This window comes from Akebia trifoliata, chromosome 12 (genome assembly GCF_017979445.1).
Source record: "Akebia trifoliata isolate Shusen 1 chromosome 12, ASM1797944v1, whole genome shotgun sequence".
Taxonomy (NCBI): domain Eukaryota; kingdom Viridiplantae; phylum Streptophyta; class Magnoliopsida; order Ranunculales; family Lardizabalaceae; genus Akebia; species Akebia trifoliata.
The window spans coordinates 8752964-8825052 of NC_141386.1; the positions used below are offsets into that span (position 1 = coordinate 8752964).

Sequence of the window (72089 nt, forward strand, 5' to 3'; positions counted from 1 at the left end):
ACTTTCATAACAAGGGCACTTCCTTTTTCTAAAGAGTACAGTTTCCCCCCTTACACTAGGGGCATTTATTTTCAAATTATATTCGATTATCCCCAGTGCAATGTTCCTTGTCAAACTAGGGCATTTTTATTCTGATGCCTGGTCAATTTCAACCCCAAAGGATAAGGTTAACTTTGAATTAAAGGTTACCCTCTTGATAGCAATTTTGAAAACTCCTCAGATTCAAAGAGAGTTAAAATGTTTATCGGACCTTCATAAAATCCAATTTTTTATAAAAAAAAAAAATTCAAATGCGAGGTTAATCTCCTGTTCGTTCCCAAAAAGAATTAGTTCATTACTCTTCACTCCGAGTAGGTAGAGTAGAACTTCCAAAAAAAAAAAATATATAGTTCATTACTCTTTCACCTTGGGCAGGTAGAGTAGGACTCCCAAAAAAATTAGTTCATTACTCTTTCACTCCGAGTAGGTAGAACAGAACTTCCCAAAATAATTAATTCATTACTCTTTCACCCTGGGCAGGTAGAGTAGGATTCCCAAAACAATTAGTTTATTACTCTTTCACTCCGAGTAGGTAGAGTAGAACTTCCCAAAATAATTAGTTCATTACTCTTTCACCCTGGACAGGTAGAGTAGGACTCTCAAAAAGCTTGGTTCATTACTCTTTCACTCCGAGTAGGTAGAGTAGAACTTTCAAAACAAAAAAAAATTAGTTCATTACTCTTTCACCCTGGGCAGGTAGAGTAGGACTCCTAAAAAATTAGTTCATTACTCTTTCACTCCGAGTAGGTAGAGTAGAACTTTCAAAACAAAAAAAAATTAGTTCATTACTCTTTCACCCTGGGCAGGTAGAGTAGGACTCCTAAAAAATTAGTTCATTACTCTTTCACCCTGGGCAGGTAGAGTAGGACTCCTAAAAAATTAGTTCATTACTCTTTCACTCCGAGTAGGTAGAGTAGAACTTTCCAAAAAAAAAAAATTAGTTCATTACTCTTTCACCCTGGGCAGGTAGAGTAGGACTCCTAAAAAATTAGTTCATTACTCTTTCACTCCGAGTAGGTAGAGTAGAACTTCCCAAAAAAATTAGTTCATTACTCTTTCACCCTGGGCAGGTAGAGTAGGACTTCTAAAAAGCTTAGTTCATTACTCTTTCACTCCGGGTAGGTAGAGTAGAACTTCCCAAAAAAATTCTAGTTCATTACTCTTTCACTCCGAGTAGGTATAGTAGAGTAGAAGTTTCCAAAAAAAAAAAAAAAATAGTTCATTACTCTTTCACCCTGGGCAGGTAGAGTAGGACTCCTAAAAAATTAGTTCATTACTCTTTCACTCCGAGTAGGTAGAGTAGAACTTCCCAAAAAAATTAGTTCATTACTCTTTCACCCTGGGCAGGTAGAGTAGGACTTCTAAAAAGCTTAGTTCATTACTTTTTCACTCCGGGTAGGTAGAGTAGAACTTCCCAAAAAAATTCTAGTTCATTACTCTTTCACTCCGAGTAGGTATAGTAGAGTAGAAGTTTCCAAAAAAAAAAAAAAATTAGTTCATTACTCTTTCACCCTGGGCAGGTAGAGTAGGACTCCTAAAAAATGAGTTCATTACTCCTTCACCCTGGCCAGGTAGAGTAGGACTTCTAAAAAGCTTAGTTCATTACTCTTTCACTCCGAGTAGGTAGAGCAGAACTTCCAAAAAAAAAAAAAAAACAAAAATAGTTCATTACTCTTTCACTCCAGGTAGGTAGAGTAGAACTTCCCAAAAAAAATTTAGTGCATTACTTTTTCACTCTGAGTAGGTAGAATAAGATTCTCAAAAAAATATAAATTTATTACTCTTTCACCTAGAGTATGTAGAGTAGGACATTTAACTTTCTCCCAACTTTTGCTCAGATTTGTCTCAAATATCATTCAAATTTTCTCGAGTTTTGTTTTACTCAGGTTTTACTCAGTTTCACACAGTGCACACACTTCCACATTTGTTTTATTAATCAAGGAGAATTTTCTAAAATTCAAGGATCTGACACTATCAGTGAGAGCTCTCGCTCAAGGACCTGACAACTTTTTAGTTCGGGGAGAGCTTTACCTTCAAGGATCTGAACGCCTCGACGAATTGCTAAATCAGGCTGCAAAATGAACTGTCACTAGCTTTGGCATTCAGATATCGCACTATCTACCAAAATAGATTTGCTATCTAGCTTGCTTCAACCCTCTGCCAAAGAAGGGTATCTGTAGACACCCCATTTTTGCACTCGCCCTATTAATCAACTCGTCAATCCAATTGCAATGATTCCCAATGATGGATGTGTATTCCATTGCTTTATTTTGTTACCAGATGTGTTTCAGAAATCCGAATAAGGTATCTCGAATTGACAAAACCTTAGAAACCACGCTACGCTAGGAAAATACGACCCCAGAAACATAGAAATCATCATCTTGCAGACCAAAAAGAAACTTCACGATAAAAATCACTAAAAAATTATCAAATTACCAAAATACCCCTAACCTCAAAACAACCCTAGAGCCTACATTACGCTTAGGAAAACTCTCTCGAATACATAAAATAACAAATCGAAACCAAATAAATCATTTCACCAATTTTAAAAGAATTCGACAAAATTACGAAAATGCCCCTCATAAAATTCACAACCATTTCACACAAAAAACTTCATAAATGACACAAAATAATATTTCCATTGAATTCCTTACGAAAAATCGATTCTAAAACATCCTAGAACATTAAAAACTGACTTAAAACGTGAAAAGTCCTCTCTGGGGGCAAAACGGTAATTTCACAATTTTCATAATTAAAAAATTCGAAATTAATAAATAAAACATTAAATAATTAAAGTGAAACATTAATGAAATTAATTTAAAAATTTGAACCTAAAAAATCGATCAATCGGACTTTCGGGTAAGATTGTTGAGGGTTCGTGGGATATTTCTTTAAGGACCCCTCCATTTGGGGGTCCAAAGAATTAAAGAAATAATGGAAGGGGGTTCTCCAAAATTTAAAGTCAATCAAGCAAGATTGTAGTCAAAGTTTTAAAGTCAATCAAGTGAGACTAAAGTCAAAATTAAAGTCAATTAAGCAAGACTGAAGTCAAGATATTAAAAGTCAATCAATTAAGACTAAAGTCAAAACATTAAAAGTCAATCAAATAAGACCAAAAGTCATAATAGAGTTCTAATTAAATAATAACTCAATCTAATAGAGTTTTAACTTAAAAACAATTTTACTTAAAACAATTCTAATTAAAACACAATTCTACCTAAAATAATTTTAACTAAAACACAACTCTAATTAAAAGATCTCTAATTAAACACTAACTCTATCCAAATCAACCTTAAAAAAATTCTATAAATAGAGATGCTCACACCCTATTTTCGTATCAAATCATAAACCCTAAAAGAAGTAGGTCTAGAAGCTCCCCTAGCCCCCCATAAATCCTAGTTTTGGAGCCCCAACTCCTTACCTAACATCCCCCCTTCAATTTTAGTTTAGAAAACACCTAAAATCCCTCCAAAAACACCTCCAAATCCGTAACAAACTTGAAGAGTTCAGATCCAAAAATAAGGAAATACCTTGATTTAGGAGATCCGAAGTCAAATCCGGAGACAGAACGAAGCAAGGGAGTACAGTACAAGGAGCTCTTTTTGTCAGATCTGAGGGAACAAAATCCTTGCTATCGGAAAGGTATGTAATTTTTTTATTTTTATCTAGGTTTTTAGCAATGTGATATATTTGGGAAGTTAGTAGAGACCGGCTTTGGCCGGGCGGGGTTGGTGCCTAACACCTTCTAACCCCGTAACATGATCCCCGAATTCAGATTTGTTGTGGTAGATTAGTTCTTTTTATCCATGTTAGAGTCAGTTTGGTTCCTAGACCACAATAACTAGGTGGCGACTCCCAAACCTCAAGGGTCAAAAGCGGATCCGCGCACCCCGCGGATCGAGGGCGCTTTCAGGCGCCAGGGGAAAAAATGAAAAAAAAATAATTCCTGACCCGCAAGAGTATAAGCTATGAATGGTAGAAATCTCAAAATCCTCAATGTTCCAACGAATACAACGAAGATAACTCAGTCAAAATTCTCAGTCCCGGGGATGACTCTAAATAGGCTAATGATTAGCTGACACTTATATCTTCGACATTTGACAAAGGCACCATGATCGTTGACATTTAGAGTCATCAAACACTGTTTGTCACAGATTATTTGATAAAGGCGATCTTTTAAAACCTAAAAAAAAATAATAAAAAAAAAATGAAAAAAATGCATCATCAAAATTACTATTTTTGGCCTATGACGAAGAATCTAGGACTTTTATTAAAATCAAGAGTTTTTGAAAGCAGTTATATCTGAGGCCACTACATAAAAACATATTTCATTCATTTCAAAATAGTGCAACATCATCTTCTCAAAAGCAGAGTACGAAAAGAAACAGCGGGCAAAGAACCACTCATATATCCCCTTGAGGAGCATAGTAGGCACAAAATCTATCCTCTAAGGCTAATTTGAGAAGACTGGTCAATGATGATTCTCTTCGCGAGGCAAGATGACTCACCGAATACTCAAATATCAGGTCGTCATGCATTTTCAAAGCAAGTCTCTCTCGAGAACTGCCACGCTACGCTAAGCCCTCTCAAGATGATCTTGTAACTTCCATGAAGGGGAAACTAAGTTTGAAATTCAAAATCAAAGAGGGAAAAAGAAAAAAGTATCTCAAAATTGCATTGCATGGTTTAAAACATCAATCATCTTTCAAAAATCATAAAAAATTATATCCAAGATTTCAAACGAGCTCCGTGCCACGAAATCAAGGGTTTCAAAAAGGTTAAACTTGTCAGACCCTGTGCTTGGGTAGCCACATTCTACAAAAAAGAATTCCTCAACCCATTTGACGTTTTTAATCATCATGTAATAAATTATTCGGATTCGTGCAAATAAATGGTCTAATTTATTCTTTGCAAGCAACTCATGCAAAGAGGGGCAGCTGTAGACACCCCAATTTGCATGAACCCGTAGGAAAATTCAAAATTTCTCGAATTGATTCCAACTAAGAATTTAAGCATGGACCCGCATTGCCACTTGGCATCATTTTCATGCATACATGCATACATGCATCATGTCACATAGTTTACATGCTCAACCTTGTCCCTAATCTGAGTCCATCGCCCATTCACCGCTCCATTACCCATACCATAACCAAGCCCAATTCCTAACCTTATCTAAGTCTAAGACAAGGTCCATCTTCTAACCCAAATCCAGGTCCATTTTTTTAGCCCGCTTTCAAAGCCCAAAGTCCATAACCCAAGTTTACTATAAGCCCAACACCAAGCCCATTCTCTCACATCCCCTCAAAAGGTGATACATGTTGATCTCCCATAAGTCCTCAATACCCAATGCATCATCTAATTGGAAAGTCAACTCCCATTTGTGAAAATTCAAGAATGCCCTTCCCAAAAAGGTTAGTTAAATCAAAAAGATACTTTGGTCTTTAGTAATAATCCATGAAGGTGAGAAAATTTTCAATCATACCCTCAAAAGGTGAGAATCTTCAAGTACATACATGGAGTTCTTCCATTAGTCCATTTCAAAAATATACATCCACCCTTGCTTTATGAGTTATTTACAAATGAACCAAGATTTACTTTTCACTTACCACTTCACCTTTACACATGTCATTCTCCTACTCACCCTCCCAAAAAGTACTTTTGTGGCGCCCCGCCAAATGCTAACACAAGTCCCCATGTCAGATCTCGAGGTACTAGGTGGCACCTCGAAATTTCGGCATGGTCTCCTCTGTTTATGTTAGCATTCCAAGGCGTTCAATCTGCACCTGATAAACGACATACAATCCTGCATATATATATACAAAATATAACAATAGCAGAAGCCTACATATATCTAATAACGAACGAAAGATCAGAGTGCGGAAAAATAACAAGAATACAGGATTATACAAAATTTTTCACTCTAACAGAATTCCTAATACTCAAGACAGAATCCATAAAACTACCTGGGGGAATTGACACCACTAGGGGGTATAGCCCTAGTACTTACCAGGTGACGAACTTTGGTTGTCTATCTGACCAACCAGATGATCCTCATTCGTACTCTATACTTACCTCGCCAAGCTCTGAATCTGAAACTAAAAAATAGAGAAGGAAAGGGTGAGTAACAATGGTTACCCAGTAGGGAAACAAACAATTTCTGCCAATAACCCCTCCTAACATGAACGAATAAGCATACTGAATCATTTAAAAATAATCAAAGTTTTACATAATAAACTACGATTAACTGGTACATATAGCTAGGGATGAGCAACTAAACATTTTAAAACTGACATTACATCAATCAACAGTACTTACTATACCATTTTCTTTATGTACAAATCTAATTGATCAAATGGAAACATTAAACATGTATTTCATTTTATATATCAAAGTAAAGCAGCAGATACATACTACACAATGGTGGAGTATTGGAATTAGAGTGTTGGGATTCACGACTGGATCGCTCCCAGTCGGGACATGATGTTACAATTTCTCTCTGGCTTTTAGTTCCTGATTTTGTGGCCGGTCGCTGCCCTTACCACGTTTGGTTGACCATTTATCCGGCTTAGGCTAGCCGTTTGACGTGACCGTAAGCAATGGGTCTCTTTTCGATGTGTCAAAACGTTCGACTACTATAGATTGTTAGTGATCACTGATCAATCATCTTCGTCTATGCCTATCAGGCGTACATGTGATTCCCAAATATACAAACCATTCGTATATGACCACCTTTACATTACAAGTTCACTGGTAAAGATAGAGAGGAATAAACCCGGATTCCAGTTGTGACTCCACTCTCATACGCGTCTCATACCACGTATGAGCTTGGTGGTCCCTACCGTACATCCCAGGATAGTACACCACTCCGGATGATATGACGCACTATCCCTTCAGGCATTCACAAACTCTTTAACAGCTCACAAAATAGTTACATATATATATATATATATATATAATATATATATATATATATATATATATATATTATTTTCATTTGAAAACAAAAGAGAAATTAACAATACAAGGTTGAGAATAGATATCCAGTCTCCTACCATGCAAGTGTGGCCACCCGGCCTAAAATAAATAACATAACGGAAATGTAAACAGCGCCTCGCGCTAACAGAAAGGAAATAAACATGCAACCAATAATATTATCCCTGGATATCTGTTCACCAACCTGCACACAACGCAACAACGTAAAATGCAGACATCACCTCTCGGGTGTGACTCTGACATTTTACCGTTTCATACCCTTTTTCCTTTTTTTTTTTTTTTCATTTTTTACAGTTTTCAATTTCTTAAATAAAATATCCATTTTCTGATATTCATCAACTCAAAATGAGTTCATTGAATATTAAATCACATTTTCCAACTATAGAATTTATTTCTATCAATAATATTGAAAAAGAATACAATTTTTATATCAAAACGGGGTCCGAACAGTGCACAAGACCCAATTTATGGAAATAACCCGTTATAATACTCTACCCACGTATAATTTGTTAAAAATACAATTAAACATATCAAACATGCAATTTCTGACGTGAATTTTGAAATAAACAAAGAATTCTATATTTCGGAAATACATCCAAAATTTTCCAATAAAATCCTAAATGCAATTTTCACAATCTATGATTATCAATAGGAATTGAGAGTTCCTTACAATGTCTAGGCAAAATGATCGAAGCATGTGCGCGAAAATCGAGGCGATCGGCACGAAAATCGAGACAGACCGAACTTCGAAGCGGCTGATTTTTGAAATTGACCTGGTGGTTTTGAAGATCTCGACGTGCTCATCTCTTCTCCCTTCTACGGCGAAAGACGGTTTGACCCCGAAACCGATGAAAACCGAGGTCGAAGTTACGAAATCTCCGTATAAAAATACGGCTGATTTTTGACTATACGGGGTGAAAAAGGCGAGAAAACGAAAGGAATTTGGTTGGGTTATGTAAAGAATGAGGCTGCGGACGTTTCTCTCTTCTGCGTCGGAAGACGGTTTGACCCCGAAACGGACGAAATCCGAGGTCAAAGTTTCGAAATTTTCGTATCCAAATACGGCTGATTTTTGACGATATCGGGTGAAATAGAAAGTGAAATGAAGAAAGGTTGGATGGATTTTGTAGAGAACGTGGCTGCGGACATTTCTCCCTTCTGCGTCGATCGTCGACAGTGGACCGATTGCACGAGATCTGCGGTGGAAGTTTGAAAGGAAAACAAATTTTTTTTTTCGTATATGTCTCGGCTGTGTGACGAGTTGGGGAAGATGAGAGAAAAAAATTAAAAAATATTATTTAAATAAAATGTGGGACGAATTCGGTATTTTGCCTATTGTTTCAACCGACGATAACTTGATCATCCGGACTCCAAAACTGACAAATGAATACTCTATTTCGCCTAATTTTTCGTTTTGGATCTAATGGTATAGTCAATTTCTACAAATTATGTCGCCATCAAAAAATTACATTTTTGGCCTGAGGTGACCCCTAAACTTGATGTCGTTTTCGTTTTTGACGATAATTCGACTTCCTAATCTCCAAAAATGACAAATAAATAGTCCATGTTGAATAATTTTTCGTTATGAACCCAATGGTATGATCAAATTTTACAAATTATTACTCTAATAAAAAGTCACTGTTTTAGTCTGGTCCGACCCGGTAATCGAGGATTTTGCAACTTTTATATTCGGACTCGCATTTGAGCGTGCTTACAGGCTAAACTATGTTTTTCTATCATTTTGAATCTAATGGTGAGGTCAGATTCTATTAAAAATGATCAAAACAAGGTCCCCACAGTTTTACCCTAAGTCCCACTTTCAAGATTTTCTAAAATTCCACTATTTATTTTTCCTCGAGATACGAATTAAAAATTTGGGGTGTTACAACTTTGTTCTCCCATTGGCCCATTTCAAAAAATATCTTTCCACCCTTGCTTTATAAGTTATTTACAAATGAACCAAGGTCTACTTTTTACCTACCACTCCACCTTTACACATATCACTCCCTTATTCAACCTCTAAAAAGTACTTTTGTTCTCTCACCTCTATTTACCAAAAAATCAAAGATCAAAGAATACTTTTAGGATTTCTTCACAAATGTCATCTTTACCCTTATACAAATTAAAAATCCAAAAATAAATAACCTAAACCCAATGTCCATTTTCTTTATTTTTAGGGTTGGACCACTTTATCCCTAAAAGTTCTCCAAAAACTCTATAAATACCCTTATTTTCTATGAGCAATTCATGCTCACAAGCCCCCATCTCTCAACTTAAAACTCTATCAAAATTTATACTCATTCTCTAATCTTCTAAACTTCAACTCAATCCTCAACCATCTCACTTAACTCTCAAGTCTACTTTTCAAGGTTCAAGTTCATCAAGGGACAAGGTGGGATTTAACATGTAGTATATTTATTTCAAAGTTTGCATTCTCTTCTTCTAACTCTTTCCTTTTCTTTTACTTTTAGAAATTCCTAAGATGTAATGTATACCCTCTCCCTTCCCCGATAGATTGGACTAAGGTTCGATCGAAAGGATGGGAGTTGAAGCCCTTATTTACCTTAAAATCATGTATCATATTGTACACAATGCACACACTCACCTATGCATGGACATGATGAAGAAATGTGTCACCCTCTTGATGGGGTGAAATACTAAGTTTCTAGCCATGCATACATGCATCAAGGTTGTGGCCTCAAGAGAACTCCATCATGGAGTCTCTCTAAAAGTTTAAACCTATATTTATATTCATAAGTTTAATGTGACACATTAGTCATTCTTTTCCATAGAATGCCCTCAATGTCATGTTGAAAATCAAAACCCTTTGTTAAGGGAACATTTCACTCCAATGCACACACCACCTTTATCATGCATTCTCATGCATTTTAGTATTTATTTTCTTAAGATTTTTACAAAATAAAATAACCAAGCAAGGTAACCACCTTTGGTGGAGAGGATGGGGTGCCTAACACCTTCCCTATCCTCTAACTGGACCTCCTTACCTAGATCTTAGGTAGACCTTGCCCTTTCCAACACATGAGAGTCACTACAATGCTATAAAAATGATTTTTTTCAAAAAATTGATTCAGGTGCCCATTCACACCCATTTCCAAAAAAGAATGGTGGCGCCTCCAAACAATGTAGCATTGCGGTTCATGGCGAGTATTTCATGTCTACAGTCATCCAGTGTGGTAAGTGCAACGATCGACAACAAAATTGAGAACTAAAAGCTAGTAAAATGTTGCAATATCATGTTCCGACTGTGAGCGATCCAGTTGTGAATCCTAACTTTCTAATTCCACTACTCCACCATTGTGTAGTATGTATCTGTTGTTCTAATTTGAATTATAAACTGAAAATCATGTTTCCTACTTCAATGTTGTCAGTTATACTAGTATAAGAATGAAAATGTATAGTAAGTATTGATGATTGATGTATTATGAAACTTTAAATTGTTAAGTTACTTATCCCTGGCTATATGTATTTGTTAACCATAGTTTAATTTTTAAAATTTTACATATATTAAAATTATTTAGTATGATTACTTGATCACGTTAGGTGAGGTTATTAGTTGGAATTGTTTGTGGACCTATTGGGTAACTATTGTTACTCACCTTTTCCTTTTATCTTTTTTAAGTTATAGAGTCTTCAACTGGGGAAGTAAGTGTAGAGCCATCAGGCGAGGAATATCTGGTTAGTCATACCGACGACCAAAGTCCGTTACCTGATGAGTATTGTGACTACTTCCATTAGGAGTTTATTCGTCCCAAGAGGTATACATAATTTTTTGAGTTGAGAGATATGTCCCTATTAGAGTGGGAGTACTTTTGTAATCCTGTATATTTCATTCCTTGTGTACTTTGATCTAATTCTATGATATTTGTAATTTATCGTCGTCCGCATCTTGTATACTTTTGACATATTCTATATACATGATTCGTTGATCATTGGCTTACCAGGTTTTCGAGTTCCGTATAACACTAACATAAACAGAGAGAACCATGTCCAAATTTCGAGGTAACTGTAGTAGAGAAGTAAGGAAAAAGAGATAAATCCCAATGATAGAGAAGATTATCTCAATGTGATAGAGGTAACTGTAGCGAGAATTAGGGAAAAAGAGATAGAAAATCTTTACAGAAAGCATGGTGATAGATTTTAAGAGTTTTAGCATGATAACAAGAGAAGAATGCACTAAGAACCCTATTTATAAGAAGATGCAAAGGAGCACGTACGCCTGAAAGGACAGCTTGAGCCTAGTTGAAGCGTCGTAAATTGGGGGTAATGCAGAAGATAGTAGGACACGTGGATGGACACAGATGAAGAGTGATCTATCTAAGTCGTCAAAAAAGATTCGAAGCGACATTGCATTTAATGCGTTGATTCGAAAATATCAGACATAATTATAAAGATCAAGGTAGCCAATACAAAAGTAGAAACATGTCTCGAGGAGACAAAGAGACTATACGCCTCCTCAAGAGGGGCTAATTGTAAAGGGAAATAATTGTGCGCTAATCTAAGCCGTACACATGTCTAAACCGGTTAAGTGCTACCAGACGTTGATCATCATACGGGCACTACACTGTAAGTAGGGCAGGTCAAAGTAGAGACTTCCCTAGTCAGACTGGCAAGGTAGCATAACATTAAACAAGACCAGGACTGCCAAACAGGGCAGACTAGGTCATAGAGTAACCGTAAGATTGATACATGCATGTCAATCCCATAGATCCTGGAAGAGATCTCTGCAGTTTAGTACAACTAATCCCAAAAATCTTGATTAGGTAAATAACTCTGCAGAATTAGTAGATATCCCATGATTATAGCCTATAGAGGGAGAAACACTATGAATAGCTAGGGGGGATAAATATCATTGTAAGTACTATTGGGGATGATCTTTTTGGGAGGGATTGGAGGTCTAATCAGTACTTTAGACTATTTCTCGACTTCTCTAACTTGAGCGTTTGAGTGATTTTGGCAGGTATCACGTTGTCGCAAGGAGGAATGTGTTAAGAACTACTTTGGATCAGTGTGGTTGGATTCATCAGAGCCATTCATCAGATTCTGACAAAACAATTATTATTATTATTATGCATCGTTTCTGTATGAAGGGTCATTAACTCTCAATTATTAATAAGATGAAACGAGAAACAAAATTTTACTTCTTTGATAATATTGGTGGTGATGATCCCATGAAATCAAGATTATTGGTTGATCATCGTTAGTACTTAGCCCCTATTGTTAGAAAATCCTAACTCTACCCTTGGAATCGAATTGAACCAAACCAAACTAACCTTAAATCTATTTGGATTAATTTGATTTTATTGGCATTTCGATTCAATTTTGATTCTAATTTATTGGAACCGACCATGTAGGTTGGGTTCCACTTTAACCCCAAACTGAAACAAGTTGCATCCCTAGTATAAAATATAAATATCCAAGAGTATTTTTATGAATTAAAAGAAAAAATCATTATCTCCATCCTATACAACTCATCGAATCAATAAAATTAGAATCCTGATGTAGTAACATTGAAATTGACATCTTTAGGGATATTGGTGTGCAAAAAACCATAGAAGCTTCTCCCTTGTATCTGGATGAAAAGAATTTATGGTTCAATAAACACAACCACGTCGGCAATGTCCCAAAAGATGTCAATTTGAATGTTAATTCAGCATTTTGCATAAAATTAAAGTACAATGGGGGCGTTTCAGTAAATATCTCATAGAGATCTTTTCCTTGCAAGGCAAAAAGAGAAAGAAAAGGGCCAGCTTGACTGATAGAGTGATAGGTAACGGGCTGTAGCCGGTTTCTTCTACACGTGGCACATCTAGAAACGTTAGTTAGTCTGCTTAGAGATTTTCAAGTGGAAGAAAAACGAAAAAATATCTTCTCCCACGTATATAAGTTCATCTCTTTTACAGACACACACACATACACATACATTGTCTTGTCCTCCTCATAATCAGGAAGAATGCCTTTCTCAGGTCTCCTATACCCTCCTGCAACAACCATCATCAGACCATCAAATTCATCAAAGTTCCAATTCTACCCTTCAACAAAACGAAAATACCATTACGATTATCTTAAATGCAAGTCTTCCTCTTCTTCTTCTTCTTGGATCACAGACTTCGATCTCTACGATCTTCTTGGAATTGATAGTTCATCAGACCAATCAAAGATCAAGATTGCATATCGATCGCTTCAGAAGAGATGCCACCCGGACATAGCTGGACCCACTGGGCACGACATGGCGATCATACTCAACCAGGCTTATTCTATTTTATCTGATCCTAATGCACGTTCTGCTTACGACAGGGTCAGTTATATTCACTTGTTTAATTTTAGATTTTTTTTTCTGGAAATTCTTAGTTAAGGAACAAAACAAAGGGTATTATGGTCATACTTCTCTAATAATCTCAGCTGTTCGATGGGTACAATTAAAATACGGATGAGATTACCCAAGTGTCTTAAATATCATTTTCTCTTGGGAATCTCTAGGGATTTTCCCTTCATAAATGATCTCTATTCGTTGGTTTGTACAGAAAGTGTCCAACGAAGTTACATACTAGAGTTTTCCCTTAAAAGGTTCGGATGATGGTGTCCTAAAAACGTGGAGTGCGCTCTCTCTCCCTCCCTCTCCCTCTCCCTCTCCCTCTCAATAATTGGAGATAAAACTTTGCTATAGTGTTGATAGCAAAAGCTTGATACATTTAATAAAAAATGATAGATTTGCTCTCATCAAAGTTTTAATGCAATTAAAAAAAAATGCCATGTGGCACAAACTTTCAGGGTCAGGCTCACTGAACCTTGTGGACGTTGGTGGATCCTTTGATAGACTTACAAAGTTACACCATCAAGATTAGATTGATTGGTTAGTGGGATCACTTATGTTTGGTCCATCAACTAATGGGCCTCACATCATTTTTTCCTCAAATTAGTTGGTTTTAGACGTCTTCCATTAACCTAAATAAAGATATTTAATAGTCCTTTGTCGTTACCCACAACGAAGAGCCAATTTTGATACGCAACCAACCCCAGAAGTCAGTCACACACTAAGAATTTCAGAAAGAAACTTTACCTCTAATTTTTAATATTAATTTTGTGTAGAAGAGTGTGGCACGTGGCAACATTTAGAGAGTGGTCTATCAAAATATCCTCTATTGATCCCCGAAATATTGGAGGACAGAGGGAAGACCTACCATTTTTAAGTCCTATCTATCTAATTTCTTAAAATGACCAAAATATCCACCCCCAAACTTTTCATGACTAAAATACCCTCAAAATTTAGCAAATGAACATGAACAGGAACAAGAGAAAATATCGGAATTCAGAGGGTATACAGGGAAACCATTGTATTCGACGTGGTTTGGACAAGAGAGCGAAGAGCGAGCAGTGTTTGTTGATGAAGTCAAGTGTGTTGGTTGCTTAAAATGTGCCTTATTTGCCGAAAATACATTTGCCATTGAATCCGTGTATGGCCGAGCAAGGGTTGTTGCGCAGTGGGCCGATCCAGAACACAAAATCCATGATGCCATTCAGTCATGCCCAGTTGACTGCATCTCGTACGTATATGCTTACTCCAGCGTTCCAGGGACATAATTAAGTAAGACAACAAAACAGTCATTTTTCAAAATACAGGTTAGAATTTTCGGATTCAGTCCAATCTGAACCTTCTAACACCCCATCAAAAGTAATTTAGAATGTGGGCTGTCAATTTTTTAGCAATAATTTGTAAATTACTTTTGATGGATTTAGAAATTTCAGATTGAGCTCATTCTTTATGTGGATGATCTTCTATCCTCATGAAAAATCAGCTCAATCCGAAACTTCTAACCCATATTTTCAAAAATGATTGTTTTTATATATGTTTTTACTTATGTCCCTTGAACGCCCCTTTTATTTATTAGTTTCATTAAAAACAAAATTACAACAACACCCATGTAAAAGGAAAAGGATTACAAATATCTTCTTTGGTCCCATTACCTTCATTGCACTTTGCTTGCAAAGAAAAGATAACCAATATATTATGTTAGAACATCCACAATGGACATGTTAACTCACCTGTTAGTCTCAGATGCTAGAATCTAGTTAAGTGAGCTCCACTCTAATGGACACACTAACTCACTTGTTAACTCATCCTGCTAGTGTCAAATGTTAAATTGTTTGTTAACTATGGCTAGCAGTTTGACTTAGTCATGTCAACATGTTAAAAGACATTTTTTTTAATCAAATGGCTATTTCTTTAAAATAACGGTAGTTTCAATTTTTTTTAATAAATTAATATGTCCATTAACGTGTGAATTAACATGTTCATTAGAGGGAAAAAGTGTTATCCTAAAATTTCACTTGTTAAAAGTCACTAACAAGTGAAAAAGGTGTCTACGTGACACCTTTGTAATGTGATGGTTTAGCTAAAACCGTTGTGATGCTCTAATGGGCCTTTTATGTCTTTTTAAAATTTAGATTGCTTGTATATTGTTTCATGAATCCTAGGATTGTGGAGAGGTCAAACCTGGCAGCTTTGGAATTCCTAATGTCAAAGCAGCCACGTGACACTGTTAGAATGAGTACAGGCAATGCAGTTGGGGCACGTGTCTCCAATATATTTGTTGATATCAAAAAGTTCCAGAGCAGATTCTATGAAGCCAATTCCAAAGCTACTGAACAAGATTCAAGGGTAAGATGCTTTAGTTAACAAACAATGCCACCACAAGTAGCCTCAAACAAATATTTACAGTAAAATGACTAAAATGCTCTCACATATGCAAACTCAGGATTCAAGTCTCCAAAGAGAAGCAATGTTGTCAGCCATGAATGCCATCAGATCAATCTCAAATTGGTGGTACTGGAAATCACCCAAAAGTGGATCAAGCACCCCAGAATCTTCTCGGAATCTGGCACTCATTGCTGGGAAATCCACACCGAGCACGAACAAGCTCCGAGATGCAGTTGCCGCTAGACGAAAGGCAATGGAGAATGTTGGACCCTCTCGTCCTAAGCAATCGAACCAAGATGAATATTGGACTCCATCATCCCTCGCTCTTCCAGATCCGAATTGCAGCACTAACATGACTTCCAGAGACTCATCACGCACGATAGAGTCAAAGGACACAAGTAAGGAGAATTACAAAGTCATCAATGATGATTATGATGATCATGATAGAAGGAACCCAATTGGATGGAGATTATTTCCATTGGGGACTGCAACAATTGCAACAGTTATAGTAAGGTTGCAAGGGGGAGAAAGGATGGGTAGTGGTGGTGGTGTGGAAGAACATTTTGCTGGGTCTCTAGCATTGGAGATTGTTAACAGCTCTTGGTTACAAGCAATCTTGGCAGGAGTTACATGGTATTTAATTGGAATGGCAATGGTAGAACTGGTAGAAGTTTTTATAAGTAGTAGGCAAGGGAAAAGGAACAACAATGGGGAAGATGACAGATAAGTTACTTAAATGTCTCTAAATGTATAGGATTTGATGATGGTAACTCATGTCTACCAATATATATATAAACATCATATATACCATTAAGATATATCTTTCTATTCCAGGTTTACCTTGTGTGTGGGTCGGTGGATTTAAATAATCCATTAATTATGGATCTAGGCATCAAATAATCAATGAATTGACAATTAATTAAGAAGATAATACAATTGATATCATCTTGATATATACTCATGGAAAGTATTCCTCAAGATTCCGTATAATTAATTCAAGTTTGCTCATAGTTTGTATTGAGATTATAATTGAGAACGAGTTGCCAAAATCCATCTTTGTTGTTGACATGAGAGACGAGAAAGAAACTGAGATTTGAGTTGAAAATGTGTAGGGGTATGTAGACACCTCATTTTTGCATCCGCCTGATTAATTAAGTCGTCAACCTGATCGCAAAGGTTCCCAATGATGGATGTCTATTCCAATGCTTTATTTTGTTACCAGATATGTTTCAGAAATCCGAATGAGGTATCTCGAACTGACAAAACTTAGAAACCACGCTACGCTAGGAAAATACTACCCCAGAAACATAGAAATCATCATCCTGCAAATCAAAAAGAAGCTTCATGATAAAAATGACTAAAAATGACCAAATTACCAAAATACCCCTAACATGAAAATAACCTTAGAGCTTACATTACGCTTAGGAAAATCCGTTCAAATACACAAAACGACAAATCGAAACCAAATAAATCATTTCGCCAATTTTCACAAAATTCAATAAAATTCCGAAAATTCCCCTCATAAAATTCACGACCATTTCACACAAAAAATTTCATAAATGACAAAAACCAACATTTCCATTGAATTCCTTACGAAAAACTGATTCCAAAACATCTTGGAACATTGAAAAATGACTTAAAACGTAAAAAATCCTCTCCAAGGGTAAAATGGTAATTTCACAATTTTAATAATTAAAAATTTTAAAATTAATAAATAAATCATTAAATAATATAAAGTGAAACATTAATAAAATTAATTATAAAATTTAAACTAAAAAATTTATCAATCAAACTTTCAAGAAAAATTGTTGATGGTTCGCAAAATATTTCTTTAAGGACCCCTCTATTTGGGGGTCCAAAGAATCAAGATATAATAGAGGGGGGTTCTCCAAAAATTTAAAGTCAGTCAAGTAAGACTAAAGTCAAGATATTAAAGTCAATCAAATAAAACTAAAGTCAAAATTAAAGTCAATTAAGTAAGACTAAAGTCAAGTATTAAAGTCAATCTCATAAGACTAAAGTCAAAACCCTAAATCAAAACCCTAATCTAAACTAATCAAGTTAATCTCATAAGACTAAAGTCAAAACCCTATATCAAAATCCTAATCTAATCAAGTCAATCTCATAAGACTAAAGTCAAAACCCTAAGTCAAAACCCTAAAGACTAAGTCTATCTCATGAGACCAAAGTCTAAACCCTAATTGAGACCCTAAAAAGAAACCCTAATCAAACCCTAATGCTTCTAAAAACTTTATAAATAGAAGCCTCCACACCCTATTTTCGTATCAAAGAAAAAACCCTAGGAAAAGTAGGTGAAGAAGCCTCCACAACCTCTCCAAAACCTTAATTTTGGAGCCTCAACTCCTTACCTAACACCCATGCTCTGATTTTAGCCTAAAAAACACCCAAAAACCTCTCAAAAACATCCCAAAAATCCACAATAAATTCGAAGCACCCAGATCCAAGAAAAAGATACCTTACCTCGGAGATCAGAAATTAGATCCGGAGATAGAACGAAGTAAGGAATACGGTACAAGGAGCCGTTTTCACCAGATCTGAGGGAATAACACTTTTACAGATCGAAGGATTATCATTGCGCCCAAACTCAAGCGTCCACCTCCTAGTTGGAGTCGTAGGTCCAGTCGATTAGAACGAGACACAGTACCAAGTCAGCAAACAGTGATGGCTTTAGAATCTGAACTTATAGAGATCCGTAAGATCTTAGCAACCTTTGCCAACGATATCAACAGTATAAAAGGCAAAGTGAAAATGTTAGAACAGACCTCGGAATCAATGGGCAATCTCCTAAATGATCCAAAAGGAAAGAAAGTAGAAGAGAGACGTCCACGTGAAGTCTTTGAACTCGACGGAGATGAAGAATATGTTGATGAGAACCCAATGATAGCTAACAGAATGTCTCAGTTAGAATCAGCTATGAAGAGTATAAAGGGTATCGATGAAATTGCAGCAGACATTGAAGCTTTGAACCGCATCCCCAGAATTCATTTGCCAGAGAAGTTTGTAATGCCAGAAATGGATAAGTTTAGTGGTATAGGGTGTGCAAAAACACATCTTAAGGTGTATGTTACTAACATGCGCACTATGGGACTTAGCAACGAACATATGACATTGTTGTTTCAGAGAATTTATCAGGATCAGCACTACGCTGGCTAATGTCTCAAGATCCAGTTACTGTGGGCACCTGGGAGAGCATGTCAAAGGCTTTCTGAAAACAGTACAAGTACAGTACCGAGATTGAGACCTCAAGAAGGGATTTGGAAGCAACTAAGCAGAAAAATGGGGAAACATTTACTGATTTCATTGGTCGTTGGAGGGCCAAGGCTGCCCAAATGTGGGATAGACCTTCGGAAAAGGAACAAGTAGCGATCATCTTAAAGAAACTCTCACAAGGATATATTCAGCACTTAGTGGCCCAATATCTCCTTACTTTCGAGTCTTTGTTACAAGCCGGAAGCCAACTTGAGGACGCTTTTGCCTCTGGGATCCTCTTTAACTCTTCGGATAACAAGCTTAAGAAACCTTATGTTTCTAAACCTAGCACCAACCATGTCTACATAGGCAACACGTCAGCTATCCCAACTCAACCCCCAGTCCAAACTAATAACTAGGCTTACCCAAGTCGACCTCGAACTCCGCGTCAATTTACCAATTTAGGGATGAGTCTCACTGTAGCTTTTCACAAATTGGTGAAAAAAGGGCTTCTTACCCCTATCCAACCCCGACCTCAACCTAATCCCTTGCCAGCTGGACATAATTCTAAATTGTTCTACGAGTTCCATCAAAACCCTGGCCATCACACGAATCGATGTATTACCTTACGCCATGCCATTCAAAACCTGATCGACAACAAAAAGGTCACAATCCCTAGCCCACCGAATGTCACCACTAATCCACTGCTTACCTATCAACCTCCACCAACTTTGAACATAGTGTCTCATACACCATTACCATTCAATCCTGTTTCTCTTATCCATCTCATCCAAGGCAAACCGCCTAGTTACCCTCTTGCCGGGATAGCCTTCACTGATGAGGTTTTCACCACAAACTATGAATCATTTGATTTAACCTTAGATGATACGTATTGTTTATCCCCCCCTCGATACAGTATCCCCGCATTTACCAGTTACCTGTTGGCCCAGATGAACTTAAAAAGCCCTGTACCTTTAACAGATGAAGATCCGTACATGCTGACTGAAGAAGATGATCCTTATCCTCTCTCTTGTGATGAAGTTAGACATATGACTCGAGGGGGAAGAGTTTTTAAGCCACAAGAACTTTGTGTTGATAATCCGGCAGCCTTGGCAAGAAAAAAAAGAGAAGATCTTATCAAAGAAAACATTAAAGAAGATAACTCCGTGATCAAGCAATTGAAGAAATCAGGAGCCAATATCTCAGTTTGGGGTTTACTTATGGCTTCCACTGCCCATAGGGAGACTGTTCTCAAAGCATTAAGTACAGCCTAAGTCTCCTTGACACTTCTCCAGATCAGCTGGCCAACATAGTAGGGGCGACCTATGTGGAAAATATCTTATCCTTCTCGGACTCCGATCTTTCAAAGGAAGGAGCAAACCACACTAAACCACTGTACATCATAGTTGACTATAACGGGATGAGGGTGTGCACACGGGATTTTAAACATTCTTCAAACATCCCTTCACTTTGGGGTGTTTTGGAGTCGCCACCATTCAAATTGGTAAAGGGGTGTGAATGGTCACCCGATGTCTCATTTTTTAAAAATTAAATCATTTTTGATGTGATGACTCTCGTAGGATAATACACGTGGTCCAACTTTTGATTCAAGGTAAGGGGGTTCATTTATGGAGTAGGGAAGGTGTTAGGCACTCTACTCCACCCACCATAGGTGGTAACCTCAGATTCGGTTTTCTTAAAATAAAATAAAATAAAATCGAAGAAAAATTTGATGTGTACCCTCAAGTGTGAGGGACTTTCAATGTTGGCTTCAATCATTAAGGGCACCCTTATGTAGAAGGGGCCCTTTGGTGATTTATCCCATGGTGGTGTGTGCAAATGTGTGGGAAAAGGGAGAGTAGAAGAGGGGATGTGGGGGGTGTTCCTTTTGTTGAACCCACCTTGACCCTTCCTTGACTTCCTTTGACCTTCCTTGACTTCTTTTTCCTTGCTTGATTTGTTTGAGAGAAGTTTGAGAGTTGAGAGTTGGGTGTTGAGAGTAGAGTAAGAGTAGAGAGTTGAGATGAGTTGTGATTTTTTAGATTTTTTTGTCAAATTTTCATTAGTTGTGGTGAGGGGAGAATGGTGGGGTTTTTATAGAGGTTGGAGAGATATTTTGAGGGTATAATGGGGTGAATGAAGAGAATAATGGATAATGGCATGGGTTTGAGAGGAGAGGGGTATGAAATTTGAGATGGAAATAAGGGTAGTTTTGTAATGAGGGGAATGGGTTGTGTTTTAACTCAAATGGTTTGGATCTTACCCAAATCCATTTGGGTAGAGTGTTTGGTGGGGTGAGATGAGTGATGGTTGATGGGTGTAAGAGAGTTGTTTGGAGAATGAGTGTTGAGATGGTTGAAGAGGTAAGGTGTTTGATTTGGGGGGATGGGTAGTGATTGGTTTGATTTTGAGAGGATTGAAGGGATGATGACATGTGGCAAATGGAGAGATGAAGAGATTGGTTGATTGGTGATGGTAGTTGGTTGATTAGAGAGAAGAGTATGGGGGTGATAGTGGGAGGTATGGGTTGAGGTGATTTTGTGGAAGTGTTTTAAGGGAAAGTGATGGATAGATATGGATTGTGATGTGGGTGGTTGATAGTGTTAGAGAATGGGGAATAGGTTATGGTATGTAGGGTATGGGTTGAGATGTTGGTGGTTGATGATGAGAGGATGGGGAATAGGTTAGGTTAGGGTAGGGTTATGGGTTGTGATGTTGGTAGTTGATGATGAGAGGTTAGGTTAGGGTAGGATTATGGGTTGAGTTGATTTTTGGAGGGAAGTGATGGAGTTGGTTGATTAGATGAGGGAGGTGGAAGGGTGTGATGACATATGTCATTTTTTTGTATTGAGTGGATGATTGGTTTGATGAGATTGATAGGTTGGATTGAGTTTGGGTATTGAATTGGGCTTAGGTTATGAGTTGGGCTTTGGGTTGATGGGTTTAGGTTGGATTGGGTTTAGGTTGAATTGGGTTTATGATGGATTGGATTGGGTTTTGGGATGGATTGGATTTAGGTGGATTGGGTTTTGGGATGGATTGGATTTATAATAGATTGGGTTTTGGGATGGATTGGGTTTAGGTGGATTGGGTTTTAGGATGGATTGGATTTATAATGGATTGGGTTTAGGTAGAATAATATTGGGTTGAATTTAGGAGGGTGGGAGAGTGGTGAGGTGTGCGGACTCATGGGCCACGTGAGCGGCTTCGGACATTTATTAATGGAAAATGTATTGGGTTTTTGTAGGTTTGGGCTTGGGTGGCCCATTCCAATTTTTCGATTTTTTTGGGTATTCTGCGTCAAGGGCCCGCTCAAATTCAGGTGTCTACAGCTGCCTCTCTTTGCAGGAATTGCTTGCAAAGAACTGCAAAGAATAGACGAAACCTTGATTTGTGCGGGTCCGAGGATCTTGCTCAGACAAGTTTTTGAAAACAACGATTAATAGATTTGATGATAAGAAGTGGCTACCCAAGCACGGGGTCTGATAGGGTGCCTGTTGATTTCTTTGACCTCATGGCGCGGAGCTCGTGTGAGGTCTTAGATTTGTGATGATTTTGTGAAAATTTTGACATGGGTATTTTCAAGCGAGTCTTTAAGCAATTGAATTTGACTTTTGCAAAAATACCATTTTGACTTGTGGTGATTTTATTTTTTGTTATTTTTGTTTTTTTTTTTGCTTGATTTGATTTTTTTTTTGCTTTATTTGATTTTTTTTTTGGTGGTCCGTTCTTGAAGCACGGATTGTTTAAACTTTTTTTTTCAGTCCGTGCTTCAAACACGGACTCTGTTCTAAACATTTTCGGTCCGTGCATGAAGCACGGACTTCACGAACTTAATTCAGTCCGTGCTTCATGCACGGACTGGAACATTTTTATATTCAAAACGTCGCGCCAAGTGTTTCACTTGGCTATTTCGATTCGTTTCCTTCTCTTTATCTTCTTCTCCCCTCCTCATAGCAATTACGTAATTGGTTAGAGAAAGCTTGGAAGAGCATGGTGACTCTTGATGATCCTGTATTTCCGGATTATTCTTTTCAAAACTACCAACTTTGGATGCAACAATAGATTGCTGAGAGAACTTGTGCCACGCCTTCAGTTCAATGGAGGTTTTCTGGTTCTCATTCCTCTGACCACCGTGATCAACTGGCGGAGATGAAGATGTCTCATAAGCGGGTTGAGAATATTTGGTTGCGATCTGAGACTGATTTGAAGAACCAGATAGCTCGACTCGAATCTTTGAGGATTGAAGAGTCTTCCATTCTGAGGACGGAAATCGCTGATCTTCGGGAGAGGCTTGCCCAGGGTCCCTGTTTTGATGCCTTTGCATCTTACCTAGTGAGTCGTAATGCTTCGGACGCTAAAGTGGTAATGATGGGGCAAGCTGCCAGCATTCGTGCCTTGGAAGAGAGACTTGATTCCTTCTTCATTTCTCGTCGAGATGTGTGATTGGCGCCATTTTTTTTTTTTTTTGTATTTTCTTTTCTTTTACGAAATGTAACGTGAAACTTTTTGAAATGAAAGGAAAATAGGTTTTTTACTTACTTGGCCTCAGGTGTATCTATTGCTTTGAAAACATGATGTTTGAATAAGTCCTAGATTTTTCATCATCGGCCAAAATAGTAGTTTTGAAACATTTGAATTTTTTTGGTGATTTGTCTTTGTCGAATAGATATTGTAGATCCAAAATATGAAGATTTTTGAAAAACTTTTGTTATCTCGACGATATTTGTGCTTTTGCCAACTACTGAGGATATAGGTGTTAGCAGTTCTCAGGCTCTCCTTAGAGTCATCCCCAGTGCCCCAGTACTGGGTGAATATCGATTGAGCAATGGGACTTAGGATTTTGAAATATTTTTGCCGTTCACAGTTTATGCTCGTGCGGGCCAGGAGTTTTCACTTTTTATTATTATTATTATTTTTTTGTTTTTTTTGTTTTTATTTTTTTGTTTTTATTTTTATTTTTTGTTCCCTTATTGCCCCTGGTGCCAGTTACGGTTTTCACCAGACCCGGTTTCCACATTTTTGCGCATCGATGCCTTTTCGGGTTTTCATCGTGCCGGTGGCTTTGATCTTACCATAGTCTGATTCTTTTACTCATAGCGCCCTTTCGGATTTTCACTATGCCCTTTCAGACTATGCTTGTATTTCTTTTAGATTTATACATTACAAATCTTGTTTGGAGCCTCTGTATCTTTGTGGCTTGGTGACTCAAGTTGAGCTGCGAGATCGGCGACTCTACTCTTGTAGTGGCACTCTTTCTTGAGTAACAGATCTAGATTCCCCTCTCGAGTGTGCTGACGACTATTTGTGGCTCGGCAACTCAAGTTGAGCCGCGAGATCGGCTACTCTACACTTCGAGTACTCTTTTTTTTCCGAATGTCCGACCTGGACTCCCCTCTCGCGTCTTCCAACGACTAATAAGACTTGAGGTCTGGATTAAGCTGACAGATCATTGGTGCTACCACCGTCATTATGATGCCTTAGAACATTCCCTAATCTGAAAGGACTTTTAATGGGACGAAGTGTTGGCTAAGGCTGAGTGTAGTGGAAAGGTACAAAAAGGTTAAAGTAGGTTTGTCTAGAGTGGGTTAGACTTGGGGTTCGTCTATTTTTGTTTCGAAAAGGTGATCTATGTCTCCTCCCAACGTCTCTCGAACTTGTTTAGGCTGGAGATTTGGGTCGAGCTCAGATCAAGTGTCCGAGTTTTTGAATTTTTTGATTTTTTTGTATTTTAGCCGTTCACAGTTTATCTTCATGCGGGCCAAGAGTAACTTGGTGCTTTGACTTATGATTTTCTTCTCTTTTTTTTTGTTTGTTTTTTTTTTTTTTTTGTAACGTTGACTTGCCCCAGTCTTAGGTTGTGAAATAAACGTGATGGCTCAAAGGGGTTGACTAGGGTTAGATAGTTATTTTTAGGATAGCAAAGATGGCCTTTCGTCATCTCAGGGTTAGATCTTAGGCGTAGTATTTTCTGACAGTGTCAGCATTGATCGGTTGAGGGAAGACTTGTCCGTCCATCTTTGTAAGGATCAAAGCTCCTCCGGTCATCACCTTCTGCACAACGAATGGTCCCTCGTAGTTTGGTCTGAACTTTCCCCTGGCATCTTCTTGGATTGGTAAAATCTTTTTCAAGACAAGGTCTCCCGGTGAGAAATTTCGGGATTTGACTTTCTTGTTGTAAGCCCGTACGATTCGCCATTGATAAATTTGACCATGACAGATAGCTGCGAGACGCTTTTCTTCAATCAGGTTTAGTTGATCAAATCGAGCTTGAACCCATTCTGTTTCATCCAACTCTGCTTCTTTTAAGATCCAGAGGGAGGGAATCTTAACCTCGACGGGTAAAACTGCTTCCATTCCATATACCAGTGAATACGGAGTTGCCCCAGTTGAAGTTCGAAACGAAGTCCGATAAGCATGAAGAGCGAAAGGCAACATGTCGTGCCAATCTTTGTAAGTGATTGCCATCTTTTCGATGATTCTTTTGATATTCTTGTTGGCAGCCTCAACTGCTCCGTTCATTTTGGGTCGGTAAGGTACAGAGTTGTGATGAGTGATCTGGAAGTCTTTGCACATTTTGATTATATCCTTGTTTTTGAAGTTCTTGGCGTTGTCAGTCACTAATCCACTAGGAAGCCCATAACTACAGATGATGTTGTTCTTAACAAACTTCAGAACAGTGCTCTTGGTGACATTAGCATAGGAAGTTGCTTCTACCCATTTCGTAAAGTAATCTATAGCGACTAAGATGAAGCGGTGCCCATTTGAAGCTTTTGGCGAAATCTGTCTAATAACGTCCATGCCCTAGAGTGAAAAGGGCCAAGGAGTAGTCATATTGTGCAACTCTGAAGGTGGCGCGTTGATCTTATTGGCATAAATTTGGCAGAGATGGCATTTATGGACATGTTGATAGCAATCACTTTCCATTGTTGTCCAGTAATATCCCATTCTCATGATCTTCTTAGCAAGCATGTGACCATTCATGTGAGGTCCGCAGACTCCACCATGCACGGTTTCGATAAGTCGTTTTGCTTCTATTTCTGCCACACATCGGAGTAAGACTTCATGATGTGATTTCTTGTACAGAATGCCATTGCTCAGGAAGAATTGGCCTGTTAGCTTTTGGATAGTCCTTCGATCATTAGACGTTGCGTCTGATGGGAGAGTTCGATCTTCGAGATAGGCTTTGATGTCTGAATACCAAGGCTTTTCTTCAGATTCTTCTATTTCGACGGGTAGGTAGTAAGCTGGCTCATCTTGAAGTCCGATCTCAATAGGATCAATGACTAAGTCCTTTGAGATACTGATCATAGAAGCGAGCGTTGCTAGTGCATCAGCAAATTGATTCTTAGCTCTCGGCATATAAGTGAATGAGATTCTATCGAAGCATGAGCTTAGTTCCTCTAGATACTTATGATAAGGGATCAATCTCGGCTCTCGAGTCTTCCATTCTCCAGTCGTCTGATAGACTACTAGGCTTGAATCTCCGAAAATATCGATCTCATCTACCTCGAGATCCAGTGCCACTTTCAACCCTGCTATACACGCTTCGTATTCAGCTTCGTTGTTAGAACATTGGAACTTTAGTCTGATTGCAATTGGCACGTGGGACCCATCTGGTTTGATCAAGATTGCCCCTATTCCATTTTCCTTTTGATTTGCTGCCCCGTCAAAGTACATTTTCCAGCCCGGTTTTTCATCGTCTTCAATCTCAGTGAGCAATATGGCTTCGTCAGGAAAGTTTGTCTTCAATGATTCATAATCAGGCAATGGATGCTCAGCTAAATGATCGACGATGGCTTGGCCCTTGATGGCCTTTTGAGTGACATAGGTGATGTTAAACTCAGATAACAGTAATTGCCATTTTGAAGTACGACATGGCAGTGCTGGCTTTTCGAAAAGATACTTGAGAGGATCCATTCGAGAGATGAGCATAGTCGAGTAGCTGAGGAGGTAGTGGCGTAGTCGTTGAGATGCCCATACCAGTGCGCAGTAAGTCTTCTCAAGTGTCGAATACTTCGTCTCATAATCAGTGAATTTCTTGCTGAGATAGTAAATTACTTGTTCTTTTCTACCTGACTCGTCGTGTTGTCCCAGTACACAGCCCATAAACGTTTCTTGCACCAAGATATACATCAGTAAGGGTCGTCCTGGCGTAGGAGGAACCAAGACTGGTGGATTGAGCAAATTTTTTTTTATCTTGTCGAAGGCTTCTTGACAATCCTGGTTCCATGCTTTTGGCATATCTTTTCTGAGCAGCTTAAATACTGGTTCACAGATAGGCGTGAGTTGTGCAATGAATCTGCTGATATACTGTATTCTACCTAGAAATGCTCGGATATCCTTTTCTGATACTACTTGTACATATGAGAATGTTCACCTTTTGAACCTCAATGCTACGTTGTTTGGAGTCGCCACCATTCTTTTTTGTAAATGAGTATGAATGGGCACCCAAATCGATTCTTTTGAAAACCCTTTTTTATGGCATTGTAGTGACTCTCAATCATGGAAAAGGTATGGTCTACCTAAAATCTAAGTAAGGGGATTCGGTTAGAGAATGGGGAAGGTGTTAAGCACCCCATTCTCTCCACCTAAGGTGGTTACCTTTAGATTTGGCCATTTTTGAAAAGGATTAAAATAACAAGTAGAATGCATGAGATGCATGAAGTAGGTGGGTGCATATAGTGTGTATGTACCTCATTGGAAGAGGTTTTGATGTTGGTGTTAACATAAGAGATATCTTATGGAAAAAGACATTCTATGGAGTCAACATACTTTTGCATGAGTTGAAATGTTGTTTTATGATTTTAGAGAAGTTCCATGAAAGGAGTTCTCTTAGATCTATAACCTTAATGCATGCATGTTTAGCTAGAAACTTAGTATTTTAACTCCATCAAGAGAGTTACACATTTCTTCATCATAGCCAACATGTGTGATGTGTGTGCATAGTGTACATTATGATGCATGATATGAGAATGGGTTTAAAAGGGCTTCAACCTCCATCCTTTCGACCAAACCGCCTCAAGCATTCCATGCCCAAGGTTGAGGTTCAATCTACTCGGGATGAAGGAGGGTTCTCCATTACATCCTAAAGGCTTCTAAAAATAAAAAAGGAGAAGGATAGAAGAAGAAGATGCAACTTAAAAGATAATTAAATAACTATTGTCCCACCTTGTCCCTTTTGGAAGTCTTGAAATAACTTGAGCTTGTGTAATGGACTTGAGAGTTGAAGGATGTGGTTGAGGGTTGAGAGAGTTGAGGGATGAGAGATGAGTAGAGAATTTGGTAGAGTTTTAGGTTGAGAGATGGGGGCTTGAGAGCATGAGTTGTTCTTAGAAAATGAGGGTATTTATAGAGTTTTTGGAGAACTTTTAGGGATAAAATGGTCCAACCCTAAAAATAAAGAAAATGGACATGAGATTTAGGTTGTTTCTTTTCGGATTTTCCATTTGTATGAGGATAAAGATGACATTTGTGAAGAAACCCTAAAAGCATGCTTTGATCCTTGGTTTTTTGGTAAATAGAGGTGAGAGAACAAAAGTACTTTTGGGGGGATGAATGGAGAGTGACATGTGTAAAGGTGGAGTGGTAGGTAAAAAGTAGATCTTGGTTTATTTGTAAATAACTCATAAAGCAAGGGTGGAAGTGTAGTTTTGAAATGGACCAATGGGAAGACAAAAGCACATTTGGGAGAGTGAATAGGAGGATGACATGTGTAAAGGTGAAGTGGTAGGTAAAAAGTAGATCTTGGTTCATTTGTAAATAACAAATAAAGCAAGGGTGGAAGTATAATTTTGAAATGGACCAATGGGAGAACTCCATGTATGTACTTGAAGATTCCCACCTTTTAAGGGCATAATTGGAAGTTCTCTCACCTTTATGGATTATTACCAAAGATCAAATAACCTTTTTGATTTGACTAGACTTTTTGAGAAGGGCATTCTTGAGTTTTCACAAAGGAAAGGTTGACTCTCCAATTAGATGATGCATTGGGTGTTGGAGGCTTATGAGGTATCAACATGTGTCATCTTGTGAAGGGGTAAGAGAATGAATTTTGAATGGGCTCGGGTTTGAGTTAGGATATGGACTTGGGTTTGGGCTTAGGAGGGACTTGGTGTTAGATTTGGGTATGGACTTGGGTTTGGGTTAGGACATGGACTTGGGTTTGGGCTTAGGATATGGGTGATGGACATACGTTTAAAGTGGATTAGGGACAAGGTATGGGCATGATATGAGATGCAAATAGTATGCATGTATGCATGAATATGATGCCAAGTGGCAATGTGGGTCCATTGAGAAGTTTAAGTCTAACTCAAAATTAATTCGAGGAAATTTGGATTTTCCTAACAGGTTCGTGCAAATTGGGGTGTCTACAGCTGCCCCTCTTTGCAGGAGTTTCTTGCAAAGAACTGTAAAGAATAAATTAGACCCTTTATTTGCACGAATCCGAAGTAATTTATTGTATGATGATTAAAAACGTCGGATGGATTGAAATTTTGAAGGATTGTGGGTACCCAAGCACGGGGTCTGACAGGGTTAGCCCTTTTGAAATCCTTGACCTCGTGGCGCGGAGCTCGTTTGAGATCTTGGATTGATTTTTTATGGTTTTTTTTTTTGTTTTTTTAAATGATCGACGTTTTAAACCATGCAATGCAATTTTGAGATATTTTTTCCTTTTTTTCGTCGTTGGTTTTGAATTTTGAACTTAGTTTCTCTTTCATGGAAGTTGTAGGATCATCTTGAGAGAGCTTAGCGTAGCGTGACCGTCTTTGAGAGAGACTTGCATGATGGTATGATATTTGAGTATTTGGTATGTTGTCATGCCTTAGATATGGAGAGAATCATCGTTGACCAAGCTGCTCAGATCGAAGCCTTAAAGGATGACTTGATGCCTACTACACTTTCCAGGAAAATGCTTGAGTGACTCTTTGCCCGCTATTCCTTCTTGTACCCTGCTTTTCATGAGAATGATGTAGCACTATTTGAAATGAATGAAATAGGTTTTTTACATAATGGCCTCAGATATATCTACTGCTTTCGAAAATACTTGATTTTAAGAAAAGTCCTAGATTCTTCGTCATAGGCCAAAAATAGTAATTTTGATGATGCAATTTTTTTGTTTTAGGTTTTAAAAGATTACCTTTGTCGAGTAATCTGTGACAGACTGTGTTTGAAAACTCTAAAAGTTAACGATCATGGTGCCTTTGCCAAATTTCGAGGATACAAGTGTCAGCTAATCCTTAACTTCTTTAGAGTCATCCCCGAGATTGAAAATTTTGACTGAGTTGTATCAATTGGAACCATGAAGACTTCGAGATTTTTACCGTTCACAGTTTATACTCTTGCGGGTCAGGAGTTGTTTTTTTTTTTTTTATTTTTTTTGTTGTTTTTTTTGTTTTTTTTTTTTTTGTTTTTTTTGTTTTTTGTTTTTTTCATTTTTGCCCCTGGCGCCAATTACGGTTTTCACCAGACCCGATTTCCACATTTTTGCTCATCGACGTCTTTTTTGGATTTTCATCGTGCCAGTGGTTTTGATCTTGCCATAGCCTGATTTTTTTACTCACAGTGCCCTGATGGGTTTTCACCATGCCCTTTTAGTCTATGCTTACTTTATAGATTTTCACTTTGAATACCTCCTTGATTTCTCTGTGCCCCTCATGGCTTGGTGACTCAAGTTGAGCTACGAGATCGAACACTCTACTCTTCTAGTGGCGCTCTTTCTTGAGTAACAAATCTGGACTCCCCTCTCGAGTTCCTCCGACGATTTTCATGGTACGGTGACTCAAGTTGAGCTTCAAGATTAATGACTCTACACTTCGAGTCGCTCTTTTTTTTCAAATATTCGATCTGGTCTCCCCTCTCGGGTCTTCCAACGACTTTGGTAGCTTGAAATCTGACTTAAGTATCAAAATCAATTATACCCTGACGATGTTTTTCATGACATGCTTCCACCGTGATCGAGTTACCTTGAGCCATTCCTTGATCTGAAAGGACTTTAAATAGGACGAAACATAGGCTTAGGCTAGGGTTGTGAAAGGATGTAAGAAAGGCTGAGTCTGGATTTATTGATGGGTAGATTGGACATGGGGTTTGTCTGTTTTTGTTTCGAAAATATGATCTATGTCTCCTCCCATCGTCACACGAACTTGTTTAGGTAAGAGATTTGGGTCGAGCTTAAGATCAGACATTCGAGGTTTTTGACTTTTTGATTTTTTTTGTATTTTTAGCCGTTCACAGTTTATCCTTATGCGGGCCAGGAGTATACTTTGGTATTTTTATCTTGACTTTTGACGATTTTTTATTTTTTATTTTTTGTTTTTGTGGTGGTGACTTGCCCCGATCCTAGGTTAAGAAATGAATGTGATGGCTCAAAGAGGGTTAACTAAGGGTAGATAATTGTTCAGGTAGTAGAAAGATGGCTTCTCTTCATTTCAAGGAACGACTTTAGGCGTAATATTTTTTCACGGTATCAGCATTGATCGGTTGTGGAAAGACTTCCCCATCCATCTCTGTAAGGATTAGCGCCCCTCCGGATAGTACCTTTTGGACGACGAATGACCCATCATAATTCGGACGAAACTTTCCTCTCGCATCTTCTTGTATTGGCAAAATCTTCTTTAAAACAAGATCTCCTGGCGAGAACTCTCTAGGTCGAACCTTTTTGTTATAAGCTCGTGCTATTCTCCGTTGATAAGTTTGCCCATGATAGATTGCTGAAAGTCGTTTCTCCTCTATTAAGTTCAACTGATCGAATTGGGCTTGGACCCATTCTGCTTCATCCAATTCTACTTCCATTAATATCCGAAGGGAGGGAATCTCGACCTCAACGGGCAAGACTGCTTCCATTCTGTAGACCAGTGAATAAGGCGTTGCCCCAGTCGAAGTCCGGATTGACGTTCGATAAGCATGTAGAGCGAATGGTAACATCTCATGCCAATCCTTATAAGTAATGGTCATTTTCTCGATGATCTTCTTGATGTTTTTGTTAGCGGCTTCAACTGCTCCATTCATCTTTGGTCTGTAAATGACAGAGTTGTGATGGGTGATCTGAAAATCCTTGCACATCTTAGACATATCTTTGTTCTTGAGATTTTTGGCGTTATCGGTTACTATCCCGCTCGGGAGGCCGTACCGACATATGATGTTGTTCTTCACAAATTTCAAGACATTGCTTCTCGTGAAATTGACATAAGATGCTGCTTCTACCCATTTCGTAAAGTAGTCTATGGCGACTAAGATGAAGCGATGCCCATTGGAAGCTTGAGGATTGATCTGTCCAATGACATCCATGCCCCAGAGTGAGAAGGGCCAGGGAGAAGTCATATTGTGCAATTCTGAAGGTGGCGCGTTGATCTTGTTGGCATAGATTTGACACAAGTGACATTTTCGAACATGTTGATATCCGTCGCTTTCCATAGTCATCCAGTAGTAACCCATTCTCATGATCTTCTTTGCGAGTATATATCCATTCATGTGAGGTCCACAGACTCCTCCATGCACAGTCTCGATTAAGCGTTGAGCTTCTGTTGTGTTACACACCTGAAGAGGACCTCGTGATGCGACTTTTTGTACAAGACTCCGCTACTCAAGAAGAACTGTCCTGCCAATCTCTGAATAGTCTTTCGGTCCGTCGTTGTGGCATCGGGTGGGAAAGTTCGGTCATCTAAGAATGCCTTGATGTCTGCATACCATGGTTTTTCTTCAGGTTCTTCGATCTCCACAGGTAAGCAATACTCTGGTTCGTCTTGAATACCAATCTCAAGAGGGTCAACTATGGTATCTTCAGAGATGCTGATCATTGAGGTTAGAGTAGCCAATGCATCTGCAAACTGGTTCTTAGCCCTCGGCATGTAAGTAAAGGAGATTCGGGTGAAGTTTGAACTTAGATCTTCGAGATACTCGTGATACGGAACAAGTCTCTGTTCTCGGGTCTTCCATTCTCCCGTTGTCTGGTAGACTACCAGACTTGAGTTTCCCAATACATCTATTTCATCCACTCCGAGGTCGATCGCTGCTTTCAACCCCACAATACATGCTTCGTACTCGGCTTCATTGTTCGAACACTGAAACCTTAATCTGACTGCAATAGGGATATGCGTTCCATCTGGCTTAACCAAGACTGCCCCAATTCCATTTCCCTTTTGGTTTACTGCTCCATCGAAGTACATTTTCCAACTAGACTCTTCATCGTCGCTCTCGGCTTCAGCAAATAAGATGGTTTTATTAGGAAAATTTGTCTTTAGTGGCTCATAATCAGGTAAAGGGTGCTCCGCTAAGTAGTCAGCGATAGCTTGTCCTTTAATGGCTTTTTGAGTGACATAGGAGATGTCGAACTCAGATAATAGTAGCTGCCATTTTGCGGTGCGTCCCGTTAGCGCCGGCTTCTCAAAGAGGTACTTCAAGGGGTCCATCCAAGCAATGAGCATAGTCGAGTAACTGAGCAAGTAGTGGCGTAGTCGTTGTGATGCCCAGACAAGAGCACAACATGTCTTTTCGAGGGTTGAATAGTTCGTCTTGTAACTTGTGAACTTCTTGCTAAGGTAATAGATGGCACGCTCTTTTTGAGCTGTTTCATCATGTTGCCCCAGTACACAGCCCATGGAGTTTTCTTGCACGGAAATATACATTAGTAGAGGTCGACCCGATGTAGGAGGAAATAGAACAGGCGGGTTAAGCAAATATCTCTTAATCTTGTCGAAAGCTTCCTAACAGTCTTCATTCCATTCTTTCGGCTCATTCTTCTTTAGTAGTTTGAATACTGGCTCACAGATCGAAGTTAGTTGTGCGATGAATCGACTAATGTACTGAATTCTCCCTAGGAATCCCCTGATCTCTTTCTCTGACTTGGGTGGTTCCATATTTATGATGTACTTTGTTTTAGTTGGATCAATTTCGATGCCTCTTCTGCTGACAATGAACCCTAATAGTTTCCCTGATGTTGCCCCAAATACACATTTTGCCGGATTAAGCCTTAAGTTGTACTTCCTTAGTCGATCAAACAGTTTCATCAAGTTTACCAGATGATCCTTATCGAGATTTGATTTAGCTATCATGTCGTCCACGTATACCTCTATCTCTTTGTGGATCATGTCATGAAATAAGGCCGTCATGGCTCGTTGGTAAGTTGCCCTAGCGTTCTTGAGACCGAATGACATAACCTTATAATGGAAGGTACCCCAAGGTGTAATGAATGCAGTCTTCTCTTGATCTTCTTCCGCCATTTTTATCTGATTGTAACCCGAGAAGCCATCCATGAAGGAGAACATGCCGTGCCCCGCTATATTATCGACCAAAGTGTCGATGTGTGGTAGTGGAAAGTCATCTTTAGGACTGGCTCTGTTCAGATCACGAAAGTCTACGCACATGCGTACCTTTCCATCTTTCTTTGGTACAGGCACGACATTAGCGAGCCACTCAGGATAAGTGGATACTGCAAGAAATCATGCTTGGAACTGCTTCATTACTTCGTCCTTGACCTTAAGTGTCCACTCTGGTTTCAACCTTCGTAATTTCTACTTGATTGGCTTGCTTCCCGCTTTGATAGGTAACTTGTGAACGACTAGATCTGTGTCTAAACCGGACATGTCTTGGTAGGACCATGCGAAGACATCTTGGTACTATTGTAAGAACTTTGTCATCTCTTCTTTCTGTTCAATCGTTAATAGGGCTCCGATTTTAACGATCCGTGGGTCATCTTTGGTGCCTAGGTTCACTGAGTTTGTATCCTCTATATTTGGCTGAACACCCTTCTCGTGACGTTCTATGAGTTCTTTAATTTCTTTTGGAGGATATTCAACCTCTTCCTCTAACTCTTCTTCAATCCCCATGAGATCAAAGTCGAGCTTGAGGTCAAAGTCGTATTCTTCTCTTTCATACTCTGTTCTGTCACAAGGCTCATTCAACTGAGGAAATTATTTGAAAACCTTAGGTATTTTGAAGATTTCTGATTTTTTTGAAATTTTGAAAATATATGATTTTTTTGAATTTTGAAGAGTTTTTTGATTTTTTTGAATTTTGAAAGATTTTTTATTTTTTTGGATTTTGAAAACTTTTTGATTTTTTTGGATTTTGTGGACTACCTGTATTCCTGAAATAAGATAAGAAAAATCATGCAAATTCATTAGTAACGAAGGTGAGCCCCCAAAACAGTCTTGTTCCGAGGACGAGGGCTCATTACGGTCCTCGAACAGATGAGATTTTGTTAATGACATTTTTTTTGGAGGCCGTAGGGATTCTGGACCCCATGGCAGCCTCGTAAGTGATTGGGTATTCCTTCCAATTCTTGAAAACTTGCCCTTCTTCTGCAGGATGGATAAGTTGGGAGAGTGACTCCCTTGATGGTTCAGATATAACCATCACTTCCGGGTGACTGTCGTCAAATCCAGGCACAGGAATTTGTAGGGTGGGTGGAATTATGACAGATCCCCAATCGATTTGAAAAGGGAACAGTGATTTCTCTTCTTCGTATATTGCGACTTCCGCCTTAGTGGGCTCTCCTTCTTCCTCCTTTTGACTCCATTCGAAATCCCCTCCAAACAAGATGTCCATGCCATCTATAAAGGAATGTGGAGACTCAACGAACGAGTCTTCTTGCGAATGAATAGGCTCAATACTTACAACTCTTGGTTCTCCTGTGTGGTTTGTCGATGGCAGTTTTGCTGAGTCATCCGACTTTTTTAAGGATGGTGGGAAGCTGATGTTGATGTGTGGTACTTTGCCCAAGTTCCACACATTAGGCTCTCGGTTCTGTTTTCGTGCAAGTCGAAGCTCCCTTTTTTTATCCTTCATATCAGAGATATCCTTCCTTGTAGGCTTGAATCCAAGACCAAAGTAGGGAATGTGTTTTCGCTTGCTGATCAAAGTGGCCCTGCCTTTTCCTTTAGGTCCTAACCCTTGTTTCGGACGATATCCCGCCTTCTTCATCACTCGTCCGACCATTAGGTTTGCTTTTGACCACCTTGCCCTTGTCTTCTCTTTTCCCCTTTGGATGTGATTGATAGATGTAAACTGAAAGGCGTGAAACCCCTCTTTATCTCCGGTCATTTCTACATCGATATAAGGCACATCCGGCGATCGATTGGCTGGTACGAAAATTTCTGGGAGGACCGATATCATCCTCTGTCCCATGATGAATTTGACCCGCTGGTGCAAAGAGGAGGGGATTGCCCCTGCGGTGTGAATCCAGGGTCTTCCTAGAAGGAGATTGAATACAGAAGGTATGCCCAGAATCTCGAATGTTACTTCAAACGTGCATGATCCAATAGTGATTGGGAGATCTAGTTCCCCTAACGACTCAGTTTTCCTACTATCAAAAGCCCTTACGGTCCTTCTAGTTGGCCTGAGGTACGATAAATCCGCGTTTAACTTGTGCACAATTTGTAGAGGACAGACATTAAGAGCCGAACCATTGTCGATCAGTACCCTTGCTACCATCATACCTTTGCACATCATCATAATGTGCAACGGTTCAATGTGTCCACATCCTCCGCTAATAAGTTCATCCTCGGTGAAGGTGATCGGATTGGGAGCCATAATCTGACCTACTATCTTTTCCAACTCTTCTGGTGAGGTGGTCTCAGGTACATGTGCATTACTAAGGACTTTAAGTTGTGCTTCCCGATGATGCTCTGAGTTTAAAAGCAGGTCAAAAATACTGATTTGAGCTGGCATTCTGTTCAGCTGTACTATTATATTGTACTCACTCTTTTGAATGAGCTTGAGGAGGTCCATTGCTTCCTTGTCAGTTACCCTGCTCTTCTTCTTCTCTGGTTCCCCTTGAAGTGTTTGTTCCTCTTCTACCAGCTTTCCTTTCCCTTTTTCTTTTCTTCTGTCCTCTTCCTCGTTCTGTCTTTTTTTTTCTTTTTCTGGTACTTTGTAGCACCTCCCCGATCTAGTCATATGTCCAATGTCCGTGATCATCGCCTCTTTCGGCTTCTCAACCCCTGCGGATGTCACAATCATCGTCTCATAACTCCATGGGACGGTTTGGCTGGAGTAGTATGGGAAGGGTTTAGGGGACATGATGGTCATGGGTTGAGGATCTGGCTTTACATGGAGGATAAGAGGTGGCGGACTGGGTTTGACGGTTGATGTAGTGGTATTTGGGGTTTGTGGGTTGGTATAAGATAGGATGAGGGGTGGTCGGGAGGAAAAGCTTGAAGTTTGAAGGGTCGGTGTAGTGTAGGGTATGACAAGAGGTGGTCGGGAAGAAGGGCCTGTCGTTGGTATGGTGCAAGGTATAATGAGAGGTGGACGAGCGGTAGAGCTTGAAATTGGTGATGTGTAGGGTATAATGAGAGGTGGTCGTGAAGGATTTGAAGTTTGAGAGTTGGAGTGAATGGTTAGATTTGCCAAATTGATTGGGAGTTGGGATGATGATTGGTTGGTTGTATCTGGCGGTAATGCATTGATGCTTGATGATGTTGGCTCTTTCTTCAAATTGACTCTAACCTTAGAGCTAATAGGTGCTATCAAAACTGAAGGGTTGAAGCTCAGTTCATCCCTTTCTATGACATTGACTGTTGGTCCATTGCCTCCCCCATTATGTGTTGGTAACGGGTTCTGATTGATATTCTGCTGAGGTGCTTGGGTTGCCGGACCATCCAAGATGATTGTTTTCCTGTCGATTAGATTCTGGACTTGGTGTTTGAGTTGCCAACATTGGTCAGTGGCATGCCCTGGTACCCCCATGTGAAATTCGCAGAATTGATTGGGATTGTACCCTGGTCCCTTAATCGCCTCTGGGTTTGGCTGCCTCTTAGTGAGATATTCTCCTCTGAGTAGTGCTGGGAGTAGTTCGGATAGTGTCATAGGCAGACGAGTGAAGACTCAAGGGATTCTGTTGGGTCTACGTTGCTCCGTTTGATGATTCTGGGCGAACTGTGGGTTCTGACCAAATACTGGATTTTGACCAAACTGAAATACTGGTGGAGCCGGTGCAGCTTGAGGTGGGTTCACCTTGAAAGGGACCTGAGGTATTGGCGGCCTCTAGTTTGAGATGAAAAAAGGTCGAATAGGTTGTACATTGTTAACTTGTGCTTCTTCTTTCTTCTAGATCAAGACTACCGGTTTCCGTTGAGTAGACCCCCCTTCTGGTACCCCTAGACTGGACAAGTCGTAGATCAGACCTGACAGAATACCGTCTTCAACTCGATCCGCCACTTGGACCAATGACGAGAAGCTTGCAGTTGTATGACCCACTAGATGCGTATATAATGAATGGCCCAAAGTTGAGATGAATATGGTGTTCATCTCTTGTTCAGTCATAGGTGGTTTAACCTTAGAAGCCGATTCTCGCCACCTTTGGGCATATTCTTTCACACTTTCCTTTGGCTTCCGAGTCATCTTGGCCATGTCATTTCTGTCCAATCCCATGTCCGTATTGAATCTGTACTCTTCCGAAAAAATCGTAGCCAGGTCTTGCTAGTTCTTAATTCGCAAATGATCTAACTGAGAGAACCATAAGAGGACCGCCCCTGTTAAACTCCTTTGAAAGAGCTGAACCAATAACCTGTCATCATCACCAAATTGGCACATAGAACCACAGTAGAGTTTCAAATGGGATAGAGGGCATCCAAAGCCGTTATACTTTTCGAAGTTAGGACACTTGAATTTCGGTGGTAGTGGTGCATTTGGGTAGAGGCAAAAATCTCTGAATCTCATTCCGCTCATAGAGTCCTTGCCTTTCATCTTTCTAATCTCCTCCTTGACTGCCTCGAGCTTGTTAGCAAGTTTCTCTTCTGTGGTACTCCTTACTTCAGCTGTCCTGAATTCACATTCTTCCTCTTGAATGACCTCATGTCGTGGTGGATTACAATGAATGTGAATTGGTGGTCCTTGATTGGTAGGGACGGTGGGTGGTAAGTGTAGACACCCCATTTTTGCATCCACCTGATTAATCAACTCTTCAACCCGATCGCAATGATTCCCAATGATGGATGTGTATTCCATTGCTTTATTTTGTTACGAGATGTGTTTCAAAAATCCGGATGAGGTATCTCAAACTAACAAAACCTTAGAAACCACGCTACGCTAGAAAATACGACTCTAGAAACATAGAAATCATCATCTTGCGGACCAAAAAGAAGCTTCACGATAAAAATCACTAAAAATTGACCGAATTACCAAAATACCCCTAACCTCAAAACAACCCTAGAGCCTACATTACGCTTAGGAAAACCCATTCAAACACATAAAATAATAAATCGAAACCAAATAAATCATTTCACCAATTTTAACAGAATTTGACAAAATTACGAAAATGCCCCTCATAAAGTTCACAATCATTTCACATAAAAATTTTCATAAATGACACAAACCAACATTCTCATTGAATTCCTTACGAAAAAACGATTCTAAAACATCCTAGAACATTAAAAACTGACTTGAAACGTGAAAAGTCCTCTCCGGGGGCAAAACGGTAATTTCATAATTTTCATAATTAAAAAATTCGAAATTAATAAATAAAATATTAAATAATTAAAGTGAAACATTGATGAAATTAATTTAAAATTTTAAACCAAAGAAATCGATCAATCGGGCTCTCAAGCAAAATTGTTGAGGGTTCGTGAGATATTTCTTTAAGGACCCCTCCATTTGGGGGTCCAAAGAATTAAAGATATTTTAGAGGGGGGTTCTCCAAAAATTTAAAGTCAATCAAGCAAGACTGAAGCCAAGGTATTAAAGTCAATTAAGTGAGACTGAAGTCAAAATTAAACTCAATTAAGCAAGATTGAAGTCAAGATATTAAAAGTCAAGCAATTAAGACTAAAGTCAAAACATTAAAAGTCAATTAAATAAGACCAAAAGTCATAATAGAATTCTAATTAAATAATAACTCTATCTAATAGAGTTCTAACTTAAAAACAATTCTACCTAAAACAATTCTAATTAAAACACAATTCTACCTAAAACAATTTTAACTAAAACACAACTCTAATTAAAAGATCTCTAATTAAACACTAACTCTATCCAAATCAATCCTAAAAAACATCTATAAATAGAGGTGCTCACACCCTATTTTCGTATAAAATCATAAATCCTAAGAGAAGTAGGTCTAGAAGCTCCCCTAGCCCCCCATAAACCCTAATTTTGGAGCCCCAACTCCTTGCCTAACATCCCCTCTTCAATTTTAGTCTAGAAAACACCTAAAATCCCTCCAAAAACACCCCTAATCCGCAACAAACTTGAAGAGTTCAGATTCAGAAACAAGGAGATACCTTAATCTAGGAGATCCGAAGTCAAATCCGGAGACAGAACGAAGCAAGGGAGTACAGTACAAAGAGCTCTTTTTGCCAGATCTGAGGGAGCAAAGTCCTTGCTATCGGAAAGGTATGAAATTTTTTATTTTTATTTTTATCTAGGTTTTTTAGTAATGTGATATATTTGGGAAGTTAGTAGAGACTGGCTTTGGCCGGGCGGGGTTGGTGCCTAACACCTTCCAACCCCGTAACATGATCCCCGAATTCAGATTTTTTATGGTAGATTAGTTCTTGTTATCCATGTTAGAGTCAGTTTGGTTCCTAGACCACAATAACTAGGTGGCGACTCCCAAACCTCAAGGGTCAAAAGCGGATCCGCGCACTCCGCGGATCGAGGGCGCTTTCAGTAAGGTATTCGGTGCTTGCTGAGGTTGTTGTTGCAGTTGTTCGGGTATAGCCTGATTTGAGTCGGATGCTTGATGTTGTACAGCTTGAATGATGCTTGGATTTACCATTAGCAGATCTAGAATCTTATCATGTTTTTCCAATGCCTTCACCACTATATCTAGCTTTGAAGTGAGATCTGTTATTACTTCTGTCACTGTCTGCTGAGGTTGCTCTGAAGTGCTCATAATTGGTTGTGAGCGTAGAAAATATGGAGGATTGTCAGGTGGTAAGTACTTCTTTCTAGGTCGTTTGGCCACCTGTGGGCAAAAAGTTAGGCATTAATATATAATTTACATAATGAAGATGCATGATGATTTATTAGGTCAGATCGGTTTAATTGGTAAAGTTGCATTAAGAAAATCTTAAATTTGGTTGAGGTTGAAAAAAAAAAAATTTTGTTAGCACGGAGCTGGGTTCGTTGACACGGAACCAGATACTGATCAGCACGGAGCTGGGGGTTTGTCAGCACGGAGCTGAAGGTTTGTCAGCACGGAACTGAAGGTTTGTCAGCACGGAGCCGAAGGTTCATCAACACGGAGCCGAAGGTTTATCAGCACGGAGCCGGAGGTTTGTTAGCACGGAGCTGAGGGTTCATCAGCACGGAGCCGGAGGTTTATCAGCACGAAGCCGAAGGTTTATCAGCACGGAGCCGAAGGTTTGTCAGCACAGAGCTGGGGGTTTATCAGCACGGAGCCGAAGGTTTGTCAGCACGGAGCCAAAGGTTTTGTCAGTACGAGCTAGGGGTTCGTCAATACGGAACTGGAGGTTTATTAGCACGAAGCCGAAGGTTTATCAGCACGGAGTCGAAGGTTTGTCAGCACGGAGCTGAGGGTTCGTCGGGAAGGAGCCAAAGGTTTTGTCAGCACGAGCTAGGGGTTCGTCAATACAGAGCTGGATGTTTATTAGCACGAAGCAGAAGGTTTATCAGCACGGAGCCGAAGGTTTGTCAGCACGGAGCCGAGGGTTCGTCGGCAAGGAGCCGAAAGTTTGTCAGCACTGAGTTGGGGTTCGTCAGCACGGAGCAGGAGGTTTATCAGCACGAAGCCGAAGGTTTATCAGCACGGGGCCGAAGGTTTGTCAGCACGGAGCTGAGGGTTCGTCAGCACGGAGCCGAAAGGTTGTCAGTACGGAGCTGGGGGTTTGTCAGAACGGAGCTGGAGGTTTATCAACACGAAGCCGAAGGTTTATCAGCACGGAGCCGAAGGTTCGTCAGCACGGAGCTGAGGGTTCGTCAGCACGGAGCCGAAAGTTTGTCAGTACGGAGCTGGGGGTTTGTCAGCACGGAGCTGGAGGTTTATCATAGATTATGGACATGGTTGAGATTGAAAGATTGATAGGGTACGGGTTGGGGATTCGACTCGAAATGGATATGGGTCATGAACCCATCTGAAAGTGGGTATGGATCGTGGACCTAATTGGAAGTGGATATGGGTCGTGGACCCGTTAGGATATGGATATGGGTCATGGACCCAATTAGAAATGGATATGGGGTGTAGGCCCATTAGGATATAGATATGGGTCGTGGACCCAATTGGAAGTAGGTATGGGTCGTGGACCCATTTGAAAGTGAATATGGGTTGTGGGCCCATTCGAAAGTGGATATGGGTTGTGGACCCATTTGGACACGAATATGGGTCGTGAACCCATTTTGAGAGTGGATATGGGTGGTGGACCCATTTGGAAGTGGGTATGGGTCGTGGACCCATTTGAGAGTGGATATGGGTCGTGGACCCATTTTGAGAGTGGATAGGGGTTGTGGACCCATTTGGACACGATTATGGGGTCGTTGACCCATTTTGAGAGTGGATATGGGTTGTGGACCCATTTGGAAGTGGGTATGGGTCGTGGACCCATTTGAGAGTTGATATGGGTCGTGGACCCATTTGGATACGAATATGGGTCGTGGACCCATTTTGAGAGTGGATATGGGTTGTGGACCCATTTGAAAGTGGGTATGGGTCGTGGACCCATTTGAGAGTGGATATGGGTCGTGGACCCATTTTAACATGAATATGGGTCGTGGACCCATTTTGAGAGTGGATATGGGTTGTGGACCCATTTGGAAGTGGGTATGGGTCGTGGACCCATTTGAGAGTGGATATGGGTCGTGGACCCATTTGGACACGAATATGGGCGTGAACCCATTTTGAGAGTGGATATGGGTTGTGGATCTATTTGAATATGGACATGGGTGAGGTTGATAGTGGGCCATGTTCGGTTAAAATCAATTTCGATAGGTAGAGTGTAAGCGAGCTCCGTTTGGATCAAACACAAACTACGAGTAGTAGGCCCTAAGTTTAACGATAAAAACAATGTATTTAATCATTTTCAAGTCTTAAAACTCAAAAGAAAAATAAAGTCCAAGAGAAAAGTTGTCAAGACTGATGTCATGGACGAAATAAGCAAAAAAAAATTTTTTTTTTGGTCCGTTTTTAATGAACGGACCGAAGTACTTTTGTACTGGTCCGCTCTTTAAAAACGGACCAGAACCTTAATTTTTGCCGAAATTTTTTTTATTTTTTTATTTTTTTTATGATGCAAAGTATAAGCAAAGATTTCCCCCTTTACCTAGGGGGACATGTAAAGAAATAAAATAAAAAAAACAAGCCTAAAACCTATACAACTTGCCTTCGTGGGCTAAAAAAAAAAAATACAGTCATCTCCTTGGATTGGAAAAATTACAATAATGAGAGGGTTGATAACTCATTTTTCCAAAATTGTGTCCTAAGCCTCTAATCGTATTGAATGCATGCGGCTATAGGTGGCTTCACGGTTACCCATTCTTCAAACCTCAATGCATACCGAAGTACACATGTCTTAGGTTGGTGATTGGGTTGGATGTGTTCGTCCCCGTACCCGAAATAAGCGATCTCGAGTCGTGAAACTACTAAGCATCCGGGTTTAAACTTTTATAGGTAGAGGAGGTTTGTGTAATGGGCTATGCAAGCGTAAGTGCACAAGTGCATTTTAAAAACAAGTATTAACCCCCTTTTACAAGCATTCAACCCACAAAATATTAAAGAACATATTACAACCATTCCCCAAGAATAAGAAGATAAAATATCAAACAAAACACAAACAACAACGATGTTAGAAACAAATATTGAAATTTGTTTTTTTTTTTGTAAAAATGGCCAAATGGTCATGGTTTGAACCCGCAAACTCCCCAGTGGAGTCGCCAAGTTGTAGACATGAGAATTTTCACATTTTGAACCTCAATGTTACGTTGTTTGGAGTCGCCACCATTCTTTTTTGTAAATGGGTGTGAATAGGCACCCGAATCGATTCTTTTGAAAACCATTTTTTATGACATTGTAGTGACTCTCAATCATGGAAAAGGTATGGTCTACCTAAAATCTAAGTAAGGGGATTCGGTTAGAGAATGGGGAAGGTGTTAAGCACCCCATTCTCTCCACCTAAGGTGGTTACCTTTAGATTTGGCCATTTTTGAAAAGGATTAAAATAACAAGTAGAATGCATGAGATGCATGAAGTGGGTGGGGGCATATAGTGTGTATGTACCTCATTGGAAGAGGTTTTGATGTTGGTGTTGACATAAGAGATATCTTATGGAAAAAGACATTCTATGGAGTCAACACACTTTTGCATGAGTTGAAATGTCGTTTATGATTTTAGAGAAGTTTCATGAAAGGAGTTCTCTTAGATCTATAACCTTAATGCATGCATGTTTAGCTAGAAACTTAGTGTTTTAACCCATCAAGAGAGTTACACATTTCTTCATCATAGCCAACATGTGTGATGTGTGTGCATAGTGTACATTATGATGCATGATATGAGAATGGGTTTAAAAGGGCTTCAACCTCCATCCTTTCGACCAAACCGCCTCAAGCATTCCATGCCCAAGGTTGAGGTCCAATCTACTCGGAATGAAGGAGGGTTCTCCATTACATCCTAAAGGCTTCTAAAAATAAAAAAAAAAGGATAAAAGAAGAAGATGCAACTTAAAAGATAAATAAATAACTATTGTCCCACCTTGTCCCTTTTGGAAGTCTTGAAATAACTTGAGCTTGTGTAATTGAGAGTTGAAGGATGTGGTTGAGGGTTGAGAGAGTTGAGGGATGAAAGATGAGTAGAGAATTTGGTAGAGTTTTAGGTTGAGAGATGGAGGCTTGAGAGCATGAGTTGTTCTTAGAAAATGAGAGTATTTATAGAGTTTTTGGAGAATTTTTGAGGATAAAGTGATCCAACCCTAAAAATAAAGAAAATGGACATGAGATTTAGGTTGTTTCTTTTTGGATTTTCCATTTGTATGAGGGTAAAAATGACATTTGTGAAGAAACCCTAAAAGCATGCTTTGATCCTTGGTTTTTTGGTAAATAGAGGTGAGAGAACAAAAGTACTTTTGGGAGGATGAATGGGGGAGTGACATGTGTAAAGGTGGAGTGGTAGGTAAAAAGTAGATCTTGGTTTATTTGTAAATAACTCATAAAACAAGGGTGGAAGTGTAGTTTTGAAATGGACCAATGGGAAAACGAAAGCACATTTGGAAGGGTGAATAGGAGAATGACATGTGTAAAAGTGAAGTGGTAGGTGAAAAGTAGATCTTGGTTCATTTGTAAATAACAAATAAAGCAAGGATGGAAGTATATTTTTGAAATGGACCAATGGGAGAACTCCATGTATGTACTTGAAGATTCTTACCTTTTGAGGGCATAATGGGAAGTTCTCTCACCTTTATGGATTATTACCAAAGACCAAATAACCTTTTTGGTTTGACTAAACTTTTTGAGAAGGGCATTCTTGAGTTTTCACAAAAGAAAAGTTGACCCTCCAATTAGATGATGCATTGGGCATTGGGGGCTTATGAGGTATCAACATGTGTCATCTTATGAAGGGGTGAGAGAATGGACTTGGGGTGGGCTTGGTGTTGGGCTTAGGTATGGGTTAGGATATGGATTTGGGTTTGGGCTTAGAATGGACTTGGCTTTGGATTTAGGATATGGACTTGGGTTTTGGACTTGGGTTAGGTTGGAGGAGGAAATGGACCTTGGTTATGGTATGGGTGTGGGCTTAGGATATGGGTGATGGACATAGGTTTAAAGTGGATTAGGGACAAGGTTGAGTATGCAAACTATATGACATGGTGTATGTATGCATGTATGCATGAATGATGAAGATAAGTGGCAATGCAGGTCCGTCAAAGAGCTTGAGTTCTAAATCGGAATCAACTCGAGAAAATTTGAATCTTTCTAACGGGTTCGTGCAAATTGGGGTGTCTACAGAACCCTGAGAGACGGAATCTCCATTTCAACCGGCAAGACTGCTTCCATGCCATACACTAAGAAGTAGGGAGTAGCTCCAGTGGAGGATCGAATTGAGGTTCGATATGCCCATAATGCAAATGGCAGTTTTTCTTACCAATCTCGATGTGATTGACACATTTTTCTGAGGATAGTCTTAATATTCTTATTAGCTGCTTCGACTGCTCCGTTAGTCTGAGGTCAGTAAGGAGATGATTTATGGTGTGAGATTTTGAACTTTGAACACAATTTGATAACCTCAGCTTTGAAGTGCGACCCGTTATCAGATATCAGCTCTGAAGGTACTCCGTATCGACTGATGATGTTCGTTTGAATAAATTTTGCAACTCGAGACGCAGTGAGGAGAGCATAAGAGGCAGCTTCGACCCATTTGGTAAAATAATCGAAGGCAACTAGAATGTATTCGTGCCCGTTTGATGCCTTAGGCGATATTTTACCAATAATGTCAATTCCCCGGACTGAGAATGGCCATGGTGAAGTCAGACCTACTAATTGAGATGGTGGCACATGTATAAGGTTCGCATGTATTTGGCATTGATGACAGGTTTTGACCATGCGATGACAATCCGTTTCCATCGTGGGCCAATAGTATCCTTGTCTCATAATCTTCTTAGTTAACATTTTCCCACTCATGTGAGGGCCACATTCTCCTGAATGTAGTTCAATCATTATCTGTTCAGCTTGATCTTCATCAACACACGACAAATGAATCCCATCATAAGACCTTTTGTATAAACTTCCTACGCACAGGATAAATTGAGATGCTAATCTTAGTAGGGTCTGTCGTTCCTTCCTCGATGCTTCTTCTGGGAATTCTTATTTTTCCAATACTTTCTTTATATCGGTGTACCATGGCATTCCATCAGGTAGTCGAGTAGCAATGTTGATCTGATGACAGTATGCGGGTTTGTCTTTAACTTCAACAGTGATCGGTCTCAATTCCATGCCAGGGGGCAAATGGATCATTAAAGATAAAGTTGCTAAGGAGTCAGCAAATCGATTATCCTCCCTTGACAAGTGTTGGAACAAGATAGCTTTAAACTTACTGACTAAGTTTAACAAATACTCATGATAAGGTTTCAACTTTTCATCCCTAGTCTTCCATTCTTCCAATGACTGATGTATGACCAAGGCTGAATCCCCAAAAACTTCAATTTCTGTAATGCCTAGGTTCAAAGCAGCTTCGAGCCCCGTGATGCACGCCTCATATTCAGCCGTGTTATTAGTGTTCGAAAAGGCTAATTTAATAGTAATAGGAATGTGGCATCCTTCCGGAGAAAGCAGGACTGCCCCTATTCCATACCCATTTTGATTGGCGGCTCCATCAAAGTACAACTGCCATGTTTGGTTCTGCGATTCTTCTTTAACGTGCAAGATGTTCTCATTAGGGAATTGATCGACGGGCCTTATTCCTTCTACTACAGGGTGATCTGCCAAGTATTCTGCTACAGCTCTTCCTTTGATAGACTTCTGTGTAACATGCGTGATGTCAAACTCTGATAACAACAATAACCATCGTGCGGTTCTCCCTATCAACGCCGGTTTCTCAAAAAGATATTTGAGAGGATCCATCCGAGATAATAGGATAATTGAATAAGACAGCATATAGTGCCGGAGTCTCTGAGTAGCCCATACTAGTGCTAAGCAAGTTTTCTCCAAGGATGAATATTTTCGTTCATACTCTAACATCTTCTTACTGATGTAGTAAATGGCCATTTCTTTGTGAGTATCTTTGTCATACTGTGCAAGCATGCATCCCATAGCTTCTTCTGTGACTGATAGATAAAGAAGAAGTGGTTCACCCAGTGTAGGTGGAACCAAAATAGGTGGGTTTAAGAGATACTCCTTGACTTGGTTGAAAGCTTTTTGACATTGGTCATTCCAAACTGTTGGTTCATTCTTATTGAGAAGCTTGAAAATAGGTTCACAGACATTGGTGAGTTGAGCGATGAACCTGCTAACATACTGGATTCTGCCCAGAAAACCTCGAATCTATTTTTCCGTCTCGGACGGCGGCATCTCTTGGATAGCTTTAATCTTTACAGGGTCTACTTCGATCCCTCTTTGACTGACTACAAATCCCAACAGTTTTCCAGAAGTTACTCCAAATACACATTTCTGTGGGTTGAGGCGGAGTTGGTACTTTTGAATCCTTGTGAGAAACTTTTCTAACGCAGTAACATGCCCTAGTCGTTCTTTGGATTTGACTATCATATCATCTACATAGACTTCGACCTCCTTGTGTATCATGTCATGTAGTAAAGTCGTGGCTACTCTTTGATAGGTGGCTCCAGCGTTCTTCAAACCAAAAGGCATGACCTTGTAGCAGAAGGTCCCCCACTGCGTGATGAACGACGTTTTTTGCATATCTTGAGGATCCATTTTTATCTGATTGTACCCTGAAAATCCATCCATGAAGGACAACAAAGCGTGCCCTGCTGTACTGTCCACTAAAACATCTATGTGTGGTAAAGGGAAACTATCCTTTGGGCTTGCTTTGTTTAAGTCTCTAAAATCCACACACATTCTAACTTTTCCATCCTTTTTCGGCACCGGGACGACATTGGCAATCCACTCAGGGTATTCTACTACTTCCAAAAATCCAGTGTTAATCTACTTCGTAACTTCTTCTTTGATTTTCAAAGTCCATTCCGGCTTCATACGTCGAAGTTTCTATTTGATTGGTCGAGCATCAGGATATAATGGAATTCGATGTTGGACAATATCTGTGCTTACCCCCGGCATGTCCTCGTAAGACCACGCGAACACGTCTTTCAACTTTCTGAGCAAGTTTATTATCCCTTTGCGTTCATCGAGAGATAAAGTGACTCCTATCCGAATTTCTTGAGGACTTTCTTTTGTTCCGAGGTTGATAACCTCTACTTCCTCTATTAGAGATTGAGCCAGACGTTCCTCTTCTTGTTCAAGTAATTTGATTATTTCAGAGGGAGGTTCTTCGTCAGAAGACTCTCCCTCCGAAGCTAGATTATTAGTTAAATTATTATTGCGCTCGGGGTAATCAAAAATTTCTTTCATTTCATTGAAAAGAGATGGGGTAACATGACTTATTGCAGACTTGACAGACTCACTCGACTCAGTAGGAAAAACAGACTCCCTAGAAGCAACAGACTCAGCAGAAATAAATGACTCAACTGGCATGTCAGACTGAACAGGACTAATGGGACCGACAGACCCAGCCTTAACATGCAACACAAGACTGATTACATGATAATTTGATAGAGACCCAACAGCGAGTTTGATTACAGACTGAGGATTTGGGATTCCTTTCTCAATTGACAACACTAAGATACCATGATCTTCAATGAATAGCTGATCTATGTTGAGAGAGTCCAGATCGAGCTGTCAATCTTCAACTTTCTTCTCCTTAACTTCTATGCTTGCTTCCTTTTCGGGCCATTCCATGCCAAAAAAGATTTCAAACCCCGATAGACGAGTACCTGTGATGTGATCAATGAACGACTCTGGGAACCCACAGTAGCGGAAGTCTTCTCCTTCTTTCACAAAATAACCATTGAGGGTCATTCGATAGGGCTTCATTTTAATGAGATCTGTGGTACGCCTTTGCCTTTTAGCAATGGCCTTATCCCGTTTTGTCTTCCAGTATTGGGCCCAATCTTCCTTAGTAGGCTTATATCCTAGTCTGAATGTGCCGATGGCCTCTTTAATCACTGGTACCTCTTTAATACCTTGCTGCTTGCTACTTAAGCCCATACCAGGGAAGAATCTCATTTTCTTGAATATATTGGCCATGTAGCAATTAGAGGTATTTTCCATTGGAAAATATTCTTTCATGGCTTGATCCCAATTGACTGAGCATATCTTTTCAAATTTGAACCCATTGAGCTCTACTCCCTATTGTTCTGGTTGAATCTCAAGCAACGGCTTATCCTTATCCTCAGTATTATTTATGATTCCTACAATTTCAGCATCTCCATGAAGAGTAATTTCTAGCCCATCCTTGATAAACTTGACCTTCTGGTGTAGCGTAGAAGGGATGGCTTTGATCTGGTGTAACCATGGTCTCCCTAACAGTAAATTGAAAGAAGACTGGATGTCAATAACCTGAAATTTCACAGGAAATTCGGCTATGCCAGTGGACAGTCGAAGGTGCAAAATTCCCAGTACATCCCTCTTGGTGTTATCATAAGCTCTAACACCTTGATTAGTAGGTTTGAGATCTTCAGCCTTAAACCCGAGACAAGTAGCAGTTTTCAAAACCAAAGGTACCCTCATCCCATTACAGTCAACTGTAATGTGCAACGGTTTAGTGTGGCTTGCCCCTTCTTTTGGGAGATCCAAGTCCGAGAAGGATAGGATATTCTACACGTAAGTTGCCCCTACTATACTGGCCAGCTGATCTGGAGAAGTTTCAAGGGAGACTTGGGCTGTGTTTAGTGCTTTGAGAACAGCCCCCCTATGAGCAGTGGAAGCCATGAGTAAACCCATACTGAGATATTGGCCCCTGATTTTTTCAACTGTTTGATCACGGAGTTATCCTCTTCGATGCTTTCCTTGGTGGGATCATCTCCTTCTTTTCTTGCCAGGGCTGCAGGATTATCAACACAAAGTTCTTGTGGCTTAAAAACTCTTCCCCCTCGAGTCATATGTCTAACTTCATCACAGGAAAGGGGGAAAGGCTCATCTTCTTCAATCAACAAGTATAGATCTTCGGCTGTCAAAGGTTCAGGGTTTTTCAGATTCATTTGGGCCAACAGATAACTAATGAACGCGGGACTATCGTAACGAGGCGGGGATAAACAATAGGTATCATCCGAGATTAAATCAAATGGTTCATAGTTTGTGGTGAAAACCTCATCAATGAAGGCTATCCCGGTAAGGGGGTAACTGGGCGGTTTAACTTGGATTGGATGGATGAGAGAAACAGGGTCGAATGGTAATGGGGTGTGAGACACCATGTTCAGGGTTGGTGGAGGTTGATAAGCAGGTAGTGGATTAGTGGTGACATTTGGTGGGCTAGGGATGGTGACCTTTTTGTTGTCAATAAGGTTTTGAATGGCATGGCGCAAGGTGATACATCGATCCGTGTGATGGCTAGGATTTTGATGGAACTCGCAGAACAAGTTAGCATTGTGTCCAACTGGTAAGGGATTAGGTAAAGGTCGGGGTTGGATAGGGGTAAGAAGCCCTTTTTTCATTAATTTGTGAAGTGCTACCGTAAGACTCATCCCTAGATTGGTGAACTGACGCGGAGTTCGAGGTTGACTTGGGTGAACCTGGTTATTAGTCCGGGCTGGGGGTTGAGCTGGGGTAACTGAGGTATTAGCGATGTAAGTATGGTTGATATTGGGTTTGGGAACATATGGTTTCTTAGGCTTGTTATCTAAGGGGTTAGAAAGAATTCCAAAAGCAAATGCATCCTCGAGTTTGCTTCCGGCTTGTAACAATGATTCAAAAGTAAGGAGGTATTGGGCCACTAAGTGCTGAGCATATCCTTGAGAGAGATTCTTTAGAATAATCGCTACTTGTTCCTTCTCCGAAGGTCTATCCCACATTTGAGAAGCCTTGGCTCTCCAGCGACTAATGAAATCAGTGAATGTCTCCCCATTTTTCTGTTTAGTTGCTTCCAAATCCCTTCTTGAGGTCTCAATTTCAGTACTATATTTATACCGATGCCAGAAGGCCTTTGACAAGTTTTCCCATGTACCCACAGTAACTGGATCTTGAGACATTAGCCCAACGTAGTGCTGATCCAGATAAAGTCCTTTGGAACAATAATGTCATCTATTCGTCGCTGAGCCCCATAGTGCGCATGTTGGTAACATACACCTTAAGAAGTGTTTTCGCACACCCTGTCCCACTGAACTTGTCCATCTCAGGCATCACAAACTTCTCTGGCAAATGGATTCTAGGGATGCGGTTCAGAGCTTCAATGCCTGCTTCAATTTCATCAATACCTGTTATACTCTTCATAGCTGACTCCAATTGAGACATTCTGTTAGATAACGCCGGATGTTCATCAACATACTCTTCGTCTCCGTCGAGTTCGAAGACTTCACGTGGACGTTTCTCTTCTACCTTTTTTCCTTTTGGGTCATCTAGAGGATTACCCGTTGATTCTGAGGTCTGTTCTAACATTTCCACCTTGCCCTTTATATTGCTGATATCATTGGCAAAGGCTGTCAAGATCTTACGGATCTCCGTGAGCTCAGATTCTAACGCCATCTCTACTTGTTGACTTGGTGTTGTGGTTCGTTCTAACCGACTGGTCTTACGACTCCAACTAGGAGGTGGACGCTTGAGTTTGGGCGCAATGATAATCCTATATGACCCCATCAAAGGTAGATTTAGTCAATTTCAGTATTACCCCCTTGATAACATTTTAAGAATCATTTTATTGAGGTTTGTGCACCAATCCATTAATTAATCCATTCACACAATGAGTATTCGAAAAGAAAATAAATATTTATTCAAAAAGAAAGATAGTTTTATTGAAAATGATTGACAAACAATATGTTCTTATTAAAACATCTTTCAATAAATTTGATTTGAACTATTTTTACATGGACGCTTGGCTTTGTCTTGATGGTCATCAGGATTACTGTCAGGCTTGACCCTCTTGGCTCTAACAACTGGCTCTCTGAATTCTGCTGGTCCGTCTGGATACCCTAAGGTGCGCTTGTTCCAAGCTTTCTCAATGAAGTGTACTAACTTTTCAGTCAAAGGCTCAGGGGAAAAGAAAGTTTTGTGCTGAGGTAAGGATAACTCTGTAGGTACATCGTACTGTTCTGAGATCAGATTAGGATGGTAAAAAGATGTTTCTTCTAAACCAATCAGACGGACATAGTAAGATCCTTTGGTTCCTAAAACAGGGGGATCAGTCATCCACCAAGGGCACCTAAAATCAATATGACAGGCGAGGCGAGAGTCTAACCATTTGCTCCAAGCTTTGACTGAGTTGTGACGCACTAACAGGTTTCTCTTGGAAAAATGTTCTAGCCCATATTCGATGTTTGAAGGAACCTCTATGATTTTGAGACGGTCACAAAGTCACATATAGAGTAAGTAGGGGCTTCCCTTGAAGCTTTCCCGCTCACCATTTTTTATGGCATCTAAACCTGAGAAGGTTTCGGCTAGGATGAGAGGAACTGGGTTGACTTTCCTAGAGAGTTGAGAGGCTATATCTATGAAGGACTCAGGGATAGTTTGGCCATCACTATTGGAGGTCAGTATGTATTGGGCTAGGATTCCTAAGCATAATCGATAATCCCTAGTGGCTCGCCAGGCTTCGGGTTTTACATTGATAGGGTGACTGCGGGAGCGATACGGGCCCAGTAAAGGTACTAAGTTCAATCTCCCGTCATTGACTAAGACCTTGGTTTCTTCCTTGGAAATGTTTAGTCATGTGGCGAGTTCACCAGAATATCCGGTCTTCAATGAGAGCCTGACTAGAGGTCTTGAAGTGGATATCCTCATGATACCGCAATAATCCTCGTGAGTAGGGCATAAATGCATATACCCTATATGGAATATGTGAAGATAGGGGTTCCATCCCTTAGCCATAACATGTAAGAGGTTCCAGTCTATCTCAAACTCATGGAAGTAAAGAGCACTCCTCAACGTGAATCTCCCAAAATTGATCTTCTCTACAGGGTGCATTCCTATGACGGTTGTTTTGACTAACTGATCGATTGGGTTATCGCCGGCAGCTAACATCCTGGTTGACACAAAAGGGTATTTTAGTACTCTTCCAATGGTCCATGTAAAAGATCAATTTATTTTCTTTTGGAAAATCTTATTCTTATGGAAAATATTTTCTGGAAAATATTTTTTCTTGGAAAACATTTTTTCTAGAGAACACCTTTTTTGGAAAACACTCTTTTTGGAAACATTTTCCTTTTCTTCTTTGAGAATTCAATTTCCATTTGATTTAAATGGCTCGGTCCATCCTGATTGTTGGATCGAGGTGGACTGGGTCATTATTGTAAAAGAATGGGTTCTTTATTTGGTTGGTGCACCCATTTTAATTTTCAAAAATAAAATTTTTTGATCCTTGAGGACAATCATACACTTTGATCTCATCATTCACATCGCTCACATACATTCACCAATCAACAGGCTCCATTCAATAAACAACCCGGGAACACCCACGATAAGTTCGAGTCGTGACCTACTGGGAAGGTTTCTAGACTCTAAGCTTACTACGTGCAATGCATTTTTATCTGGCCACCCTTGCCCAAGCACACCTATATACCTTTCGGTACGTGATGACTTGGTTTGATATACCGTATAGGTGATAATCTAAAACCTCAATTCACTTCTTTGAAGTCAAAACAGCTAGTTTGATCTCCAGTTAAGAGGTGGCGCACAATACTGAGCAAGGGCCCACTTAAATACCTCTCGTCTAGAATAGACATAGTCTATCCCCCTCGTACAGTAGGGTACAGCGGGGCAAGATCTTGCTTAGGCACCGATTTTGACTAAGAAGTGCAATTGATATACGTAGATTATCTTTTATACCTACGGGTACGAGTCAAGAATTGTAGCTTTCATAAATGGTTTGGCATCCCACGATGGGACCGACCACGTACTAGTACTACGTTGGCAATCGGGACATGTGACTGTGTGGTTTACAATAGATCAAAGGCTCAGGTCGCTCCAGCCTGGGTGCATCAATATACTTCTCAGAATCACCTGATCAGACGGTATCGATGCCCCAAGTTTGATATACCCTAAGGTACGTGACTGGAGTCATGGTTTTCATGAATGACGTCGCATCTCCAAAGAGACCGGGCCACGCACTAGTGCCACGTTGGCTATATGGGACGTGTAAGTGGATAAAACGGTAAACGTGCATGTGGTGTGTGCAAAACAGGGTGGGGTGTGCCCGGGGCCTTTTCAAGCAAATGGGCCCATGGGCCTGATCATATACATATGAAAATTTAATCAAAACCAAAACTATTCGAATCATATGAATATTTAATCGAGATTAATCACCATTCCAATCACATAAGCACATTGAGCATATACCAATATTAGAAACAAGCATTATTTCCTTATGTATTCCAATTGAGGGTTATTTTGGGTGACCCCAAACAAAATGGGATTTCGATGAACGTTTAATTGAGAATAAGAATGATTATTGGAGGATTTAGGAAACAAACCCCCTTTTTTTATTTTTTTATTTTTATTTTTTTTGAAAATAATTTTAAAAAACCAAAAATAATAATAAAACTATCGCTAAAAAAAATTAAAAACTCCTCCTAAAAAGATTATTTATTACCACACCAATTTGTACCTTCACTATCAAAGAAGTATTGATCGATATTGCGAGATGATGTGCTCCACGTAAGAATTGGTGTGACGATAGATAACAAATTATTCCACACACCTCTCAAGAAGGGGTTGCCATCGAATCGAATTCTCAATCAGCCTCATTCCTTTCCCTTTTTTTTTTATAAAAAAAATATATATAGTTTCATTTTTTATTTTTTAAAAAAAACTACAGTGAAGTCTCCCACAGCATGTTCGAATAAAATTCCAATAAATCCAAAATTTTGGTTCCTCTATCAGAAAAAAATCGAACCATCAAAGATCTCCATTAAACCTCACAAATGTCTCATACAGCAGAACGTCACGATTGAGGCTTCTCCAATGGCATTCGGCAGGACGAATTAGATTATTCGAATTTTATAAAAAAGAATCAATTTTTCTTCAACTTTGATAATCAAACCAGCCTGTGATCTTGTAAAAGAAAAGAATCGATTAAAGTTATTCAAACATCTGAAATTTTAGTGTAGCTTTGATGAAGAACGTATACCCGGGCAGAAAACGCATTTTTCTTGAGCCGTATGGGAAATAAAACTGTTTGGGGAAGAAAATAAAACCCAAGAACAAAAGGGTTTAAGGTTTCGAGAGATCTATCAATTTCGAAATAAAACACCTCACGAACTACCCAATGATTCCAAAAAACAGCGTCGATCCGCAGCTTCCGATCTTTTCCAACTCTCTATCTAGAATCAAACGACGTTGATCAACGATTTTTCAAGCTTTGCTCTTCTCGGTCTCCCTTCATAACTTGCAATTTCTTTTCTTAATAGAATCAGAGAACAGAGAGAGGAAAAAAAACGAAGCAGAAGAGCTTCTCTTTCTGCCGCTTCTTCTTTCTTAATTTGGGAAGAAGATAAACATAAGAGAAAACCTCTTCTTCTAAGGGCACACCAAATCTCATCTTACAACATTAAGGGTTTTCCCCTTAAAAAGAGATTCTTACTAGGGGCACACCACCTTAAAACATTACAAACAGTGGGTAATAGTTGACAAAAACCTTAAAATCCAAAGTTTTTTTTTTTTATTTTCTTTTTTATTTTTTTATTTGCTTTTGGGTTTCTTGCTGGCTGTCAACGTACAACATCATTTTCTTATCTAAACAAAATGATTATAAAAACTTTAAAAATTTTAAAAATTCTAAAAACTATCAATCGGAAGATCAAACACACACCTACAAATAAACCAAAAGCTTTTCCCCCTTTTTATTATTTTTTTTTTAGAAAAAAAAAAACGTCCAAGGATATATCAACGCATGCCTAATATAAAAAAATCGATGGTCTCCTTGCTCCAACAACCATTAATCCATTCTTAATAACCCCAATCTTTTAAAATTTTGCATTATTTAGGATCACCCTTAATGACCCTCAATTGGATATAGAAATAATATATAATGCTTGATCGAATCATAACAAATAATATGTCAAAAAATCAAAGCCCAAACGCATACTCAATAATCGAAAAATAACTAGAATGAAATAAAATAATAATAAAAAATAATTAAAAAAAGCTAAACAAACTAAAAAAATTCTAGGTCTCTCTTAACAATGCTCCCATACTTGGGGTTTTTCAAGTTTGATCCTCAACGTCCCCAGCAGAGTCGCCATTGAAAGCGCCCTCGATCCGCGGGGTGCGCGGATCCGCTTTTGACCCTTGAGGTTTGGGAGTCGCCACCTAGTTGTTAAGGTCTAGGAACCAAACTGACTCTAAAAAAGGCAAACTAATCTATGAAAGAGAAAAAAAAAGTCCGGGGATCACGTTACGGGGTTGAAAGGTGTTAGGCACCAACCCCGCCCGGCCAAAGCCGGTCTCTACTAACTTCCCAAATAAATCACATTGCTAAAAATCTAGATAAAAATAAAAATAAAAAATTTTATACCTTTCCGATAGCAAGGATTTTGTTCCCTCAGATCTGACAAAAATATCTCCTTGTACCGTACTCCCTTGCTTCGTTCTATCTTCGGATTTGATTTTGGATCTCCGAGGCAAGGTATCTCCTTATTTTTAGATCTGAACTCTTCAAGTTTGTTGTGAATTTTGGGATATTTTTGGAGGCTTTTAGGCGTTTCTTATGCTAAAATCGAAGGAGGGATGTTAGGTATGGAGTTGGGGTTCCAAAACTAGGATTTATGGGAGGCTAGGGGGACTTTTAGACCTACTTCTCTTAGGGTTTATGATTTGATCCAAAAATAAGGTGTGAGCACCTCTATTTATAATTTTTTTAGGGGTTGATTTGGATAGAGTTAGTATTTTATTAGAGTTCTTTTAATTAGTGTTATATTTTAGTTAGACTTGTTTTAGGTAGAATTGTGTTTTAATTAGAATTATTTTAGGTAGAATTGTTTTTAAGTTAGAACTCTATTAGATTGAGTTATTATTTAATTAGAACTCTATTATAACTTTTGGTCTTATTTGATTGACTTTTAATGTTTTGACTTTAGTCTTAATTGATTGACTTTTAATATCTTGACTTCAGTCTTGCTTAATTGACTTTAATTTTGACTTCAGTTTCACTTGATTGACTTTAATACCTTGACTTCAGTCTTGTTTGATTTACTTTTAATTTTTGGAGAACCCCCCTCTAAAATATCTTTAATTCTTTGGACCCCCAAATGGAGGGGTCCTTAAAGAAATATCCCACGAACCCTCAACAATTTTACTTGAAAGTCCGATTGATCGATTTTTTTAGTTCTAATTTTTAAATTAATTTCATTAATATTTCACTTTAATTATTTAATGTTTTATTTATTAATTTCGAAAATTTTAATTATGAAAATTGTGAAATTACCGTTTTGCCCCTAGAGAGGACTTTTCACGTTTTAAGTCGGTTTTTAATGTTCTAGGATGTTTTAGAATCGATTTTTCGTAAGGAATTCAATGGAAATATTGGTTTTTGTTATTTATGAAATTTTTTGTGTGAAATGGTCGTGAACTTTATGAGGGGCATTTTCGTAATTTTGTCAAATTCTGTTAAAACTGGTGAAATGATTTATTTGGTTCCAATTTGTTGTTTTATGTGTTTGAATGGGTTTTTCTAAGCATATCGTAGGTTCTAGGGTTGTTTTGAGGTTAGGGGTATTTTGGTAATTTGGTCAATTTTTAGTGATTTTTATTGTGAAGCTTCTTTTTGGTCTGCAAAATGATGATTTCTATGTTTCTGGGGTCGTATTTTCCTAGCGTAGCGTGGTTTCTAAGGTTTTGTCAATTTGAAATACCTCATCCGGATTTCTGAAACATATCTGGTAACAAAATAAAGCAATGGAATACACATCCATCATTGGGAATCATTGCGATCGGGTTGACGAGTTGATTAATCAGGCGAGTGCAAAAATGGGGTGTCTACAGTTGGATATGAGTAATAGTTAGTGGGTTTTTAAGTGTTGGGCTTGGGTTTAGGAGGGTTGTGGGTGATATAAGGTTTGTTTGTGGGTTGGATTTTTGAGGGGGGGTAGGTGTTAGGGTTTAGGTGACATAGGATTAATTTTGGGTTAAGGGTAAGGTAAGAAATGAATTTAGGAAGGAGTTGAGGGCTTATGGGCCTTAGGTGGGTTTAGGATATTCGCGAATTTCGAGGCGAAGTGGGGGATGATGGATGAAGGGTAAGTATCCCAAGTCTCACATTTTCTAATTTTTCAATTTTTTTCCATTTTTCTTGAGGTTATTAATTTGACCAAAAATGCCACGTGTTTGGCAATTTGGGCCTTTTGGGCCCGTTGGAGAATTTATCGATTTTTGTGGATATAAGTGTGGAGCGGTGATGTTGAACACGTGTGGGATGGGTCACAATCCTTCTTGTGGGTCCCTTAGACCATTGGGTGGTCTTGGGGCCTTAAAAATTGTTATTTTATCGTTTTGGGCCTTAGAGGCCCATTGGCCTATTTTGTTGGAAAATCGGTATTCCGAATAGAGTGAGGTGGACGGGAGCATGCCGAACCCTCTTGGTGGACCTACTAAACCCTAGAGAGGCATTAGAGGCTTTGATTCTGGCGAAAATGTCATGTTTCGATGATTCGGGCCATCAAGGCCCGTTGGTTAGATTTAATTGGAAAATTATTATTTTTGGGCCCTTCCGAGTGTGGGCCCGTTCAAATTGGAGTGTTTACAGACGTCTTCGAGAACTTTGTCGACAACACGCTCTGGCTGAAAAACTGAATGAGAAGATGTACATGTTGGAATGCGGGATCTGCTAGATCTGCATGGTACAGCTTGAGACTTCTTGCATAGATGACTGAGTGAATGTTGTGTAACCTATACGGTAACCAGAGTTTAACAAACATGTACGTCCTTGGACTGTGTCTCCTGTAGCCTGAAACAATAGTGTGAGAAGTTAGACATTGTCGGCCTGTGATAAGTTCAAAAGTACTCTTTTTGGAGGAAGAGTTCTTCTAAAAGTTGGAATTGAACAAATTCGCCCAATTCTCATGATCGATATTGGCAAGATGCCTAAAATACTCCAACGCATAATTGAATCTCTTCGTTGGCCAATCTAATTGCTGATGTCCACTAGTTGGAAATTCAAGCTGGAATCCAAGTAATCTGCATGTTCCGTCTCATAACTTCCTATGATTCTTGAATCTCTGACGCTGACAATACTCTTGGGCACATCCCAATTCTTGTTGACACTCTGACGTAGTAACTGAGGGGCTTCATCTGCAACTTGAATCTGACAGTAACCTGATCTCTGACCCAACTTTGAAGAGTACTTGGTTGTCTCAAGTTTATCATACAAGTCGGCAACTGGCTTGATAGGATACCTATTCTTGAAGGTGATCTTCTTCGATGTTCGATAATCAACACAACGTCACGAAGACCCATACTTCTTCTGTTACTTGCTTAACTCAACTAGTCTTAGAGGACTCATCCTGAAAGGCCTCTCTATAAGAGGTGTGGCAACAGGTAACAATTCATTATGATGATCTATCGACCTACATGGTTGTAGTGTCTTCGAAAGCTCATTCGCTATCACATCATCAACTTCTGCTAAAACCTGTATAACTTGTGTGGGAGTTGAACTATGGTCCTATTATTCGGATTCAACTCTTAAGGAAGTAATGTATGGTTGCTTACCTTTCTTCAACCCTTTCTTCAATTGAATGACTGAAATCAACTTTCCCTCTTCCTTGCCTGTGGAGACGGGAACGAAGCTTGGGCATGCACCAATGGTAATAAAAATCATGAAAAAATAATAAACCAATCCAATAGTAATAAAAATCATAAAAAAATCATGAACCTATCCAAAATACTTATTATTTTTAACATATTAAAAACAAAAATCATGAAAAAATTAGAAAATAAAAATCATTTAACACTTACCTTGTAAAAGATGATTGAAAATTAAAGTCATTTTTAAAATCGAATGTTGCTTGTTGCTTGTTGCTTGTTGCTTGTTGCTTATTGCTTGTTCAAAATTGAATCCATCATTAATCAAGAAAATATATATTTATCTACAACAACATAAAAAAGACAATTATGCATTTACGCTAAGTAATATTAAATATTAGAAACTAAAAACATTAAATGAATAAATAAACTCACAATCATCAATGATTTTAATCAAAAGGCATAACAAAAACAAATATAGTGAAAAAAAAAAAAAGAAATCAAGCAAATAAACAACAGAAAATGAATAAGTGAATAAATACTTAACCACAATTCATATTTATGCCAATCCAACTTGAGTTGCAAAAATAAATTCAAATAAGAATCATCCATCAAACAAAACAAATGTCTCACACACAAAAATAAATACAGCTATGAACATGTCTTATATAATATAAGTCAATCCAAAATGGAAATTATAACTAAAACCAAGTAAGTCCATTCCATGTCTTCTTTCATGCTCCAATTCATAAGACTTAAAAATGAAAAAATAAACATCATCATTAATTCATTATTGAATAGGTATTTAAAAAGCAATTTACTTCATAACATATAGTTTTAGAAAAGTAATTTACCTATAATCGCAAATGAAGAGGTATTTGAAAATCAACTAATCACTGATCAAATGGAAAGATTTCATCATCTATAATGATTGTAAAAATAAAATAAATTTTCATTAAATAGAAATATTATAATCTTATACATGAGTAAAATGACAAAATAATAAAAATAAAAAGTTACCTGACTCAACTTCTTCAAGTTCCTCTAGTATCTCTTCAACATCAATTGAAAGAAGTGAAGCATGTAACCAATCTTGTCCACAAATCAAGCATTCTACTAGCTTTGGGGTTAGGAAGCTTCGAAATTGATCTAGTATGCGACTTTCGGTGCTAAAAGCACTCTCAAAAGTAATAATGAAAACAAGAATAGATAATAAATCTCGTGCCACCTTAGAAAGTATGGGATATTTGAAAGAATTCATTTTTCACCAATTCAAAATTTCAAAGTTTAAGTCTTGCTTTTTAACTCATTCTTCCAAATATTTATCCACTTCTGATTTGCATTCCACGCTTTCTTCTTCTTACATTTGTCTTAGAAACTCAAATTGGAGATACTTCATTTGCATACTAACTTCACTAATTGGTCGATCAAGATCCATCTCTTTTGAATTCTGAGTAAAATCAGATGAAGAAGCAACTGGAGTTAAATCATGAAGTTAATACTGTTCAAAAATTTGATTCAATGTTTTTCTTACCTTCTTAACAAAGCCATCAACTTTCGTGGGTGTATAAAGGTTTGAGTAGAAAATTTTGACATATCACAACTTATAACAAGGATCTAACACCACCGCAACCAATAACATCAAGTTTACTTTATCAATGCTCCCCCAATATTTATCAAATTTTTCCTTCATCTTTATTGACATAGAACTCAAGCAAGGATCAAAGCTTTTAGACCAATCAGAAATAGTACTTTCAATAGCACAAACTTCATGAAAATACGTATTACCAGTTACATACAACGAGCTTGACATGCACTTAGAAACCTCGTAAAAAGTTTACAAAAAACTTAACTAATACTCGAGCATAATTCCAATCTTCTTCGGTGGGAAGTCCATCTTTGAGTTCATTACTAAACTATGGTTCTTATTCTTCTAATCGTTCAAATACTTTTTGAAACTTTACTACAATATCCAACATAAGGTATGTTGAATTTCACCTAGTTGAAACATCAAGAACTAAAGAACTCTTACACGTGATTCTTTCTTGATCAACACACTTCTTGAACTGTTGAGCTCTTGTAGGGGAATTTTTAACGTATTTTACAATACCACGAATTTTAACAATCGAATCATACACATCATTTATGCCATCCTTCACAATCAAATTCAATATATGCACGCAACACCTCATATGCAAGAACTCATTGTCTAAAATGCAACCATATCTTTTATTTAGCTTTCTCTTCATGTATCCCACGGCAACATCGTTGGAACTTAAATTATCAACCGTAATAATGCACACATTTTTTATACCCCATTGAAGCAAACATAACTTAATCATTTTACCAATTTCCTTCCTTTTATGACTCGTAACTGCACAAAAGTTAATTATCCTTTTATGTAATTTTCAATCTTTATCTACAAAATGCACAATAAGACACATTTATAAGATATTTTGTAAGGAAGTCCACAAATCTGTTGTGAGGGAAACTCTATGCACAAAACTATTCAACAAGTTCTTCAACTTTTTCTTCTCAATTGTATACAATTGTAAATAATCTCTTACAACCGTGGTGTAATATACTAATTGAAATTTAGGTTGCAATACACTTAAAAAGAATCGAAATCCTTCACGCTCAACAATCTTAAAAGGCAATTCATCAATAATAATCATCTTAGTGAAGGCAGATCTACACAACTCTTGATCAAATTTCTAAGCGGCAAGATTAATATCTCATTCTTGTCCTATCTTTTGGAATGACAAAAGTTTTTGTCTTTTGTTATCATTATATTGATACTTAGAATATTTACTCAAATGTTTTCTTAATGTAGTAGTCCTGTTAGCACTTGAATACTCATAATCTGAACCACAGTAATTGCATTTAGCCTTTTCTACCTTGCCTCCTTTATCAATTTTTATTTTGACAAAAATAATAAACCAATTATAACTAAGCAACCAATTATAACTTTTGTACCTTTAAAAAAAAAATTATTAAATAAGCAAATAGATGAATTAAAAAAGAATGAGTAATTATTTATAATAATTCAAGGCATATCCCCCACAAAAAAACCTATCCATCATTAGAAGAGCTTTGAATATCTTAAAATTCTTTATTTTCATGGAGAAATTTGGGAAACCCATTAACCCAAAGAAGACCACATAATTTCATTTGGATAAATTACCTACATTGGAAGTGAAATAGTAATCTCAAATAAATGGTCTAAATTCCTATAAACTTCAAATTTCAATCACCCAATCAGAGAAAACCTTCAATGCTCAAGTAGGGGTTTTTCAATAAATTAAACACTAAGGGTAAAGTTATTGAAAAACAACTAGACATCACACAACAATAGCTCTAAATAATATTTCTAAAAAAATTCCACCAAATTAAGAGCTATACTAGTTGGTGTCAGCTAAAAGGATCTCCTTCTGCCATTCAAACCTTATCTTGGAAAAAAAATTAAGCAAAATTTCAATCAACCCAGAAAGCAAATCCTCAATTTCAAACATGGGTTTGCTTTTCTACCAACAAATTTTAACAAAAGATCAGTTTTTTTTTATTTATAATGATGACCACTATATCAAATGGGCACTTTTGCAAATAGAATCAAAACTTTATTTTCAATCAACAGTCATGAAAGATATAGAGAATTAATTAAATAAATTCAAGTTATTAGTTATAGAGAGAGCATACTTTAATAGTTCCGCTTGGAGACAAAATAACGAGGAAATCACCTTCAGGTATGAAGGAAGTGATGAGAGATTTCAGTTTTCGTCTTCCCATGGCGGCAAACTCAATTGTGTTTTATTACAAAAAAGAAAAAAAATAGAAGATTCATGGTAAACTCTATTACAGCGTTGAGAGAAAGAGAGAGAGAGAGTTACCTCTTCGTTTTCTAATGAGGTGGCTAGGCGAGGTGAGTGACGAAGACAAATGAGAAACATGGCGGCTAGGTTTTCCGTTTTCTCTTCAGAATTTTTCTAACAGGAAGAAGAAGAGAAAAATAAAACGAAAATTTTATTTTTAAATATATATATATATATATATAATATATATATATAATTGGTTCGGTTCTATATATCCCTAATCCGAAACCGAACCAAATTAACCAGATTTTTTTTTTACGATCCGTACCTGAACCTTGAGTGTGTTCAATCCGAACCAATCCAATCCAAAAGCTTTGGAATGGTTCGGTTATCAGATTTACCCGATTCAATGTGCACCCCTATTATCTATCGAAATAGATTTGCTATCTAGTTTGCTTCAACCCTCTGTCAAAGAGGGACATCTGCAGACATCTCATTTTTGCATTCGCCTGATTAATCAACTCATTTACCCGATTGTGACGATTCCCAATGATGGATGAATATTCCAATATTTTTTATTTGTTACTAGATATGTTTTAAAAATTCGGATGAGGTATCTCAAGTAAGGAAAACTTTAAAAACCACGCTACACTAGAAAAATATGACCCAAGACCTAGAAATTATCATTTTCAAACAAAAAGAAGTTTTACGAGAAAAATCATCAAAAAATAATCAAATTACTAAAATACCCCCGACATCAAAATATCCCTAGAGCTTACATTACACTTAGGAAAACCCTTTCGAATACATAAAACAACAAATTAATATCAAATAAAATGTTTCACCAATTTTCATAAAATTCAACAAAATTATGAAAACACCCTCATAGGGTCCACGATTATTTCACGTCGAAAAATTCATAAATCACACAAACCAACACTTTATTGAATTTCTTACAAAAAACTGATTTTAAAACATCCCAAAACATCGAAAAACGACTTCGAAATGCAAAAACCCTCTTGAAGGCAAAACGATAATTTTTTAATCCTAAAAATTTCAAAATTAATAATTAAAACATTAATTAACGTAAAGTGAAATCTTAATAAATTGAATTAAACAATTAAAACCAACTAATTAAGCCCACGGGCCAAATTTTAAGTGGTAGCCCACTTGATATTTATTAGAAGGCCCCTCTATTTGGGGTCCCAAAGAATTAAAAATATAATCATTGGGTTCTTAAAAAAACTAAAAAATATTCTTTCATTGTACGTAATAATTGAAACCCTAATTTAAAACCTTAATTCAAAATCCTAATTAACCTAATCTTAAAGAGACTTAGTCAAACTAAAAGACTTCTAAAAAAATCTATAAAAAGGAGCCTTCACAACCCAATCTCGCAGGTCAAAAGAAACCCTAGGAAAGAGATGTTAGAAACACCCCCCAACCTTCCCAAAATCCTAAATCTGAACCCCAACTCCCTACCTAACATTCGAATCCTAATTTTTGCTCAAAAAACACCTAAGAAACCCTCCAAAAACAACCTAAAAACCTTCCAAAAAATATTCAAAAAATTAAAAAATACTCAGATCTAGGAAGATGATACTTATCTTGGAGATCAGAATCAGATCCAGTGACGGAGAAAAAATAGTAAAACTCACACGAGGACACTCTTCGCCAGTTCTGAGGGAATCTACTGTCGCAATCACCCAGGTAAAATAGTTTTTTTTTTATTTATTTTATTATTTATTTTTTTAGCAATGTGATTTTTGGAAAAAAGTAGAGACTAACGTTTGTCGGGTGGGGTTGGTGTCTAACACCTTCCAACCCGTAACGTGATCCCCAGACCCGTTCTTTTTGTAGACCAATATTTTCTTATCTATTCAGAGTCAATGTTTCGATTCCTAGACCATAATAATTAGGTGGCAACTCCCAAATCCCAAACCTACAAAAAAAGTGGATTCACAACCCGTAAATCGAGGGCGCTTTCAAATACCCTCATGAATTGTCAAATCATGCCACAAAATGAATGCTACTAAATTTGGCATTCGGATGACGTACTATCTACCAAATAGATTTGTCATCTACTTTGCTTACAACCTCTTCCAAAGAGGGGCATCTATAGACACCTCATTTTGCGTTCACCTAATCTGACAACTCGTCACCCAATTGTCGTGCATCCCTAATGATGAACACATGAAATATGAGAATAGTCGAAAGCTCTTAATACTCCTTAGTCAGGACAACTGCATAGTTCTACGCTTCACGTCATCTAAGGAAGGCCAAGAATCCGTACACAATGACCTGCAAAGAAGAAAGTAATCAAGAAAATTGATAAGGTATAGAGCAAGGTATATGAAGATAAATGAGGGTATTACCTGGTAGAGGCCCTGGGCGAACCTCCCAAAAGCCAAATCAGGGTTGGCAAGATCAACAAGCTCCATGTCTTAGGAAGGAATGAAGTGGGAGAAGAGTGAGGCAGCGATCATAGGGCTCCTCACCCCGTTGTCTTTGTTGGTGACTAGGCCAACACCCTTAGTAAAATCAGGTCGCCAGATCATGTTCTCATGCCCACCATCGAAGAGTCCTTCCCTATTTGACTAGCAAAAGGCTAGATCCTCAAGGGGATCTTGTAGTCATTAGGGCCTTTTTGTTCTGGTTCATTTGGAAGAGAAGAAGCACGCTTTCTCTTGAGCCTATGCTTCTTACGTTGTTGGAGCTTAGGAACAGGGTTGATCTCCTTAACGTCGGAGACCTGCCACTTCAAGATAAGGGCCCTTTCGGGCAACTCAGTAAGTGTAGCTTGTTTGCTACAAACTAACACCAACTGCTCAACTCTAGCAGTTGTGTGGTGTCATGAGGAGCTAGATTTCTCTTTTTCTTCTTGTTTTACTCACTAAGGGGCTAGTTAGCCCTAGCGAAATGGGGAAGAGAGAGGGGGAAGTCTGAGATGTCAATGTTCATGATGTTAGAAGAGGGTTTTGGTGTAGGGTAAGGGCTAAGTTGGGAGAAAAAATGAGTAGGGGGTGAGGAGGTGCTTTTAGTAACCTACTCGGAAGGATAAGCAGGAGCATGTCATGTAGGTGGTCGAGGCAAGAGAGAATGAGAAAGTTGGGCCTACTTTCCTTCGTTTGGGCTTCCATAGCTCCTTTCTTTTTTTTCTTTGGTGGCTTGGTGTTGCTCTTTCCTAGACTCTACAACAGAATGAGTAGAAGAACCTGCAAAGGAGCCAAAGTCAATTTAGAAAAAGTGTAACGGAAAAAAAAATTTATTAGAAGCCAAAGGTGTGGCTTACCCTGGAAGGCTTGAGGAACCCCAAACCCCTCACAAGGAGCCAAATTCCTTGTCCCCAGAAATGATCAAGGTATCCTTGTACTACTTTTTGGCAACACTGGAAAGAGAATGCACTAGAGCGACAATTACATTCTTGGAAGACAATGAGTAAAACCCGAAATGCTGAGGGATGGCCTTTAGGTTGTACATAGAGAGGAAGTGATTGGAGGTTATCCCCAATTCCTTTATCTTCTCCACTAAGTCGTAGAAGTTGCCTGACATCTGGCCTGGGGCCCGATTGATTTTTCTTAGTACCTCCCTGATGAAGGGAGAGAAGGGGAAGCTTAGGCCAGTCTTAATTTGGCTGGCATAAACTAAAATTTCCCCCTGACGACATTCATCAAGGTTGTTAGGATTTTGGTAAACCCTAATAGACATAGAAGTGGGGATCAAGAAATCCCTACGGAGTCAAGCAATGTTGATGGCCATTGAAAAACTAGAAATTACAAATGAGTAAAAAGTAAAAGGGAAAAGTAGAAAATTACCTCTAAATGAGAGGTAAAAATGGCTAGAAGTCTGAAAGACTTCAGAGGCACTAGAAGATGAATTCGCAAGTGTAGAGGGACGATAGAAAGGGAAAGTAATTGGGGACTCCTTATTTATAGTAGGGAAAGAAAGAATACTTACGCCTATGGAGGGTAACTTCTTCTAGCCTAATCGTCGCAGCCTTTGGGTTTAGTAAGGATGTTAGTGGGGCACGTGTACGACTACAGATGAGAGACGATTCGTCTCAGTTGGTTAAAAGAATCGAAGCGACACTACATTTAATGCGTTGATACGTTAACGACAGAAGTAATGATAGGAGATAATGACAATCAATTATAAGAGAAACATGTGTCTCGAGAAGATGATGATACTTCATGTCTCCTCGAGATGGGATTAATGTAGAGGGTAATAATGGAATGTTATCTAGACCGTACACGTGTCCTATTGAGTAGGTGGTACCTGGAATCCTACCCAACAACAAGGCAGACCAAGTCAATAACACTTGGTTTGACTGATGGGGCATGACAACATAAAGAGATATCTGGTCTGCTTAGCAAGGTAGGCCTAGTCCAAATATTTGCGTGATTCTGGATTATGCATATCAAGTCCGAAGATCTCGGAAAGGATCTCTCAGGAATATTAGACTCAATCTCAAATATCCCAATTCTGTTTAAGATCCTTGTAATGAGAGGATTCACCGTAATCAAATCCCAATTAAGGGAGAAGCTCTAATTGGAAGGGAGGACTTATAAATAGAGGAATCAACAGAGGCAAGGGGGTCTTTTGGTGGAACTGAGGGAAAGAGAGTTTTTATTTTTGAATTCTATTTTTCTACAACTCTAACTTGAGCATCGGAAGATTATTGGTAGGTACCACATCGGTGCTTATAAAAGGAACATAAGAGCTACTTCAGATTAGTAGGACATAGTCGATCAAGGTAAAACCCGATTCCGCCTCTACAATTATATTGTTATCCATATCTCGGAAATCCTTCTATATATTAGTACATGGTCTAGACCCTTTCTTCAAAGAGATTCTCTATTTGTTAAAAAAAATGGATAAAATTTATTTGGTTTTTTTTTTTTTCTTTATTATGTAGATATTATAATCATTTTCAAAAAAGCAAAAGCATTTTTAGGGTTTAGAAATTATAATAATTCATAATAATAATGCTAATTATATTCTTCAAATAATCGTTTTGGATATTAAATGAAGTGTTTATAGGTTGATTTGATATATTATTTATAATCAAATTTTTAGGAAATTTAGCTGATGTTGTTCTTGGGTATTATGCTATTGGACCTTATCGGTGAGATTATATTTATTATTATTATTATCATTATTATTATAGTCTTTTCACTTGTAATTATTTTTCATCCTCAATTTAGGGTTTCTTTAAATTAAACCTAAATAACAGGAGATTTATAAACTTCGTCAAAATTTTATACCAATTTTTCTTAATTTTTTATTGGTCTTGAACCTTAGATTGGGTATTTGTAGATCAAGTTCAATGCTTCATATTTCAAAGCATCTATCACTACAAGTATAATAGTATTCACTTTCACCTCCCTTAATTTTTTCATCTTCTTTGGTTTAATATATAAATTTTAATAAACAAGTAATTGTAGAGGCATCCAAAGATATTGGTAGGGTTAAACATCAAGCGTGGTCTCCCTTACCGATTCTATTACATAAATTCAAGTTATAAAGAAATTTAAAATTAAAAGAATCGCATCAAAACAAAATAATAAAAAATTAAAAGAAAAGAAAGTATTGAATATAAGATGAAACTGATATAAATCATAATCACATAACAATTATTATGAATAAAAGACATAGAAAATATAAAATTAAAATTAAAAGAAAAGAATGTATTAAATAAAATTAATATAATTCAAATAATTGATTTTTCTATATATTTTAAAATTGGGGGGCGTTCAATGGCTAACTTTTTGGCAAAACATTTTTCAAAACATGAGTTAGAGGTTTTGGAATGGGCTGATTTTTGGTGAGGATGATCTCTACGGTGAGGAGATCGTCATCATCAAAAATCAGCCCATTCCAAAACTTCTAACCCCATCAAAAACAGTTTACAAAAAATGGACGGTCCACGATTTTCAGCTTGTAAACATGGGTTAGAAGTTTTGGAATGGGCTGATTTTTGGTGAGGATGATCTCCTCACCGTAGAGATCATCCTCACTAAAAATCAGCCCATTTCAAAACTTCTAACTCATGTTTTGAAAAATGTTTTGCCAAAAAATTTGCCATTGAGCGCTACCCTTTAAAATTAATGATTAAGAATTACAGATGTCCGTGTGAGTGCACCACTTCTTCAAAAAATTTGGAAACACATCCTCATATAACATGAAGAAAATAGAAGAGAATCTCTCTCTCTCCCATTTTTAATATACTATTTGTAATTCAAACCAAATATCTTCTTATATGATTTTGAAAAACAAATAGACATGTATCTAATCCAACTTCAAGAGAAAAAATGTTTAGAATGAAGAGAAGAAATTATTAAATATGGAGTCAAATGGGTTACTGGTCCAGCCAGTTGAACCGGACGGATCAAATGGTTATTTAAAAATTGGATTGGCGACGCAAAGATTGCGGGTCTAATCCAACCCGATCTGGTCCGGATTTTAAAACATTGAAACAAACGAACGTGATTTGGGATGTGCAAGATTACACGGTTTTGAAGATTACACATGTTTTTCTAATTTTCAAAAGAGAAACATTTTACTTACTAACTTAGTAAAGATTTTATGCTTTACTAAGGATTGTTTTGCTCAAATTGATTATCACATTAGCAATCCAATACTACAGCTCTCTCCAAGGTTTTGAAAATGGACAGTTATTGAACTTCCACCTAATTCGTAAATATAAAATTTCAAATCAATGATGAAATTAAAATAATATATATATATTTTTTTAATTTTCTTTTTTAAAGTTCAGAGAATTTTGTCCTCACAATCTTGAAGCATCAGATCATATTTTTTTATGTCACAAGGTGAGTCCAAGGACCCTTAGCAAGGGTGAAATGCTCACTAACTTTTTAAGGCTCGTCAGACTCTTTTTAAGGCAAACCAACTTGATTTTAGGGATGTGCAATTGTAATTTTCTAATTTTTTCAAATTTAACGTCACTTAGGATTCTATCCCCGTGTTTCTTTTCTTTTTATATTAAAAAAATATATATATGCAACTTCAATTGGTGTTTTTGGTTCCTAATAGTATCTTGGCGAAACAATTTTCTTTTTGCTAAATATTTATTATCACAAGTTTTTTAAATTATAATTTCTCATATTATTCATAAATTTAAAATGATTTGATAGGTATATATATAAGCCAAGATATTGGGTTTTCAAACCATGCATTATCTTCCGCTAGAGATCTCACTTGAGAGAGTTCAAAGAATTTGAGAGATCTCACTTGAGAAAGTTCAAGAAATCAAGAAAATTTTAAATATATATATATATATATAAATGGTTTACAAAAAATGGATGGTCCACGATTTTTCAACTTGTAAACTGGGGCTAGAAGTTTTGGAATGGGCTGATTTTTGGTGAGGATGATCTCCTCACCGTAGAGATCATCCTCACCAAAAATCAGCCCATTCCAAAACCTCTAACCCATGTTTTGAAAAATGTTTTGTCAAAATGTTTGTTGCTGAATGGGAACTATATATAGGGAAATGTTCAGCAACAAACATTTTGGCAAAATATTTTTCAAAACATAGGTTAGAGGTTTTGGAATGAGCTGATTTTTGATGAGGATGATCTCCTCACCATAGAGATCATCCTCACCAAAAATTAGCTCATTCCAAAACTTCTAACCCCATCAAAAATGGTTTACAAAAAATAGATAGTCCACGACTTTTCAACTTGTAAACATGGGGCTAAAAATTTCGGAATGGGCTGATTTTTGGTGAGAATGATCTTTTAATCATAGAGATCATCCTCACCAAAAATCAGCCCATTCCAAAACTTCTAACCCATGTAGGACAAAACATGTTTGTTAAAGTGTAGGGTAAAGCTTAGGGTGTTGAACATTTCCCTATATATATATATATATATAGGGTCCCGTTCGGCACCCTAAGTTTTACCACACACTTTAACAAATGCGTTTTGTCTTACATGGGTTAGAAGTTTCGGAATGAGCTGATTTTT

At 38.4% G+C, this 72089-nt stretch overlaps 1 protein-coding gene across 1 annotated transcript; it reads left to right on the forward strand.

Annotated features, from left to right (window-relative positions):
- The first annotated feature begins 12942 nt into the window (after nt 1–12942).
- On the forward strand, nt 12943–16581 carry LOC147388858 (chaperone protein dnaJ C76, chloroplastic-like). The gene is made up of 4 exons (XM_086418499.1): nt 12943–13348; nt 14338–14594; nt 15526–15709; nt 15807–16581. The coding sequence occupies exons 1-4, from the start codon at nt 13004–13006 to the stop codon at nt 16473–16475; spliced, it is 1455 nt and encodes a 484-aa protein (XP_086274625.1). The 5' UTR covers nt 12943–13003; the 3' UTR covers nt 16476–16581.
- The last annotated feature ends 55508 nt before the right edge of the window (nt 16582–72089 follow it).

Coding starts and splice junctions, on each gene's coding strand:
- LOC147388858 (XM_086418499.1), top strand. CDS start 13,004: ATGCCTTTCTCAGGTCTCCTATACCCTCCTGCAACAACCATCATCAGA. Junction 13,349..14,337: donor CACGTTCTGCTTACGACAGG/GTCAGTTATATT, acceptor GAACATGAACAG/GAACAAGAGAAAATATCGGA. Junction 14,595..15,525: donor TGCCCAGTTGACTGCATCTC/GTACGTATATGC, acceptor CATGAATCCTAG/GATTGTGGAGAGGTCAAACC.